At 45.3% G+C, this 60,948-nt stretch overlaps 2 protein-coding genes across 2 annotated transcripts; both read left to right on the forward strand.

Annotated features, from left to right (window-relative positions):
- Positions 1-31,554: 31,554 nt before the first annotated feature.
- On the forward strand, positions 31,555-32,670 carry LOC142312759 (DEP domain-containing protein 4-like). Its single transcript, XM_075351746.1, has one exon. It carries the CDS (start codon positions 31,555-31,557, stop codon positions 32,668-32,670), a length of 1,116 nt encoding a protein of 371 aa, XP_075207861.1.
- A 16,373-nt stretch (positions 32,671-49,043) lies between these two features.
- On the forward strand, positions 49,044-60,287 carry EMILIN3 (elastin microfibril interfacer 3). Its single transcript, XM_075349818.1, has 4 exons — positions 49,044-49,901; positions 50,787-50,909; positions 51,196-51,458; positions 55,950-60,287. Exons 1-4 carry the CDS (start codon positions 49,717-49,719, stop codon positions 57,740-57,742), a joined length of 2,364 nt encoding a protein of 787 aa, XP_075205933.1. The 5' UTR covers positions 49,044-49,716; the 3' UTR covers positions 57,743-60,287.
- The last annotated feature ends 661 nt before the right edge of the window (positions 60,288-60,948 follow it).

The following is a 60,948-nucleotide window of genomic DNA, read 5'->3' on the forward strand; positions in this document are numbered from 1 at the left end:
AGGTACCTGCCAATATCCTGCCGACTACGCCACATGAAGCGACCGGTGGTAGGGCCGCGGGTGTGTGTGTATGCTCTATTCCAACAAAATCCCCATACTCAGATTTTACCGGTAGTAACATTTCTTTACTAGGAAACATATTTATAATACAATCAACCGAACTATCTGCGCACATGAGTATAGTGGAGTCCCTGGATTTTCACTCCTTCCGGGTACGCAGCAAGAAGAAAGGAAAAACAACAACAAAGAAATGGCGGCAACTTTCCCTAACTTTCCCTACAATCACGTACCAGTCTATCCCGGAAGAAGATGCCGCTCCCACGTCGCAGGCCTGGAGTCTCACGATGATGGGTCCCGGTGCAGCGCTGAAGGGATGCAGCTCCTCGGTCTTTTCCTTTGATCTTCCCCCGCTGGTAACGGATTCTAATCAGTCTTTTAGTCCCGGGGCACGCTGAGCAGAAGAAGGGAGGTCACAGCCCCTGCACTTACACTCTGGTTGCGATGCTCTGCAGTCCGGTTAGATCCTTGGTGAAAACAAAGTCCTGCAGACCGGGAATGGCAGAAACCACTTCCACAGGGTGATTTCTCCAAGACTCCGGTGGCAAAAGAGCCCTCTGTTCAGGGAGACCACACGCAGCTCTCCTCTGGCTGAGCTCTGGAGCTGAACAACCTTCCCGCACTTTTTTTTCTTCCTGGTTTTCACACACACGCTGCAGTAGGGGATTTCCCAGCTCTGTGTTTGTGATTGCACAGTCTGACACTGCCCCCTTGTGGGCAAATGCTGAAACAGTATTCAAATCCATTTCTACATTAATGATGCAGTCTGAATTGTTGATCCCATTACATACGCACCAGGGCAAATCGGGAAGAGCCGGGTACAGTCCCAGAACTGTCGCATCTAATGTATGCGGCAATTCTGGGCGGCTGTTGGCTGATATTGTTAGGCTGGGGGGCTCCCCATAACGTGGGGCTCCCCATCCTGAGAATACCAGCCTGCAGCCGTATGGCTTTATCTGGCTGGTTTTAAAATTAAGGGGGACCGCACGCCGTTTTTTTTAATTATTTAATTATTTATTTCACTGCACAGTATAGACCCGCCCACCGGCTGCTGTGATTGGGTGCAGTGTGACACCTGTCACTCAGCGTGGGGGGCGTGTCTCACTGTAACCAATCATAGGTGCCGGTGGGCGGGGTAAGCAGGGAATACGAGATTGTAAAATGGGCGGCCGGCTTTTTCAAAATAGTAAAAGCCGCTGGAGCAGTGTGAATGCCGTGCAGCGCCGGTGATCGGAGATCGGTGAGTATATGAGAGAGGGCTGCTCACTTCAGTCACTCAGGAGTTTAGCGGTCACCGGTGAGTCCTTCACGGGTGACCGCTAACCAGGACGCGACACAGACACAGCCGCAGCATGACAATGAAGTCGGGTGAAGTTCACCCGAGTTCATTCTGACAGTGCAGCTCTGTCTGCTGTCATCTGCCATTCAGCTCTGCTACATGGCTGTCTGTGTCTGCTGTCAGCGGCCATGTAGCAGTGCTGAATGGCAGATGACATAGTAAAAACGCATCCCTACACATTACACACGCTTGGCAAGTCAATAAATAAAAAAAAAAAAGGTGCCCAATGCATACGTCACAGAACACATGATCTAAAGGATCGCACACAAAATTGATCCATTTAACATAGACTACTAACGCACGTGTGACAGCAAATGAACGACCTACGTGCAATCTCATTCAATCGCATATGCAACCTGGGCGTGTCACATCGCAAATGAGATCGCACACCTAATTGTAAGGTGTAAAGCAGGCTTAAGTCCAGTGTTGTCCCTAGAGAGCATGCAGAAGCTGATAGTTTGTTTTGTGAGACTGTTTTCAGGCAAATGAGCATGCTCAGGCACTTAGTGCATCAGAGGCTAGGTCCATTAAGGAACTCACTGGCCATGTCAGTGAGGTGGCAGTCCATGATAGTCCAGAGGGTATCAGGTGTCCTGATGATGTGGTTACTCCGGACTGGCTCACAGATGCCCGCCACTATGATTTGGCACCTCATCATTGTTCGTCAGACGATGACTGGTGAGGTGTTTGGGGCGTGGCTGCCATGCGGTCATCATTGAAGTGACGGTTCCGAATAGGCCACTGGTTATGTCACTGATGACGTGGCACTCTGCTATTGGCTCATGGAGAAGCATTGTGGTCCACCCTGGGTTGGGGCGGACCCAGGTTAGAAAAGGGGCTGGAGACAACGAGGAGGTGCGCAGTCTTCTATTATGCTCAGAAAGAGCACACCTCCATGTGTTGAACCCATTGCGGCTTTAGGCCAGAGGTAGGCAGGGATAGGGCGTTGGTGCAGGCCGCCACTACACTTGGAAACGCAGAACGGTTAAGACCAGCTCCTGTCCTACCAGTCATGCTAGTGCAGCCCAGTGGCATTAACTGGGCTGCTGCTGCTGCGCCTGCTGTTCACAGGTGTGCCCCCTACGCACACGGACAGCGTACCCAATGGCCCCTGTGTTGTTAACAGGGAGTTCCTGGGCTGGGTGTGTGGACCCTGTGATGCTAACAGGGTTCACAGTCTCCAGATCTGAGTGTCGTCTAACTCGGTCCAGGCTACTATTAGTTTCAGAGCCACCCAGCTCTGTATCCTCCACCTAACCTTCGTGTTGCCAATGTGGCGCCCTGGACTAGCCAGGTCGTCACAGGTAACACACACACACCCCCACCCCCACTAGACAGTAACATTAGCCAAACACAAAACCCTTGTTGCCTCCCTCCAGGGTCTGATGTCCACATCAGGTGGGGCAGAGCCAAGCGGTTGGCCCCACCCACCGAGGAGTTCACAGGCCTGGAGGCGGGAAAAGTGACACAACAGTGGAGGAGGTTGAAGTGAGAGGAGTAAAGTGGAGAGTGTCTGGGTCTGTGGCCCAGGCACTGACAACAAGGTTGGCAGACGGTGGTGGCCGTCTGCAGGAGTGGTGAATCAACGCGGAACCGTAGGACCGGGGAGGGGCAGTGGCCCGCCGGTACCGACCGGGGAGCGAAGTGAAGCCAGCACACACAGGCAGGGCCATCGGACCCCGACTAGGCTTGGAGTCATCGTCAACAGTCAAATCCGAGTGTGACAGGAACCCCAGGGGTTTCCTAACAGCCAAAGACCCGTTAGAAGGCAACCGTCCACACCGTGAGGGTATACAGCTACCGCCTAAGGCTAGAGACCCAAGGGCCAGCGCCTGCGGGCAAACGGGCTCCTCCGGCATCCATACACCGGGGAGCGGACTACCGTTGGGGACCCATCATAGTCAAACAGTACACAAAGGTGTAGGGAAAGACAGCCGCCATCACCCTGTCCGGGGAGAGACACTGCAGCCGGCTGCGCGACCCGTCCATCCAGCCGTTTAGTGTACCGAGGACTTTGTGCATCTCTTACTGAGTGAGTACACCCATGCCATCCGGCACCGTGCCGTGCTATCCCTGCAACCCTGCACCTCACCAACCCTGCCTCCCCGTCTCACCACCGGGCCCCGGGACCACCGACCCCTACCCACGGAGGGGGAAAACAACATCCCAGCTGCTCCCTACCATCGCTCCGGGGAACCCCGTCACCAGCAGTGGTGGTGCCCATCTTCACCACAACCCGTGGGTGGCGTCACGGACTAAATCCCCCAAAACCAACCACCCTTTTCACTCACGGGCGAGGAGCGCCGCTCAAGTCCCCGGATCCGGCCCACCGCTCGAGCCACCGAGCAGCAGCCGCAGCAGCGCTGGACCCGAGCGTTAGCGAGCGCAGAGGCGGCGTCCTCCTCGCCCGTGACACCAGCATCTCCTTTTCCATCTGGGAGCACGGTGGACCCCGACTGGCGATTGGGATATATACCACCTTATCCTAATCTGCCAGTCCCCCCCGTAACAGATAGTGTTTCTTCAGCAAATGTTAATGTTGCTTAACCACCAAACCCACGGACACAAACTTTTTTCTCCTTTCCAACACACCTGTTCCTCTTTCCACCACCACCATATGGCCTTTTGCCACTCATTTTGTATGTTTCCAAATTTGCAACTCTGCAGGGACACCATACTCAATGCCGTCTCAGCATAGCAGCCAGCCCTCGGTCCCTCAGATGTGAACAAGTAAAAGACCATTTCCTCCTAGCCATGACAAAGCGTTGAGATTCACTCTGTGCAGCACTGGTGTTTAGTGGAAAAGTCGAGCTAAGATTGCGTACCTGCTTCTGCTGATACTCCTACATATGTGCATCCCTTTCTATGGCAGGATTTATTTCGCCAAATTTTGTCTTGTACCGGCGATCTAACAGTGTGGCAACCCACTAGTCAGCATTACTTCGAATTCGGACAATCCGAGGGTTCTGTTGTAGGTAGTGCAGCAAGAAGGCGCTCATGTGTCTTGCACATCCAGGAGGACCAAGTCCTTGCTGTGTTGGTGGCGGAGAGGTGAGAATCATGCCTCCTTCCTCTGCCGTCTCCCCCCAACCTCGCATAACCGAAATGTGAGCAAGCTCTCCCTCATCTGCTCAGTCTTCCATGCCCATCGCCAGTTCGTCCTCCATTCCTTACTGGGCTCCTGCACCTTCCTCAACAGTTAAGGCTGCTTTACATGGTACGACCGATTGTGCAATTTCACAATCGATTGTACCCGCCCCTGTCCTTTTTGCGTCACGGGCAAATCGCTGCCCGTGTCGCACAAAGTCGGTAACCCCCCATCACACGTACTTACCTCTCGTGCGACCACGCTGTGGGCGGCAAACGTCCACTTCCTGGAGTGGGAGGGACGTTCGGCGTCACAGCGACGTCACACGGCCGCCGGCCAATGGAAGCGGAGGGGCGGAGATGAGCGGGACGTAAACATCCCGCCCACCTCCTTCCTTCACATAGCCGGCGGCGGCCGCGTGACGCAGGTGAGCTGCTGTTCATCGTTCCCGGGGTGTCACACGGAGCGGCGTGTGCTACCACGAAAACGATGAACAACTAAATTAAACGATATTATGGAACCTAGCGACCAGTACACGACTCACGATTTGTGAGCGATACTGCGTCGCTAGGAGGTGTCCCACAGGCCGGCATCGCCAGCGATGCCGGATGTGCGTCACAAAAACCGTGACCCCAACGATCTATCGCACGATAGATTGTCTGGTGTACTATGCGCCCTTATTAATCCCTCTCCCCCACCATCCCATGCCTGCCGCCTTAGTGCTGCTGACCGTCTGGAGCTTGTAGATCTTGTTATCCCTTCAGCATATGACTCCTCCTGTACTTCCTTCCATTCCTCTTGTCCCACCACCTCACTATGTATGCTGTTTAGAGTGTGCTCCAGCATGTAGATGACCGGAATTGTCATGCCGATAATGGCAATGTCAGCGCTAAACATCTTCGTCGCCATTTGTAAACTTCGAAGAAGGGTGCATAGGTCCTTGATCTGAGACCACTCCAGCAGCGTGATCTGCCCCACCTCTGGATCTCTTTAGCCCAGGCTATACGTCATAACATATTGCAGCAGGGCTCGCCGGTGCTGCCACAGACGCTGCAACATGTGCAGATTCAAATTCCTGCGTGTCGGCACATCGCATTTCAGGCGGTGAACCGCCAGACCAAAAGACTTCTGGAGCGATGCAAGTTGTTGAGCTGCTGGGTGTGAACGGTGGAAGTGAGCACATAGCGAGCGTGGCCGCTGCAGAAGGCCATGTAGGCCGGGATGGTGGTTTAAAAATTGCTGGACAACCAGGTTCAACACGTTAGCCATACAAGGCACGTATGTCACGTTGCCCTGACGAAGGGCCGCACCCAGGTTTGCATTATTGTTGCACACGGCTGTTAAGTCACCACCGGAGTCCGCTCCAGCAACTTGTACCACGATCGCCAGATGACAACGTGTTCCTTTCGTAGATAGTGCTGATGATGGGAGAGGAGTCGATGCCACCGGCGCCGGTGGCAGCAGGTTCCGCTCAGCCACTGGGATGGGTTACCTTGAGTTATGCAGAACCACTGGCTGACTGTAGGTGGTGGTTGTCTCACAGCTGAAGTACCATCATTCAGCTACAAACAATGGGAAGACACCACACCCTTTTTTAGGCCCCTCCTGTCTGCTGACCACTGCCTGACATAGTTCTGAACTTCTGGTTCCTGTTCCACCCAGTTCTGTTTTGTGATTTTGTGTGCTGACTACCGCTTGTTTCCTGACTACGTCTCCTGCCTGCTGTTTATGTACCTCGTTGCCCAATCCGCATTTGACCTCTGCTTGTTTTGTGATTAAGTCCTGGCCGTCCGATTCTGTTCATGTTCCTCAATTCATGGTTTGACCCTGCCTGACTATTACTCTCTCGGACTGCAGCCTTCCACAGGTATTGATCACCTTGGGCCCTGTGTAATTCCAAATCCCTGTATAAGGGTTAAAGGGTTTCAGGGTTCTGGGGGTCCTGCTTGGTGAGTGGCTTCCCTCTAGCCTAACCTTTACAGCCCGTCTGAGTGTGTGGATCCAGGCAGGCGTTACACCTTGCCCTCAGCAGAAGGCCATGTAGGCCAGGATAGTGGTTTAAAAATTGCTGGATAACCAGGTTCAACACGTGAGCCATACAAGGCTAGTGTGTCATATTGTCACGGCGAAGGGCCACACCTAGGTTTGCATCATTGTCACACCCGGCCTTCCCTGGCTGCTGGTTGAGTGGAGACAACCATTGATGAAACTCGGTCTCACTCTCCAGAGCTTACCGTCCACAACTCCTCAGCGGTGTGACTCACATTTCCCAGACATTTCAAAGTAAAGAGTCGACCACCTGATGCCGTTGAGGTCTGCTGCCAGCATAGTAAGGAGGTGTGCGGAATTCTTTGTGCACAGTTACAACGCCGGTGGCCTGACAATACAGGTTTTGAGCGGAGTTTGAGGACCTAGACGAGGTTGAGGAGGCAGAAGCAGTGGAGGAACTTCTACATACAGAGGAAGGATTGACACACAACTCGTGGGTATGGAAAGACTTGTACAGCAGACTCTTCTCCATCTCTCACCATAGTTACCCAGTGCCCAGTCAGCGACATGTAACGCCCCTGTCCATGCTTACTGGTCCAAGTATCTGTGGTGAAATGCACCCTGTCACACACAGAGTTTCTTAAGTAAAAGGAAGCGGTGATGTTGTGTGCGACATGCTGGTGTAGCGCGGGCACGCCTTTCTTGGAGAAGGAGTGGTGACTGAGCATCGGCTCTTGGGGCACTGCGATGGGCATAAGGTCTCAAAAATCCTCTGTTCAAAAGGTTGGAAAGGCAGCATTTCTGTAGTCAACAGTGTGCAGATGCTGATAGTCAACCTCAAAGCCATGTCATGCCCTTCTAAAATCATGTAAAACACAGCATGGGGACTCCAACCACAGTCTCCCTCGTTTCCAAAAATTGGGCCACACACACACCACTTCACTGGCATCAGTTGTCCCTCAGTTGCAATCTTAAAAAGATGCTTTGCATGAACCACTCTCAAAATGAAACCAGACTTTCGCCTCCCCTGGATGACACAGGGGTAGAAAAGTCCTCTATAATCCATGTCTTCCTCATCTTGATGAACGTTAGTCTGTCCACATTGCCAGTAGACAGATGCGTGCGCTTATCTGTCAGCACACCCCCAGCAGCACTGAAGACACGTTCCGAGAAAACGCTGGCTGCGGGACACGACAAGATCACCAAAGCATAAGTGGCGAGCTCAGGCAATTTATCCAGATTGGAAGCCTAAAATGAGCAAGGCTCAAGTTGCACAGTAATGGCATTGATGTTCACTTGCATATACTCATATATCTGTGTCTCCTCCTCTTTTTCCTCTTCCAGCTGTGTTGTTTTCGCATGAGTATATGTCCTTGTCACTTTCCCATGTGTTTGTGGTGTCTTGGGAGTTGTTGTCACCTTTTGGACACCTTTGAAGGTGTATTCTATGTGTTTTTATGTGTTTGTGTTAGCCTCCCATTGTTTTCAATGGGGTTCTAGAGGTCAGTCGAACGTTCATCGAATGGGGCCGAACTCGAGCCTTCAGAGGTTTGCTCATCTCTACTCATCACCCTGAACACACCATCCCCACTGTCAAACATGGTGGTGGCAGCATCATGGTTTGGGCCTGCTTTGCTTCAGCAGGGACAGGGAAGATGGTTAAAATTGATGGGAGGATGGAGCCAAATACAGGACCATTCTTGAAGAAAACCTGTTGTAGTCTGGAAAAGACTTGAGACTGGGACGGAGATTTGTCTTTCAACAAGACAATGATCCAAAAAATAAAGCAAAATCTACAAAAATCTGGAATGGTTCACAAATAAACGTATTCAGGTGTTAGAATGGCCAATTTAAAGTCCAGACCTGAATCCAATCGAGAATATGTGGAAAGAGCTGAAAATTGCTGTCCACAAACGCTCTCCATCCAACCTCACTCAGCTCGAGCTATTTGCAAAGGAAGAATGGGCAAGAATTTCAGTCTCTCGTTTTGCAAAACTGATAGACACATACCCCAAGCGACTTGCAGCTGTAATCGCAGCAAAAGGTGGCACTACAAAGTATTAACTTAAAGGGGCCGAATAATATTGCACGCCCCAATTTTCAGTTTATTTATTTTTTTCCAAAAATTTAAAATAAGCAATAAATATTGTTCACCTTCACAATTGTGTCCCACTTGTTGATTCTTCACCATAAAATTTAAAATTTTTATCTTTATGTTTTTCGCAAGGCACAATATATATACATACACACAAATGAGAGTCAGACATTTCTTTTCTGCTTCCACAGAATTTTTAAAAAAATAAAACTCATGAAATAGGCCTGGACAGAAATGATGGTTCCTTCTTTAACTTAATATTTGGTTGCACAACCTTTTGAGGCAATCACTGCAATCAAACGATCATTGTAATTGTCAATGAGACTTCTGCACCTCTCCACAGGTATTTTGGCCCACTCCCCAAAAGGAAACTGCTCCAGTTGTCTCGTGTTTGAAGGTTGCTTTTTCCAGACAACATGTTTCATCTTTTTCCACACATGCTCAATAGGATTTAGGTCAGGGCTCATAGAAGGCTACTTCAGAATAGTCTAATATTTTCCTATTAGCTATTCTTGGGTGTTTTTAGCTGTGTATTTTGGGTCATTATCCTGTTGCAAGACCCATAACCTGCGACTAAGACCAAGCTTTCTGACACTGGAGAGCACATTTCTCTCTAGAATCCTTTGATAGTCTGAGATTTCATTGTACCCTGCACAGATTCAAGACACCCTGTGCCAGATGCAGCAAAGCAGCCCCAGAACATAACAGAGCCTTCTCAGAACATAATAGAGCCTCCTCCATGTTTCACAGTAGGGACAGTGTTCTTTTCTTGATCTGCTTCATTTTTCCGTCTGTGGACATAGATCTGATATGCCTTGCCAAAAAGTTCAATTTTTCTCTTATTTGTCCATAGGATATTTTCCCAGAAGCTTTGTGGCTTGTCAACATGTAATTTGGCAAATTTCAGTCTGGATTTTTTATGGGGTTTTTTCAACAATGGTGTCTTCCTTGGTCATCTCACATGAAGTCCACTTTGGCTCAAACAACGACGGATGGTGCGATCTGACACTGATGTTCCTTGAGCTTGAAGTTTACCTTTAATCTCTTTAGAAGTTTTTCTGGGCTCTTTTGTTACCATTCGTGTTATCCGTCTTTTTGATTTGTCATCAATTTTCCTCTTGCGGCCACATCCAGGGAGGTTGACTACAGTCCCATGAATCTTAAATCTATGAATAATATGTGCAACTGTAGGAAGCTGCTTGGATATGGTCTTATAACCTTTACCTTTAACATGCTTGTCTATAATTTTCTTTCTAATCTCCTGAGCCAACTCTTTCCTTCGCTTCCTCTGGTCCATGTTGAGTGTGGTACACACCATGTCACCAAACAGCACCGTGAGTATCTGTAGCCCTATATTTACAAGATTATAGACACCTGTCATGCTAATTAGTGGACACACCTTGATTTAACATGTCCCTTTTGACATATTTTTTTCAGGGGTACCCTCATTTCTGTCAAGGCCTATTTCATGAGTTTTATTTTTTTTTTTTTAAATTCTCTGAAAGCATGGTTAAAAAGCAATGTCTACATATACAGTATATACAGTTAGGTCCAGAAATATTTGGACAGTGACACAAGTTTTGTTATTTTAGCTGTTTACAAAAACATGTTCAGAAATACAATTATATATATAATATGGGCTGAAAGTGCACACTCCCAGCTGCAATATGAGAGTTTTCACATCCAAATCGGAGAAAGGGTTTAGGAATCATAGCTCTGTAATGCATAGCCTCCTCTTTTTCAAGGGACCAAAAGTAATTGGACAAGGGACTCTAAGGGCTGCAATTAACTCTGAAGGCATCTCCCTCGTTAACCTGTAATCAATGAAGTAGTTAAAAGGTCTGGGGTTGATTACAGGTGTGTGGTTTTGCATTTGGAAGCTGTTGCTGTGACCAGACAACATGCGGTCTAAGGAACTCTCAATTGAGGTGAAGCAGAACATCCTGAGGCTGAAAAAAAAGAAAAAAATCCATCAGAGAGATAGCAGACATGCCTGGAGTAGCAAAATCAACAGTCGGGTACATTCTGAGAAAAAAGGAATTGACTGGTGAGCTTGGGAACTCAAAAAGGCCTGGGCGTCCACGGATGACAACAGTGGTGGATGATCGCCGCATACTTTCTTTGGTGAAGAAGAACCCGTTCACAACATCAACTGAAGTCCAGAACACTCTCAGTGAAGTAGGTGTATCTGTCTCTAAGTCAACAGTAAAGAGAAGACTCCATGAAAGTAAATACAAAGGGTTCACATCTAGATGCAAACCATTCATCAATTCCAAAAATAGACAGGCCAGAGTTAAATTTGCTGAAAAACACCTCATGAAGCCAGCTCAGTTCTGGAAAAGTATTCTATGGACAGATGAGACAAAGATCAACCTGTACCAGAATGATGGGAAGAAAAAAGTTTGGAGTAGAAAGGGAACGGCACATGATCCAAGGCACACCACATCCTCTGTAAAACATGGTGGAGGCAACGTGATGGCATGGGCATGCATGGCTTTCAATGGCACTGGGTCACTTGTGTTTATTGATGACATAACAGCAGACAAGAGTAGCCGGATGAATTCTGAAATGTACCGGGATATTTCAGCCCAGATTCAGCCAAATGCCGCAAAGTTGATCGGACGGCGCTTCATAGTACAGATGGACAATGACCCCAAGCATACAGCCAAAGCTACCCAGGAGTTCATGAGTGCTAAAAAGTGGAACATTCTGCAATGGCCAAGTCAATCACCAGATCTTAACCCAATTGAGCATGCATTTCACTTGCTCAAATCCAGACTTAAGACGTAAAGACCCACAAACAAGCAAGACCTGAAGGCTGCGGCTGTAAAGGCCTGGCAAAGCATTAAGAAGGAGGAAACCCAGCGTTTGGTGATGTCCATGGGTTCCAGACTTAAGGCAGTGATTGCCTCCAAAGGATTCGCAACAAAATATTGAAAATAAAAATATTTTGTTTAGGTTTGGTTTATTTGTCCAATTACTTTTGACCTCCTAAAATGTGGAGTGTTTGTAAAGAAATGTGTACAATTCCTACAATTTCTATCAGATATTTTTGTTCAAACCTTCAAATTAAACGTTACAATCTGCACTTGAATTCTGTTGTAGAGGTTTCATTTCAAATCCAATGTGGTGGCATGCAGAGCCCAACTCGCGAAAATTGTGTCACTGTCCAAATATTTCTGGACCTAACTGTATATATATATGAATACTAAATATTAGTATTTAATACTAATATACTGAATGTGAATGTGTGTATGTATGTATTGTGACAATGTGGGCCCCAAGTGTATGTGGGCCACACATCAGGTAGCGGGATTAAAGCACGCCAGAGTAATTGGTCTCTTTAACAGACCATCTGGTTTATTAACAGGTCCATAAACCATATCAGGTCACATAACATAAAGATGCCGTTCGTTGGCTTTCTCCTCAAAGACCAACACATAATATAAAGTCCACACACTTTTGGACTGCCACCCATGTGTCACTGACCCTTGTCAGTATCCAGACCCCAGGTCCAATCCCAGTTACCTTCCTCTTAAGGTGGCTAGTGTCCTTTCCAGGTTCCCCCTGGCTCCAGCCACATGGCTTTACACATGGACCTAAAAGCCCCTTCCTTCAGAAGAAGGTCTCCGGAGGAGTGCAAAACACCCTGCTTCTGCTCTCTCCATCTCCAGCACACACACTGGACATCTAGAGCCAGTCTCTCCCTAGACTGCCCTCGACACTCTCCACCCAGGTTCAGAGACAGGATTGCTTTAACCCCTGGAGCCACACCCACAGGTGGTAAGGAGTGTGTAATCAGCATCACACACCCTTCCATGGCTCTGCATGAATGCAATCCTGTGGAACCACAGGTCCCAGCCAGTTTCACATTGCAGAGCACCCACGCTTCTGCAAAACATACCGGCCTTTTGTAATACAGCCGGTTGATACCTCACATACCCTCCCCCTCTGTTCAAACCCGTAGGGGAGAACACTTGCCAATGACCTGGGGCCGCGAGACAGGGCATCCCCGCTGCCATGCCCCACCAGTCGAGAGGGCCGTCCAAGAGCAGTAGTCCCTGAGGCATCGCCCGACACTGTCACCAAACCCTGTCTGGTCAACCTAGGGTTAAAGGACGTCCCATTTCCAGACCGTTCTCTCCCTGACCCCCTCCCAGGGTCACCGTAGTAGAGAGACATGTCCCCAGTCAAACCTACAGTCTTGTCCGAACCTAGGCTTTCTCGAGTACCCCCAAGGCTACTGTCGGGAACTCTAAGCTCATAGCGGCCACTATCTACCGTACATCGTAGGTTACCACTCTGTCGGCGATTCCTTTTATCGCGCGTCTGAACTACTGGACCGACACGCCATCTTCCACTTCTTTCCCCTGAACAACGGGTGGAAGACGGCTGCTGTCCCCCACACAGTTGGCGAAGCTGCTCCTTAATTTTCAGGTTTTCTTGCCACAACCGCTCCATGTCACGTACATGGTGTACCCGATATTCAATAAGGCTTCGAATGGTTCCAAGACTCTCTACAGTCCCGACACAGACAAACGGAACCATACCAGCTTCCCTGGGTATCTTGCTCTCATTAGCAGCAGGGATTCTTAATCTCACCAATCCCGACTTATTCACCATGTCTTGCATGACTCGTCCGGTTTTTCCAATGACTCTCCCCACCAGAGCCCGGGGTACTTGGACAATATCTTCCGCCAGACTCTGCGCTTTCCTTTTATACTCTAGCTGTCTAGTGGCTTCTTCCTTTTGCAGTTGGGCCTGCCACTTCATACGAACACATCTGAAGTGCATGTCCTTTAGAATAGCCACCCGCTGCCCAGTAATTTTACTGGTAGACAATATCACTAACTGTTCAGCCCCTGGGGTACAGTAGACCTCACACGCTTCCACAGCTCTCTTAAATTCGTCATGCGTGCACCCGGTGGCACACGCTTCTCTTAAGTCCTCAGGTATATCCACCATGCACTTGACTACAGAAGTCTCATTCATCCCTGCCACATGCTTGTCAAGTTTAGCTTCCAGAGTTAGCTCTCTTTGGGCCTCCCCTGCTTCAACAAGTTTGGTCAGGAGTGACACTCGCTGCTCCATCTGCTCCAAGTCTCCCTGGGACTTGGACTGGTACTCTGCCAAGCGACTTCGGAGCTCAGCCACTTCTTTCTCCAGCTCCCTTACTCGACTCTCAGTAGCCTGCCTAAGAAGTATCTCTTGTTGCAGATGGTCTTTGCTCATCCTCTTGAATGAGTCTTCACTTGCGGACCTCTCTGGTCTATGACACACTATTTCTGAGGCTTCTTCCACCTCAGCTTCAGAACATTTGGGTTTCTTACTCTTCTTACCCACGACCTTCTCTATATCCTCCATCATGGTTTTACCAAGCAGGTCAGGCAGGCTCCCAGTCCTGGATGAGACCTCTGGTCCAGGCTTCACCTCCTCAGAGGCTCTCTTCACTTCAGCGCCAGCTGTTTCTTGGTTCTTCACTGCATTATCTTCCACTTCCTCTGGGGTCTCTGCAGTGTCACCCTCAGCCTGGGTGTCACACCCTTCAACATGGCACTCTGTTCCTTTTAGAGATTTGGGGCTAAATTCGCTGTCATCCACCCCAGCACTTGGTAGTTCACCAGTCTGCTCACCACGACTGTTGGGGATTATTCCTTCCCCCACACTCTCTAGGATTCCATTTCCTATACCATTCTCGCCTGACAGACTATCAACTTCACACTTTGAAATCATAGGGACCACCACCATTACGTCCTTGGTTGGCTCCTTCTCTGCACTTGCAGCGCGCTGATTTCTGTCGTCACAATGTGTCAGTTCAATCTCTGATTCCTCAGTCTTTTGTAGGATATCACCGTCTGACTCCACCGTAGCAGGTGTTATTAGCACCATGTCTTTATTAATCAGGCATGTCACTTTCTCTGCACCCTCAGACGGCCTACACTGTGCCCCCTCTCGGCGCTTATTACGTCTTCGGCGTCGGGAGGAAGTTTTGCCCTTCTCGCCCATCTGTACCACACTGTACTCGTTTGTCACCTTACTAGAGTCAGTGTCTTTACTGGAGTCATCATCGCTCCCCCTGGTATCCTGGACTATCATGTCCCCACTTAACCAGATATCTGCCTCCCTTTCTGGAGCTACCCCGTTTTTAACGGTCACACTATCGGTTATTCCCTTAGTCCTTATGTCACTAAGTTGGGTCCGTCCATCATTTTCTTTGGTCACCCCTAACTTAGGACAGTCAATTCTAGGAGGTGCTATCTCCTCCTTACCACACATAACTGCACAACAAGGACCCCTTTTCACCTCCCAATGTGGTGGGGTTTCCTTTGGGCTGTTCCGGCTCTTACACAAGCAACCGTATACGTCCCCCTGCTTCCACAAGTGCACAAATAATTTAGAGTCCCAACCTATAATAATTGGGTGCAGTAAATCTGAGACTACACCAACATCATGAGAACCACTGTCCCAGGCTGTCTCAATGACCACGCTGGAGACCGGGTATTCTGTCTCATTACTGTGGGTGCAGCCGACGTGGATCTTCCTTCCAGGAATCAAGTGGACATCAGAGGTGGCCCTCACCAGGGTCACCAAGCTCCTTGAGTCTACGACTCCTGTTACAGATTCCCCATCCACTTCCACGGAACACAGACGTGGCTTCTCGTCGGATGGGTGGTCTATATTGCAAACAGGACACTTGTGGCATGAACACTGTTGTCCCTGGCTACAGTCCATCTGCGCCACTTCACCCTTGGATTTGGGATGCTCCGCACCCTTTTGGGGGACCACCGCTTTCTGGGACTCCATCCCCTTATGGGCAACCACCCCTTTATGGGCAACCACCCCCTTATGGGCAACCACCCCTTTATGGGACTCCACCCCCTTATGGGCAACTATTCCCTTCTGGGACTCCGCCCCCTTTTGCGGTTTCCATGCAATGTCCTTAGCCCCCAGTTCACACCGTTTGCCCTTGTCTCCCTGGGCACCCAGTGTCCATACTGGCCCCCGAAGGGTACGCTCAAACTGGTCCATGGCTGCGACATCGCTACACACTGACAGCTCCTGCTGTCCCTGGACCAGGTACAGCTCCTCCACAACGTCCGCAGGGACCATTCCCTCTTTTTGGCTTTTAGCCCCCACTGCTGTCACTGGACCTCCAGGCACATGCCGTTGGTGCTGCTGGCTCTGCAGCAGCTGGTTCAGGAGCTCCTCCATGCTGCAACGAAAAGAGGAACAGGAGGGGCGCTCCAATGGGTAATACCCGGTGGTCAAAGACAGGGGGGGGGGTTAGAGAACCACTAACCTTTCCGGGTTGTACCGCCCGTACAACCAGGGTCTCCAGCTTGTGGTGTATCACTGCTCACCAAGCAGGGCCTCGCAATTCCGGCTGGCCTGGAACCTCCAGTCGCTTGACTCTCGCCACTGCAGCACAGGTCCCCAACGACCTGCTGATTCACCGCCAGGTGCTTGAGAGCGCTGTCCCTGTTCGTGGACCCGCCGATCCACCGCCAGCTGCTTGAGTGCGCAGACAATTTTCGTGGACCCGCCGATCCACCGCAAACCGCTTCAAAAAATTTTTCGTGGACCCGCCGATCCACCGCAAGCAGTCCGTATCCACAGGAATATGTCCTAGACCGTTGCCCTTAGCAACCAGGCTGCATTGCCCTTAGCAACCAGGCTGCGTTGCCCCTAGCAACCAGGCCATATGCCCGCATTCTCCACCATAATGTGACAATGTGGGCCCCAAGTGTATGTGGGCCACACATCAGGTAGCGGGATTAAAGCACGCCAGAGTAATTGGTCTCTTTAACAGACCATCTGGTTTATTAACAGGTCCATAAACCATATCAGGTCACATAACATAAAGATGCCGTTTGTTGGCTTTCTCCTCAAAGACCAACACATAATATAAAGTCCACACACTTTTGGACTGCCACCCATGTGTCACTGACCCTTGTCAGTATCCAGACCCCAGGTCCAATCCCAGTTACCTTCCTCTTAAGGTGGCTAGTGTCCTTTCCAGGTTCCCCCTGGCTCCAGCCACATGGCTTTACACATGGACCTAAAAGCCCCTTCCTTCAGAAGAAGGTCTCCGGAGGAGTGCAAAACACCCTGCTTCTGCTCTCTCCATCTCCAGCACACACACTGGACATCTAGAGCCAGTCTCTCCCTAGACTGCCCTCGACACTCTCCACCCAGGTTCAGAGACAGGATTGCTTTAACCCCTGGAGCCACACCCACAGGTGGTAAGGAGTGTGTAATCAGCATCACACACCCTTCCATGGCTCTGCATGAATGCAATCCTGTGGAACCACAGGTCCCAGCCAGTTTCACATTGCAGAGCACCCACGCTTCTGCAAAACATACCGGCCTTTTGTAATACAGCCGGTTGATACCTCACAGTATGTATATGTGTGTGTGTGTATGTCCGGGATTGGCAACTGCTCCGTCGCAGCTACAGCCACAAAATTTTGCACACTCACACTTCTGGCCCCCGAGAGTGTCATAGGCTATGTTTTGAAGGGAAATTTTAACCCCGCGCTTTACAGTTATTCACCAAAAAACCTGCCTCCATTAAAGCGAATGGAGCTGGGAGCCACAGTGCAGGCAGAACTTCAGAAGAATGCGCAGCCATGCCCTTAAATGGAATCTTGGCGTGTCACAATGCAGCCAGGGAAAGAGACAGATACGGACAGGGAAATAGGCAGACACAGACAGGGTAAGAGACAGACAGACAGGGTAAGAGACAGACAGAAAGAGACAGACACAAACAAAGAGACAGACTGACAGAGAAAGAGACAGACTGACAGGGAAAGAGAGGGAAAGAGAGAGACAGGTTAAGAGAGAGACACAGACAGGTAAAGAAACAGACACAGACAAAGAGACAGAGACAGACACAGGGAAACAGACAGACAGGGAAAGAGAGGGAAAAAGACAGAAAGGGTAAGAGACACATAAAGAGACAGACACAGGGAGAGAGACAGAGGGAAAGAGGGAAAGAGACAGACAGGGAAAGAGACAGACAGGGAAAGTGACAGAGATAGACAGACAGGGAAAGAGATAGATAGACAGACAGGGAAAGAGATTGAGACAGACGGAGAAAGAAACAGAGACAGTCAGAGACAGACAGGGAAAGAGACAGACAGACAAAGAGATAGAGAGAGACAGAGAGATATATACAGAGGGGGAGACAGACAGAGAATGGGAGAGAAACAGAGAGACAGTTACTATCCCGGGCGTTAATACATTCTATTTATACATTCTATCCCGGGAATGTTAATACATTCTATTTTGTTAACAACAGTTATTAACCCGGGCGAAGGATTTCTGGGAACTCCTTCAACAGTCTTGAGAGAGTTCCCAGAGATGCTTAGCACTTGTTGGCCCTTTTGCCTTCACTCTGCGTACAGATCACCCCAAAGATCTCGATTGGGTTCAGGTCTGGTGACTGTGGAGACCAGGTCATCTGGCGTAGCACCCCATCACTTTTCTTCTTAGTCAAATAGCCCTTACACAGCCTGGAGGTGTGTTTGGGGTCATTGTCCTGTTGAAAAATAAATGATGGTCCAACTAAACGCAAACCGGACGGAATAGCACGCCGCTGCAAGATGCTGTGGTAGGCATACTGGTTTTGTATAAATTCCCAACAGTGTCACCAGCAAAGCACCCCCACACCATCACACCTCCTCCTCCATGCTTCATGGTGGGAACCAGCCATGTAGAGTCCATCCGTTCACCTTTTCTACAAAGACACGGTGGTTGGATCCAAAGATCTCAAATTTGGACTCATCAGATCAAAGCACAGATTTCCACTGGTCTAATGTCCATTCCTTGTGTTCTTTAGCCCAAACAAGTGTCTTCTGCTTGTTGCCTGTCCTTAGCAGCGGTTTCCTAGCAGCTATTTGACCATGAAGGCCTGCTGCACAAAGTCTCCTCTTAACAGTTGTTCTAGAGATGAGAAGGTGTGTCCAAACTTTTGGTCTGTACTGTATGTATATATATATATTTTTATATATACTGTATATGATGTATATATACAATATATACATACTGTAGATGATGTATATAAACAATACATACATATATATCCTTTCATGTATTGCGTTGACGAATCGATTCTGACATAGGACTAAATTGTATATACTGTACATATACACACTACAGTTCAAATGTTTAGGCTCACTTAGATATTTCCATATTTTTTAAAGGAAAGCACAATTTTTTTTCAATGAACCTAACATTAAATTAAACAGAAATACACTATATACATTGTTAATGGGGTAAATGACTATTCTAGCTGCAAACGTTTGGTTTTGAATGCAATATCTACATAGGTGTATACACTGTGTGCAGAATTATTAGGCAAATGAGTATTTTGATCACATGATAATTTTTATACGTGTTGTCCTACTCCAAGCTGTATAGGCTTGAGAGCCAACTACCAATTAAGTAAATCAGGTGATGTGCATCTCTGTAATGAAGAGGGGTGTGGTCTAATGACATCAAAACCCTATTTACGGTGTGCTTAATTATTAGGCAACTTCCTTTCCTTTGGCAAAATGGGTAAGAAGAGAGATTTGACGGGCTCTGAAAATTCCAAAATTGTGAGATGTCTTGCAGAGGGATGCAGCTGTCTTGAAATTGCCAAACTTTTGAAGCGTGATCACCGAACAATCAAGCGTTTCATGGCAAATAGCCAAAAGGGTCGCAAGAAGCGTATTGGGCAAAAAAGGTGCAAAATAACTGCCCATGAATTGAGGAAAATCAAGCGTGAAGCTACCAAGTTGCCATTTGCCACTAGTTTGGCCATCTTTCAGAGCTGCAACGTTACTGCAGTATCAAAAAGCACACAAGTTATGCCATACTCAGGGACATGGCGAAGGTAAGGAAGGCTGAAAAACGACCACCTTTGAACATGAAACATAAGATAAAACATCAAGACTGGGCCAAGAAATATCTTAAGACTGATTTTTCAAAGGTTTTATGGACTGATGAAATGAGAATGACTCTTGATGGGCCAGATGGATGGGCTGGATCAGTAAAGGGCAGAGAGCTCCACTCCGACTCAGACGCCAGCAAGTTAGAGGTGTGGTTCTGGTATGGGCTGGTATCATCAAAGGTGAACTTGTGGGACCTTTTCAGGTTGAGGATGGAGTGAAGCTCAACTCCCAGACCTACTGCCAGTTTATGGAAGACAACTTCTTCAAGCAGTGGTACAGGAAGAAGTCGGTATTGTTCAAGAAAAACATGACTTTCATGAAGGACAATGCTCCATCACATGCACCCAACTACTCCACAGCGTGGCTGGCCAGCAAAGGTCTAAAAGATGAAAAAATAATGACATGGCCACCTTGTTCACCTGATCTGAACCCCATAGAGAACCTGTGGTCCCTCATAAAATGTAAGATCTACAGGGAGGGAAAACAGTACACTTCTCGGAACAGTGTCTGGGAGGCTGTGGTGGCTGCTGCATGCAATGTTGATTGTAAACAAATCAAGCAACTGACATAATCTATGGATGGTAGGCTTTTGAGTGTCATCATAAAGAAAGGTGGCTATATTGGTCACTAATTTTTTTGGGTTGTGTTTTTGCATGTCAGAAATGTTCATTTCTAAATTTTGTGCAGTTATATTGGTTTACCTGGTGAAAATAAACAAGTGAGATGGGAATATATTTGGTTTTTATTAAGTTGCCTAATAATTCTGCACAGTAATAGTTACCTGCACAAACAGATATCCTCCTAAGATAGCCAAATCTAAAAAAAACCCCACTCCAACTTCCAAAAATATTAAGCTTTGGGTTGATTGAGAACATAGTTGTTGATCAATAATAAAAAAAAATCCTCTAATATACAACTTGCCTAATAATTCTGCACGTGGTGTAGAGGCCCATGTCCAACAACCACCACTCCAGTGTTCTAATGGTACATTGTGTTTGCTAACTGTGTTAGAAGGCTAATGGATGTTTAGAAATCCATTGAAAACCCTTGTGCAATCAACACAAGCACAGCACAGCTGAAAACAGTTTCGCTGATTAGAGATGCTATAAAACTGACCTTCCTTTGAGCTAGTTGAGAATCTGGAGCATTACATTTGTTGGTTCCATTAAACTCTCAAAATGGCCAGAAAAAGAGAAATTTCATGTGAAACTTGACAGTATGTTCTTGTTCTTAGAAATAAAGGACATGCCATGCGAGAAATTGCCAAAACAATGGTATGTACTAGTCCCTTCAGAAGAGAGCACAAACAGGCTCTAACCAGAGTAGAAAGAGAAGTGGGAGGCCCCGCTGCTCAACTGAGCAACAAGACAAGTACATTAGAGTCTCTAGTTTGAGAAATCAATGCCTCACAGGTCCTCAACTCTATGCTTTATTAAATAGTACCCGCAAAACGCCAGTGTCAATGTCTACAGTGAAGAGGCGACTCCAGGATGCTGGCCTTCAAGGCAGAATGACAAAAAAAGCCATATCTGAGACTGGCTAATAAAAGGAAAATATTAATATGGGCAAAAGAGCACAGACATTGGACAGAGGAAGATTGGAAAAAAGTGTTATGGACAAAAGAATCAAAGTTTGAGGTTTTTGGATCACACAGAAGAACATTTGTGAGACGCAGAACAACTGAAAAGATACTGGAAGAGTGCCTGATGCCATCTGTAAAGCATGGTGGAGGTAATGTGATGGTTTGGGGTTGCTTTGGTGCTAGTAAAGTGGGAGATTTGTACAAGGTAAAAGGGACTTTGAATAAGGAAGGCTATCACTCCATTTTGCAATGCCATGCCATACGCTGTGGACAGCGCTTGATTGGAGACAATTTCATCCTACAACAGGACAATGCAAAGCACACCTCTAAATTATGCATGAACTATTTAGGGAAGAAGCAGGCAGCTGGTATTCTATCTGTAATGGAGTGGTCAGCCCAGTCACCAGATCTCAACCCTATTGAGCTGTTGTGGGAGCAGCTTGACCGTATGGTACGCAAAAAGTGCCCATCAAGCCAATCCAACTTGTGGGAGGGGGGAAGCATGGGGGGAAATATCTCCAGATTACCTCCGCAAATTAACAGCTAGAATGCCAAAGGTCTGCAAAGCTGGAATTGCTGCAAAGGAGCATTCTGTGATGAAAGCAAAGTGTGAAGGAGAACATTATTTTTTCAAGTAAAAATCATTATTTCTAACCTAGGCAATATCTGGACTATATTTTCTATTCATTAGGCAACTCATTTGGTAAATAAAAGTATGATTTTTCATGGAAAAGACAAAATTGTCTGGGTGACCCCAAACCTTTGAACTGTAGTGTATATAAAATTGACAATTTCAAAGCTAATTTCATTGAGTTTTTGTAGGACAATAAACCTGGAAAAACAAGACGCCTTTGAAAAGTTTTTTTTAATTTCCAGTCTTCATCTGACAGGGTTAACTTTTCTTAATCACAATTTCAAAATGAAAAAGCTTTTTCTGTTAAACCGTAGCATGTGCATTTGTCAAAGTTAGTACTAGATGGATTTTTTCCTGTCTGCTAGAAATATTCAAAGCCAACTATTTATCAATACCTCCTCATGTTAAGAAATTCAAAGATTTTTTAAATAACTCACTGCAATCAATTAGATAATAACCTTTAAATGTATCAGAAAATGCAAACACTTGTTATTCAGTTTAATACAAAAGATTTATTCATTGCTGCTAATGTACATGTGTTTCCTGAAACATCAAAAAGTTAAGGGTGCTTTACACGCTGCAACATCGCTACCGATATATCGTCGGGGTCACGTCGTTAGTGACGCACATCCAGCGCCGGTAGCGACATCGCAGCGTGTGACACCATGGAGTGACGATCATCAATCGCAAAATCGTTCAAAAACGGTGATCGTTGACACGTCGCTCCTTTCCTTTCTATCACTGCTGCCAGAAGTACGATGTTGTTTGTCGGTCCTGCGGCAGCACACATCGCTATGTGTGACACCGCAGGAACGATGAACATCTCCTTACCTGCGTCCACCGGCAATACGGAAGGAAGGAGGTGGGCAGGATGTTACTTCCTGTACATCTCCGCCCCTCCGCTTCTATTGGACGGCCACTTAGTGACGTCGTGGTGACGTCGAACGCACCTCCCCCTTGGAGGGATTGTTCAGCGGTCACAGCGACGTCGCTGACCAGATATGTGCGTGTGACGCTGTCGTAGCGATAATGTACGGCAGTGATCACCAAATGTCGCACGTACGATGGGGCGGGAGTAATTGCGCTCGACATCGCTAGCAATCGCTAGCGATGTTGCAGCGTGTAAAGTACCCTTTAGAGTTTAGAGGGAACCTGTCCGGTGCAATTTGCACCCAGAATCACAAGCAGTTCTGGGTGCATATTGCTAATCCCTGCCTAACTGTCCCTGAATCTAGTAGCATAGATATAAAGATCTTTAGAAAAAGTATTTCTAAAGATCTTTTATCATATGCTAATGAGGCCAGCGACTAGTTGCAAGTTCAACTTCCCTTACTTAGGCGGCCCCCTTAGCATGTAAAAATGCCCCTGTGGGTGTACTATCATGCTAATGAATGTGCAGCATCAGAGGTATGGTCGATCTCACCGCTCTCCGCTGCCACCACACCAGACACCGGATTTCGGCTCAGTGCGCATGATCAGAAGTCCCAGACTTCCAGTCATGCGTGCTAGGAAGCCGAGTGTACGCATCCTGGCTTGAAACTGGTGTAGTATGCATGACCGGACGTCCGGGACATTCTGATCATGAGCACTGAACTGAATACCAGCGGTGGCAGTGGAGGTGAGCCTGACCATGCCTCTGACACTGTGCATTCATTAGCATGTTAGTACGTCCCTGTGGGCATTCTAACATGCTAAGGGGGCCGACTAGCCAAGGGAACTAACGCCCTTGCGACTAGTTCCTAGCCTCATTAGCATATTATATTGCACCAGACAGGTTCACTTTAAAAAAAGCCCTAGTGGCCAGTGTGAAAATTGCAAGATTTCTGATTTTTATTTTTAACAAATATAGTGATATGGAAAAAAAACATTACCAAAACTGACATAAAAAAATACATCCAACACAAAAGCCTGATTTACAAAATGAGTCTAAAAAATGCATTAAAAATAGATGAAAACCTCAAACGTAGTTCCAATTCGTATCAATAAAACTATCAACTTTTCATGCAAAAAACAAGCCCTCATCCAGCTCAATAAATGGGAAAACAAAAATGTTACTGGTCTCAGAAAATGGCAAAACAAACGTCCCAATTTTTTATTTATATTTTTTTACAAATTTTAGAAATGCACTTAAATAAATAAAACATTTTTTTTATATGTTTGGTTTCGCTGTACTCATACTGACAGGAAGAATCTTGAATGTACATTGTAATATCACTGTACTCACACTGACAGGAAGAATCATGAATGTACATTGTAATATCAAAACCTAAAAAACTATAGCGGAATTGCCTTTTTTTAAAAAAAAAAATTGATCCTGAATATCTGGCCTGACGCCGGTCCCCATATAAATCTATGGGGACCAAAATCCGACACTTTAAAATGGTGGTAAAAGATTGGAGTGGGCACGTTATACTTACCAAGTCTCCGCGCAGCTCTTACGCTACTTCCGGGGCCACTCATTATCCTTCAAACATATGCACTGCTTCCCTTGCCTAACTGCAGTCTCCACATCTTTGATTGGTTACAGTCAGACGCGCCCCCACTCTGTGTGACAGCGTGTCTGACTGCACCCAATCAGAGGCGCTGTGTGTGAATTTCTATTGCTGTAAAAATAAATAAATAAAAAAATTGGTGTAGGGTCTTTTATGATACCCAACAAAGATAAAGTATACGGATACAGGCTGCAACCCCCAGCCATGTGCTTAACTCGGTTATGTATCAAAATAAGAGGAACTGCATGTGACTTTTTGTTAAAAAATTATTTGAATAAATAATTTTAAAAAATGGCTTGCAGTCCCACTCAATTTTGATACCCAGCCATGATAAAGCCAACAGCTGGTATTCTCAGGCTCGGAAGGACCCATGCTTATTGGGCAACCCCAGCCTAAAAATAGCAGCCTGGAGGTGCCCATTATTGTCGCGTCCCAATTGCCCTGCCAATGAGCCACGTGATGAGCGGTGATATTACTTAGGTTATTTGCTGTAACAACTGAAGTTTCTCCACTTATAATCGCAGATAACGTCATCTGAGGTCACTCAGTTCACAAGTGTAGGGCCGTGATAACCTCCAGCTGTGACCGCAAATACTCTGAGTGACATCACCGCTCATCACGCAACTCAGTCACTGCACCCTTGAAATTGATCCAGAAAATGAAGTATTTCCTCCAGAAAATTAATAATAACAATAATATACCCCCTACACCGCTCCTCTCCACAATATACCCTCTACTGCCCCTCTCCATAATATTTCCCACACTGCGCTTCTGTATAATAGCACCCCACAGACACTGCCCCTATATATATCTCCCCCACACACTGCCCCCTGTATATCCTCCACCCACTGCCCCTCTGTTTAATATACCCCCACACACTGCCCCTCTGTATAATATACCCACATACACTGCCCCTCTGTATAATATCCCCCATACCCTGCCCCTCTGTATAATATCCCTCCACACAGCTCCTAGCAATACTGTGCCCCCTTTCACAATTTCACATATTGCTCTATAATATGCCTTTATAGTAATTTTTTGCCCCCTTCCCTTCTGTCCCCTCCCCTCCAGAGGAAATGTTAAGACATATAATCTTCAGCTCCTATATGGAACGCTTACCATTTCTCGCCACCTCTACATGGCCCCCTATGCAGCATGATGACCTCATCATGTTTCTGCATGCTGGACAAGGATGACATGCACTGCTCTGCAAATTAAGCATGTGGTGGTGCACACTAACCCAGCATAAAGTGGCCGAAACAACAGAAGGCGGTGTCTGACATCACTGATGATATCAGACATGGCCGCCCCCCTCTGCTGTGGGCACTTCATGCTGGAGGAGTGTGTGCCAACACATGGCACGTGCAAATTAGCCATGTGGTGGTGCTAGTGGCAGTGAGAGGCAGAGCAGTGCGTGTCATACACTATCTGAAGGCTGCGGCTATCATGCTATGACTGTGGCCCAGGGCTTAATAAAGCTAAGTAACTATCCTAGGCCTGGGCCAGGATTCTCTCTTCAACGGGCCTTATACACCAGTAAGGACAGTAATGCCCAGATGGTGGCCCTGCACTCACCCATAGACTTGTATGGGTGCCCTTGATCCGATTCGGAGGCACTCGCAGCATGATGCAATTGTTTTCTCATACTGAATCGGCATGAGAAAAAAAATTGCAGATCTGCTCTGTGTCCTTGAATAACATTGGTCCGAGTACGATGCGAGATTTTCTCACATTGCAGTCGTCCGATTTATATGCTCATGTAAATAAGGCCTAATTCTAATCTGGGACTCGGATATGTCCTGCACAGATTTCTATAGGTGCCATATAGCAAATCCACAAAACACTTATCTGCAATATGACACTATACTATGTCGTGAAAAGAGGCTGAAGCATATTGGGTTAAAATGTCTAAAAAGTAGATAACAAAAGTGCAGTCCAGATTTCTAGGTGTAAGGTGATGCAGTCTATGTTATCACTTTCTTTTTCTCATGCAACCCCTTTCAATTCCTGCCGTGGCAAAATAAGTGGTTCTTTAAAGAGACAGCAGTCAGGGTGTGGGCCTTCCTATTAAGAATCGTGTTGATAGCTGATTGGAAAGATAACTTCCAGAAAAGACTAATTGGAATCCGGATGGGAGTTTTTCTTTCCGCAGCTGATAAATACCTACATTTATATTTGATGATTAACAGTCTACTTAAATTTTATTTTCTTTTAAACTGGATTATTGATACAAAAGTAAACTAATTTTCTACAGCCTATGGATATTCACACACAAAGGTTTTTTGAGGTTTTTTTTAGTGGGTTCATTTAAAAAAATTAATATAAAGGTCATAAAAGACTCTTCCTATTCATTTCTGTAGTAAAACCACTTTGCTCATATGTTCAGTCTGTTAAGCATTTTTTTCCATTTCTGGAAAAAATGTCCGATTAAAAGGCTTCAAGAAATACTTCAGGAAGAAGAAAAATTCTGCTTCAGGAAACCAAAAATTCCTGCAAAAACTCCCCCAAAGCTACATGCACATGGCATCTTTTTAGACGCTGGCTAAGGTTCTGAGTTTTTCCAGGTGAAGCCTTTTAAATAAAATGGTGGTGGTTGATTTCCGGAAGTGGCTTCACCGGTGGAATTGTCGTTGTTTTTGTGGCAGCTCCATTGCCAGTATCTTTTACTCTATAATGGGAAGCATAGAGAGCGGGTAGCTTCCCGAAGAACAAGCATGTCACTTTTTTTTAACTGCTTCATGGTTTCCAAACCTTGAAGCGGTTAAAAAAAGGGACATAAGAGGGAACATATGCACAGCAATGGCATTTTGCGTATTATGTTATTTTTATGGGGAACTTTTGCGGCACTTTTTCAGGAGGATTCTCTCAGAATCTACCTGAAAAAGACATCATGTGTACATACCATAGTAGGGGTATATGCAACTGTCCATAAATTGTAGAACAGTCAATAAAAATAGGCATTTTTTGACCTGTATATATAAAAAAAAGTAAGGAATCTGTGATTATTTGGTAGTTGAAGAAACTTATACAGATTATTTTGACTGTAATCATAATTTTACAATTTACAGTGAAAGAAGCTGATGTCTTCATATCAGAATTATGAGCTGTAGACATGGATCACTTCTGCAACTCAGTCCTGGGTTCGAATCCCACAAGACGTTTGTTTGTTCTCTGTGGGCTTCCTTCGGGTTCTCCGGTTTTCTAACACACTCCAAAGACATAGCAATAGGAAATTTAGATTGTGAGCCCCAATGTGGACAGTGATGAACATGTCTTTAAAGTGCTGTGAAATGAATACAAGTAAAATATATCTTTGTACCGTGTTAGCCAGTTGGGATAAAAAAATTGTTTAAACGAACCGAGAGTCCTCAGTAGTTGATACCTTTTAATGGCTAACTGAAAAGATGGTAATAATTGCAAGCTTTCGAGACTACTCAGGTCTCTTCATCAGGCATGGTACCATGCCTGTTGAAGAGACCTGAGTAGTCTCGAAAGCTTGCAATTATTACCATCTTTTCAGTTAGCCATTAAAAGGTGAAATGAATAGGGATATATAAGTAAGTAAACTTAATAATCATGATCATTTATTATAGTTTTCCAATGTCTCCGTAAAAATAAAATGTCTGTTCGTGATAAAATAAAAAGTCAAATATACATTGTGTTTTTTTGCGAGGTTGTGGAGCAGAAACTGAGCAAAAACGCTACAAACTCTACAAATCTGTCTCAAAAACTTCTCAGCTTCTTCTCTGAAAACTAAAAAGACTCCTTGTGTTCTACTTGAGATGAGAATGAGAATGAGAACTTCTTGAAGTGGTTTTCACTAAAAATCTTGTCATTTTTACCCACCTCGGAAAAATTCTGTGTAATCTAAATTTCTTAATAAAGGCCCGTGTGGCCCTTAATGATTTCTGGAGCAAAGTGGCTGCTGTTTTGTAGAAGACTCAGTGTCGTGTTCTGCTGACATCGACTTCATTAATGATTTTGATGAGGATGGCTGACTGGGCATTAGAGTCCCATTGATTTTAATAGAAACAGTGTAAGCTCTGAGCAGAGATATGGAAATCCGAGAGTGAAGCCAACTGAGGCCAAAGGGGCATGGTGCTTCGTTCAAATGATCAGTGGGGGGCTCAACTCACAAGCCCACCAGTAACATCTTCTGACATGATTAAGTTACATGCCAGAATATGTTTAGAGGGTCCATAGCTCTTATACCAGGCTCACATGCTGCAGAATTTGGCCCTGGATTTCACACTAGAGATGTCACAATGCATCCTATTTGCATAATAAAACAAGTAAAAACAATATAGAGTAAATTAATATGCAAAAACATGCAAATTTACTATACAAAAACATGCCGATGTCTAGCAAAATTATTCTGAAACCTCAATAATGTGAACATATTTTGAATGGACAAGTTGTATCGGCATCTTTTCTAGTAATTGTTACTACCAGAGTGTATTTGTACATGAATATTGTATTTGTACATGACTATATTGTATTTCATCGACCAGCTGCACAAGAATAAAGATATAAGAATTAGATTGTCTCATCAAACGGCATATACAGGCTAAGTCTTCCATGTGTTCTCAGCTTTATTGCATGAAATAATATTGCATGGAAATGTAGAAATGTATGGAAGCTTCCTAGACGCTCGAGGATCAGCTGATTAATAAGCTGCTTTATTCTAGTAAAGGGGCTGTATTCATGAGTCAGTCACTTTTATTGTACAGTATTGGAAAAGTCGACACACTGAGTCTCTGTGGTTCAGTCTATTGTGAATAAGGCTAAGCTGCGATACCAGACACACATATGGACAAACGTGGCGAGATTTGGGGTAAAAAAAACAAACCTTGAGTTTTTTCCACAATATAAAATAAAACTTTCCTGTCCAGACCAAACATTTGCTCTCATTTAGTGGTCTTTCTTCACTGAATTCTATTTGAGATCCATAAAAAAAGATTGACCCTATTAACTTGGTGTAGTGTATATCCTATGTATTTGCAATGGCAGATTATGAGGTGACCAGCGCAAAAGGATGCAAGGGGTGTGGGTTGGAGCCAAGACACATACAGCTGATAGAGAGACTGCATGGAAGAGATTGTGCATGGCTTCTGGTTGAAGCAATGGGCAAAGAGCATATGTGGCAGCTGAAGAGATGGCTCCTTTGCAAGAAGGGACTCAGTAGCAAGGGGGAGGGCTATGCTGGTATATCCTGGTATATATGTTCCCCATCCAGATATATGGACGCCTTCCAGATATATATGTCTCCTATCCTGGGCCCCTTCCAGGTATATATGTCCCCCATTGTGGAATATAATGTATGTCCCCCATGCTGTCATATATATCTTCCATCGTGGGCCCATATTGGTATATATGTCCCCCATCTGGGCCACTTCCAGTTATATATGTCCAAAATCATAGGCACCTTTTAAATATATATGTCCCCTATTCTGGGCCACTTCCAGGTATAAATGTCCCCCATCCTGGTATACATGTTCCCCATCCTGGGCCATCCTGGTATATATGTTCCCCGTCCTGGTAAATGTCTCCCCTATCCTGGTATAAATGTCCAAAAAAACTATCTATCCTGGGTTCCTTCTTCTCACCTTCCTCCACTCCCCTACTGCGTGGCATCCTCCTCTGAGGCCAGCGTGGAGGCCTGCAGCTAACATCAGCGTGCCTGCAGTGGTGACGTATGATGTCACTGCTATGTGTTGCCAATGTTGCATGGCAACGTCGACAACAGCTGCCTGCCTCTGATTGGCCGACGCCATGTAATACGGTGCAGGGAGCCTACGAGTCTCTGTGTTGCAATATACTTCAGATGAATGTGCATCCTTGGACGCACATCCAGCTACAGTATGCACTGGGGTCTGTGGCACCTCCTGCAGCATAGGCCCAGTCCCAAACTCTTTGTGACTGTGATCGTTACGTCCCTGCATAGTACACAGACTGTAACCCTTCAATTTTGAGCCATCCAGAGTAAAATTTAAGTTCGTCTGAACCCGATCCATGTTCATGTCACTTGTGTTACTGCACCATCCGTTTGCAGGATAAAGTGGTAGGACATTAGGCCTCTTACAAGATACCAAGAACTTCCTAGAACAGAGCAAATGTGTATATATTCTATATAAATGAAACTTTATCACAACTTGTGTGTTTTCTAATAGAATAACACTGGCAACATTGTTTATTGCCTGCATGTATAACGATACAAATATTGTGAACTTATGAAATATCACAAATATATACAGCTAAACATGGGCCGCTGAAAAAGCTTCAGAAGGAAAAGATGTCCTGATGGGACAAGCCCTCACGTTATTCTCTTTTGTCTTGTTTTTAATCATTTACTTTATTGTTTCTTAGTTGTATTTTTTTAGTGGTAAGTTGGGAATCTCCTAATAAGATTGACACCCAGCTCCCCTTCCAAGACTCCTGAAGCCTCCCAGTTATATAGGGTATATGCTCAACTCCCAAATTACTGCATCTTTGGAAAATGGCTTTCATTTCCGTTTTCAAGAAGTTCTACAATTCCCATAAGAATCTGAACCATTCTGCAATCCAAAAAAGGATTTCTTTCCTGAGAGTAATATTTAGTGATAACGTCAAAAAGCATCCTTTTGTACGAGTCCAGATTGTCACCATTTCCATTAATCTGAGATAACTCCTGGCTCAGCATCACAATCTGTTCATCAGGAAAATGCTCCAAACACTCAACGGCCGCAGCTAGCCAACGGTCCAGCTTGGGCAAGTTTAGAGTCTGTAGGATTTCTCTGTCCAGAAATGTGTTGGATACAATGAAATGAGCAAAGTGCTTCTTGTGTTCTGCCTTAACTGGGGAGTCCAAGATGCCTTCCAAGACAGGAATGTCAACTAGCTGAAGAAGCCGAACCATCAACTGCTGTTTCCACACATTTTCAACATCTTTAGAAGAGGACATACTGTGCAGTTTACTGGGGTCTTGGTGGAAATGTGCATTAGGGAGGTCACAGATACCGTGGAGGAGTTGGTCTAACTTCTCATTTGCAGAGTCGAGAGCGGAACACAAGAAGCACTTTGCTCATTTCATTGTGAACACAAGAAGCACTTTGCTCATTTCATTGTGAACACAAGAAGCACTTTGCTCATTTCATTGTATCCAACACATTTCTGGACAGAGAAATCCTACAGACTCTAAACTTGCCCAAGCTGGACCGTTGGCTAGCTGCGGCCGTTGAGTGTTTGGAGCATTTTCCTGATGAACAGATTGTGATGCTGAGCCAGGAGTTATCTCAGATTAATGGAAATGGTCGTGTCAGCGTCACGTGATGAGAGCAGGCGGCAGGTGACCTCAGCAGGTGGATGGCGGCAGATTTGACTCCCAGATTCCGTAGGATCCGCAGTATGGGAGAGCTGAGAGCTCGCAGGAGAGGCTACACAGGACCCTTCCAGGCGACACATCTGTGGAACAGCATTATCCAGTCACTGAAAGCTCAAGTAGATATAAAGAGCAGACGGCAGCACCTCCGGACGTACCCCAACTGTTTTATCGGCTCGGATGCTGTGGATGTTGTTCTATGCCACTTGATGCAGAATATGTATTTAAGTAGCTACGATATTTCACGCACTAAAGGGGTGCAGCTGTGCCAGGCCCTCATGGACCACAAAGTCTTTGAACCTGTTGGTGCCAAACTTTTTAACAGTGAAGTGGAGAATGTGTTTGAGGACAGTAACAGTCATTTCTATAGGTTTTTAGACTCCAGGTGGGCTGCCGAATGCTCTCCAAGTGACAAGAGCTTTGGTAAAGAGAGGAGGCGCTCAAGGACTGGACATGTTGTAACAATCTGTAATCCATCCGCTCTCGACTCTGCAAATGAGAAGTTAGACCAACTCCTCCACGGTATCTGTGACCTCCCTAATGCACATTTCCACCAAGACCCCAGTAAACTGCACAGTACGTCCTCTTCTAAACATGTTGAAAATGTGTGGAAACAGCAGTTGATGGTTCGGCTTCTTCAGCTAGTTGACATTCCTGTCTTGGAAGGCATCTTGGACTCCCAAGTTAAGGCAGAACACAAGAAGCACTTTGCTCATTTCATTGTATCCAACACATTTCTGGACAGAGAAATCCTACAGACTCTAAACTTGCCCAAGCTGGACCGTTGGCTAGCTGCGGCCGTTGAGTGTTTGGAGCATTTTCCTGATGAACAGATTGTGATGCTGAGCCAGGAGTTATCTCAGATTAATGGAAATGGTGACAATCTGGACTCGTACAAGAGGATGCTTTTTGACGTTATCACTAAATATTACTCTCAGGAAAGAAATCCTTTTTTGGATTGCAGAATGGTTCAGATTCTTATGGGAATTGTAGAACTTCTTGAAAACGGAAATGAAAGCCAAGCTTTGGAAGCCGTCCAGCTTTTCCTAAGATTCCATCTTTGGAAAATGGCAAGCAATCAGACCAATAACATTCAATAGGGCTGTCCTGATAACTTCTTTTTTTTCACGGACTGAATGTATATGTGAAAAAAAAATTCAAACTATGAATTAGTTTCTTCAGTTTTTTGTTTGTTTTTACGCACGAGACTCGCCTATTCAAGTCTTTGGGTGCACAAAAAAACCCCAAATGGATCCTATATGGATCAAATGGATCCTATATGGATCAACCATATAGCACCTGGTTTTTACAGATTCATTGCAATTTTTTAAAGCCCCAAAAAAGCCCTTTTTCTTTCTCAGTGCTGGAGTGGTGCTTTAAGTTTACATCCCCTGTCCTTGGATCTATACTTACCCTTAGGCATTTTCATTTTTTTTCGGTGTTGCTCCAGTACCGCCTCGCCATCTTGTGTCCGTAACTTCTGATTGGCTGGAATTCAAAAGTTATGTAAATAAGCTCTCAATACAATTCTATAACAGCAAGAACGAGGCTCTCATAGAGTTGTATTGAAGAGCGACCTCTGGTTCGCTCCATGACACACTGGAGCAGCCGGCAGGTCACAAACTGCAGAAGACAGATTGAAGCAATGCTGAAAACAGATGAGTATAAGAAAGGGAGCAGAGACGTAGATTTAAGGCGCCACTCCAGTGGTAACATTAAAAAAACAAACCAAAACAGAGTGGTGCTTTAAGAAAGGAAACTGTATTCGGTCTAGTAAATTTTAATAAAAAAAGGATGCATAATACTGATGACAATATTGATGAAAAATCGGCCATTTTTTCTTAGATGAAAATCGGGTGATGTTTTATTATACCCTTGTGTGACTTTAGCCTAAATCGGACATAACTTGTAAATAACTGAATTGCATTTTTAACCATTTCACAGAAGAGGACGATTCAGGGTCTGGTGAATTTTGCGGTGGAAATTCTCTATATGAGGAGGGGGATATTAGCAGTAATGGGGAGACATTAGCTCTGACATAATAACATACAGATTGTGACAATACACACGCAAAATAACAAAACCAAATTCTTTATGCTGACTAAATTGCTATATTGACATTGCAAATTCAAGGTCAATAGACAGAAACAATGAGCTGACACCAAGAGGAAAGAATATTGGTTATGAAATTGAACATATGGAGCCACATTTATTACAAGACCTTCACCCGGGACCTAGGCTTCTCCGTTCTACCATATTTTCTGTGCCACCCCTCGTGCAGCTCTCCCTCCGCCCCTAGAACTTCTGGGTCCTTGGTGCGCAAAGCAAGACGCAGGGAGAAATTCTCGGAGTGTTTTCTATAAGGTGCTTTAATCTCAGGAAATAGCAGGCAGTCTGGGGTTGCTGCTGGGGAAGCAGGGCCCCCTGGAGCCTCACCCCCCTGTGGAATATTTAGAAGGCCACTGAAAATGATGCTGCGGCATTACAGCATTGTTTATTAGGTGTGCGAGCTGCGCTTTCTTTACTTGTTGCATTTCATACTCTTTCTACTGGGTTAATAAGCACATAATTACATGTCATGTCTAAATCCCCTCATGACATGAATCTAGATATGATTACAGCTCTCCAGGTATTATCATCCAGCTGACTGGCAATCTGCCTTGTGAGAAGTAATATAGTATTATGGGATGTATTACTCCATACAGAGAAGGGTCTAGGAAAGCTCTTTACATCTGCGTAGACTTGCTATTGGTGGACTAGCTGCGCATTTCAGAGCGTTTTCTTAGAGCCATCGGTGGAGTCTCGAGATCCATACCCCATCTATAAGGAGGATAACATATAAAAAGAATAATAAAACAATACTTATATTTTAAAGGCTTAATAAAAGCTTTCATAAGACTGGTCATGCCTTCTAAAAATCATTGTTAACAGGCAATTTCCCTATGTAATCAGGGCTTGTGCTGCCCAGAATATGAAAACTGTATCTGGATTAAACAATGGTAATAATGATCATTCACTCAATCCAGTTTGCATTAACCCTTGTCAAGGGACCGCTAAATGACCCCCTATCCTGTTATATTATTAATTGACATTAATTCTCTGTGGAAATCTGTCTGCATTAGGGCAGAGTTTGGTCCGAGTGTCAGCATCGTGTCCTCCGATTTTCTTAGATGACAGAATTGGGGCACACCGTCAGGCGAAGGTGGAGAACAAAATGTCTCCATTCTGTGGGTCCATGGAAATCGGACTGCACCCAGATGTCATCCGAGTTCTGTCTAATGGTTTCCACAGACTCATTGACTTGTGTGGCCAAGTATGATAGGCCACACAAGTCAATGTCCAAGTAGGAAAGGAATATTTGATCAAACTCGGACATGCAACGATTTTTTTCTTGGATCATCTTAGTCTGAAGAAAATATCTAAAATGTGATCGGCCCAATGGACTAATATTGGTCAGAGAGCGACCCACTGTTTTGTTGGATCGCACTTGTACTGAAAATATGGCCTTCTGCCCTTAGGGTATGTTCATAAGTGACATTTTGCAATCCTTTTTGGTGTGTAAAATACTTAGTATTTTACAGTACCCGCATAATCAATATTTCTGAAATTTCATGCACATGCTTTTTATATTATATATATATATATATATATATACAATAATATATATATATATATATATATATATATATATATATTGAGCCCTCAAAAACACAGTGTGAGCATACCTTTAGTGTTAGAGATAACGTTGGCCATACACATGGAGAGGTTTTTCATGCATTTTTCAGTAATTGGAGTAATGATTTTCATGTATAGGGTGACTATCCTATTATTGTGGATTTCAGTATCTTAGTGTATATACGCTTACAGGAATACTGCTCTTCTCCAAGCAGTCAGCTGCATCTTTAACTACCATGAAACACAAGGAGGTGGCTGCCTGAGATCAAGCTTAGTGCACAGGCTCGTGCACATGGCCTTATTTTCTGTCTGAGTGCGATCCAACAATCCATCAGTTTGCTCTCGTGATAGTCTACATTCTTTCCTCGGACAGAGACTGAAAAAATTGCTGTATGTCCAAGAATGATCTGATATTTGGATCGCACTGCGCCACAGAAGTCCATAAGTCTGTGGAAATGATCGGACTGCACTCAGATGACATCCAAGTGCAGTCCAATTTCCGGGGACTCACAGAATAGAGAAGATGGAGAAATTTTGTTCTCCATATTCTCACAGTGTGCTCCTATTCTCTCATTCAATAGAATTGGATCATACTATGCTGATATACCGGTCAAACTCTGATCAAAGAGTCATTTGTATAACCGGCCCTATTCTCTCTAATGAGAGAATTACGGCCGTCTCCCCCTGAACTAACACTTCTTCAACCAAGTACCTCAAGAAAATATATAGAGGGTATTTCTGGGTAAAATCAAGCCCCTATTACAGTCATATAATACCAATACTAATTGATACATACCAATACTAATCTGCTGCTACATTGCATTGTTATATGAATAGAAATGAGCGAACTCGAACAGTAAAATTCTTTGTATCGAACACACTTTTCAAAAATTAGTGTTTGAGTTCGGAGTTCGGGTTCTTTATGTATCCGCACCACTAGAGTGAGCATCAGGTATGTTCGGTGGTCTGCCCATAGAGAATCATTGCAGTCTCTGAATGGCTCTCACTGGGGGTAAATTCAGCAATATTGGATGAAGTGTACAAAAAATAAAATCCCGCCCTCCCTCATCCGGATATGCTCTATTAATGGCTGGCTGTATGTGGGCAGAGCTGAACTGCTCAATCAGTGAAATCAATTGAGGTTCAGGTCAATCCAGGTCCAGAACAGAACTTTATCTAAAGTCCATCTGAACCCACCGAACCGAACTTCATCTCCTATACATCTCTTTACATGAATAGTTGTCGAAGTCTGAGACAATAACTAAACAAACCCCAACCATCACTATATTTCATTTTTGGAATAATGTCATTACTGTGAATGGTTATATCTCCTTTACATCAGTAATAATCGGGAATGAGTATTTCTTCACATGAGTAATAAGTGTTAATCAATTATTTCTTTAAAAAAACAACAACAAAAAAACAATATGCAGTGACGTGTAAAAGCTTGTGATTATTTAGGATAAGCTGGTTTAATAAACAGTAAAAGATCAGAAACCTTTGTAGAGGGGATGAAGCCAACACTATTAAGGCTTGAGCTGACCTTGACTTTCATTGTATGGGCGGTCTAGTGTCTGTATGGGCGGTCTAGTGTCTGGATGGCCACCATGTAATGAACACTACATGACGGGGAAAACAGCTGATCAGAGTTGGGGAAGATGGAGTGGTGCCAATGTAGTGGGTGGGCCTACCCCCTACTAGTTTAGCATAGTTACCCGGCATTGTGATTATTAAAAGTGTTGATTTTTATTATTGTATATGATGTGTTAGGGCACCCCCCTAGTGGCCGGGTGGGACGGCTGTTGCCACCGGGGAGGAGGAGTCGGCCAGATATCTAGGCAAGGTCTGAATGTGTGTGAAGAGAGAGGATCCGGGGCAGCGGAGAGTGCACATCTGCAGCGGCAAGTGTGATTGTGTGAGCGGACCATCAAGGGACACCGGAGATAAGGAGGTGAACGCAACCTCAAAGCCTATTCTGCCGGTGTGGGTCCGGTGTATGCTTGGCTGAAGAGTGGAAGCCCGTAGGAAGTGGAGTACTTTGGGCATATTCCCACCAGAGGGTGCGTTTGGGCAGGGTGTCCCCAGCTCCACTAATATTGCCGGAATCTGCTGCCCGGAGTGTTTTATCTTTGAGAATAAATGTCGTTTTTATTGCATCTGGACTTTTGCCTGCAGCCTTTTTGTGCATCGGCCGATGAAGACACCGACATACACTCTCTCAACATTAAAGAAGTGATGAAGCCAGGGATGTGCCTTGAATACAGTGCTGCCACGACTACACAGCCAGAGGCCTCCCAGGCTTGTCGCTTCAAGTGGCGTAGTCGGCAGGATCCGATTCCCCTGCCAGGAACCCAAGAAGCCGGAGACCAAGTGGTGCCGAGTGCACCGTCTCCGGGCTATGAGAACAGATTTCCAGTCCCATGGTGGGAGGAAGAAGTGCCCAAGGCGTTGGACCGGGCACAAGATGGCGGCTAGATGGCCGTCGTCTGTGAAGATAACGAGAGCGCGCGAAAAGTTGGCGCCGAAAGAAGAGCCTGGGGCTGGCCGGTGCCGAAGAGAAAGCATGGAGTACTCCGCCCAAAGAGGGGAGGCGCCAGCTCCAGGGCACGGAAGAAGAAAAAGAAGTACCTCAGCGGAGGAGTCAAGATGATGCGTGAGGCTGGGGGTGGAGTCCGTTTAAGAGCGGGAAACGAAGACCCGCCTCCACTCTACCCAGTCTCAGCATTGACGCCGCCGCCGTTACCAGCAAGATTGTCAGGGGCAGCGACGCCTTCACCACCGAGAGGAGCTGCAGCAGCTGCGCCTGTGGAGCCACCCTACGCCCCTGCGTCCTTCCAGAGGATCCGTCAGCAGCCGGGACAATCCCTGGGGGCATACATCCAGGCCCAAGCGGAGGGATGGAAGAGGGCCTGGCCCCCAGAGTAAGTCACCACTGCTGATCTGTTGTTTAAGTCCGGCGCCGTTTAGCCGGCAGAAGTTCTTTTAAAGTTTCACGGGACGAGCTCCCTTCTGTGTGTTTGTACGGGCAGTCGCCCCATCTAAGACCGGGAGCGCTTTTGAAGCCTCCGGGCACCTTCAGCAAAGACCGGGAGCGCTATTGAAGCCTCCGGGCGCCCATCTAAGACCGGGAGCGCTGTTGAGCCTCCGGGCGCTATCCAGAGACCGGGAGCGCTGCTGCGCCATTAAGCGCCCCTAAAGACCGGGAGTGCCGCTGAACTGGTGCCGCTGTTGAGGACTGACCCAAGAGGTTTTTATGTGTCAATATGTGTAAAGTTTTAGAGCCTTGCCGGGAGGCTCGGGTTTTAAGAGGGGAGGCATGTAGTGGGTGGGCCTACCCCCTACTAGTTTAGCATAGTTACCCGGCATTGTGATTATTAAAAGTGTTGATTTTTATTATTGTATATGATGTGTTAGGGCACCCCCCTAGTGGCCGGGTGGGACGGCTGTTGCCACCGGGGAGGAGGAGTCGGCCAGATATCTAGGCAAGGTCTGAATGTGTGTGAAGAGAGAGGATCCGGGGCAGCGGAGAGTGCACATCTGCAGCGGCAAGTGTGATTGTGTGAGCGGACCATCAAGGGACACCGGAGATAAGGAGGTGAACGCAACCTCAAAGCCTATTCTGCCGGTGTGGGTCCGGTGTATGCTTGGCTGAAGAGTGGAAGCCCGTAGGAAGTGGAGTACTTTGGGCATATTCCCACCAGAGGGTGCGTTTGGGCAGGGTGTCCCCAGCTCCACTAATATTGCCGGAATCTGCTGCCCGGAGTGTTTTATCTTTGAGAATAAATGTCGTTTTTATTGCATCTGGACTTTTGCCTGCAGCCTTTTTGTGCATCGGCCGATGAAGACACCGACATACACTCTCTCAACATTAAAGAAGTGATGAAGCCAGGGATGTGCCTTGAATACAGTGCTGCCACGACTACACAGCCAGAGGCCTCCCAGGCTTGTCGCTTCACCAACTTCATTCAAAACATAGTCCTTCTCATGATACAACCCCATAGTGTTATACATATGCAATATTAATAGCCATTTGAAGGCGAGGGGGCATGTTTTTACAGAACTATAATGGGGGGGTCCTTCTGAAAGCTCCTCTAACTTGTACCATGATAATATGCTGAACACACAGGGTCTAAGAGAAAATATGACCCATGGAAGTACAACAGGTGGGGGGTGTTGGGTGGTCTTATGCTTTGGGGAGAATATAGAGATTACGGCATTGCTTGACTGACATGAGTGTATGAGGGGGGAGAGAATTAGTCACACAGCTTTCGGAGACTTGCTTTCTGTGCCTCTGCTGTAACATGCAGCCCAGATGTGTCGTGTTACTGAATAGGAGATTCCCACTCACACAACTGCATGCGTTTTTAACAGGAGGGATACCACAGTTTTAGCGCCTTCAAATTTTCAGACTTACCTCTCTAAAAACTTAAGTGGGAAAAATATATAATGTGAAAAATAGCATGTAAAAAATCTGTGGCTCTAAGTATATTCCAAGCATGAGCTTGTGCACACAACCATGTAACGCTGACTTACGGAGTGACATTTTGGCCAATTTCTTCTTGTAATCTAAGAGCACTTTACACACAGCGACATCACTAGCTGGTGAAAGCACCCACCCCCGTCGATTGTGCGTCACGGGCAAATCTCTGCCCGTGGTACACAACATCGCTAACACCCGTCACACATACTTACCTGCCAAGCGACGTCACTGTGGCCGGCGAACCGCCTCCTTTCTAAGGGGGCGGTTCGTGCAGCGTCAAAGCGACGTCACTAAGCGGCCGCCCTATAGAAGCGGAGGGGCGGAGATGAACGGGCCGAACATACCGCCCACCTCCTTCCTTCCTCATTGCCGGCAGCCGCAGGTACGGTGATGTTCCTTGCTCCTGCGGTGTCACACATAGCGATATGTGCTGCCGCAGGAATGACGAATAACCTGCGTCCTGCAACAGCAACGATAATTGGGAATAGAACGACGCGTCAATGACCAACGATAAGGTAAGTAATTTTGATCGTTAACGGTCGTTCGTGCGTTTCACACGCAACAATGTCGCTAACGAGGCCGGATGCGCGTCACGAATTCTGTGACCCCAACGACATCTCGTTAGCGATGTCCTTGCGTGTAAAGCGGCCTTAACAGTTTGGAATGATTTGAATACTGTTCACACTGCAGTTTGTGGCCTTTTTCTGAGCATTCTTTTAATGCTGAAGTGAAGGTCTGATTACATGAATGGTCAAACAACAGAAAGGACAACGGCACTTCATCTCAGTCTACTCTGAATGCAGCAGTTAAGATAAGGTTGTTACTGGCTGCTGCGCTCTGCATAGGCAGCAACCTAAATGACTGCACTTACTTCATCATACATATATAGAGCTTTGTTATACCCGTCACAGTCAATAAAAAACTCATCTAGATTGCCATGCTTTGCAAAGGAACATGTGTTATACACCTAGATGTCAAAGTAGTCCCAGGCCGCATTAGGCTGGTTTCACATCAGCAGTATTTTGCCGCACTGCCGGATCCGGCACAAATGCAGTACAGTTCTATACAGTTCACAGGCATCGCGGCAAGCTCTGGTCACAATTGGTCATATGACCAGAGCATGTGACAGCATGTGACCGGAGCTTGCCGCGATGCCTGTGAACTGTATAGAACTGTACTGCATTTGTGCCAGATCCGTCAGTGCGGCAAAATACCACTGATGTGAAACCAGCCTAAGGGGTACTTTGCACGCTGCGACATCGCAGGCCGATGCTGCGATGCCGAGCGCGATAGTACCCGCCCTCGTCGCAGCAGCGATATCCTTGTGATAGCTGCTGTAGCGAACATTATCGCTACGGCAGCTTCACATGGACTCACCTGTCCTGCGACCGTCGCTCTGGCCGGCCGCTTGTTAAGGGGGCGGGTCGTGCGGCGTCATAGCGACGTCACACGCCAGGCGGCCAATCGGAGCGGAGGGGCGGAGATGAGTGGGATGTAAACATCCCGCCCATCTCCTTCCTTCCGCATATCCTACAGAAGCTGCAGTGACGCCAGTAGGAGATGTTCCTAGCTCCTGCGGCTTCACACACAGCGATGTGTGCTGCCGCAGGAGCGAGGAACAACATCGGACTGTCGCGTCAGAGTAATTATGGATTACGCCGACGCTGCAGCGATGATACGATTACGACGCTTTTGCGCTCGTTAATCGTATCATCAAGCCTTTACACACTACGATGTCGCATGCGATGCCGGAAGTGCGTCACTTTTAATTTGACCCCACCGACATCGCAGTTGCGATGTCGTAGTGTGCAAAGTACCCCTTAATCATCTAGTCTGTTGGCTACCTGCCAAGCACTTGCTGCCCTCTCCCCCCTTTCCTCCCCTCCCTCATACACATTTTTTGGGGAGATAGGGGATGAAAGTTTGAACCCCTTTAGATTTTAATTTACATTTTTGTAAAATACTGATATACAGTATTCCTGTAGAGAGAATATCCTCCCATTGTCCCATGTCCTTAATAGCCATACATGTCATTTATTTTATTTTTTAATATATAGCTCTTTATTGGTTTTCTCCTATGCAAATTACATCACATTTATAAAGTATACATGAGTAGAAGAAACAACATTTCACTATTATTAATTTATCCTTTATGTGATTTTACAATAAATTGTGTCATTATGAAAAGCTCAAACATCAAATGTGCATCATAATTGCTCCAATAGACATTAGTTTCCAGTTGTGCGTGGTCACTTCTTGGTCACAGCTGAAAGATTCTGTCATTATGGGAGGGAGAGGGCCACATTATTTATTTAATTCACTTATATAGTGTTATTAATTTTCACAGCATGTTACAGACATCATCACTGTCCCCATTGGGGCTCACACTCTAAGTTCCCAATCAGTATGGTCTTTGCTCTGTGGGAGGAAACCAGAGGATCTAGAAGAAGTCCTTGTGTCACATTTCTTTATGCAATGATAATTCCCATACTGGGATAGGGAGGCTGGTTCAGTACAGCAAACCATTAAACAAAGCAATGATGAGGCTTCCCGACTGGTAACATTCTATTTTGAGATCTATCAGTGGAGTTGGGATGTATTTTAGATGTTTCATGGTCTTCAGAAGTCACATTCCAGAGGAGTTCCTGTCCATCCTGACCTGTTGCCCCACCTGATACCATTATTTACTCCTGCACTTGGTGCCCTTGTGGTAATGGGCGGGGAGGGTTTATACTGGAAATTGTGGCATCACTGATATTTATTCAGTAGATGAAGCAGGGGGTGACACGTCAATGACATAAAAAAGACAGACGTCTGTGTTTGGTGACAGTGAGGTGAGGAATTCTAGGACCGTCCATTGCAAACCAACATTTACACATATTAGACATTTAACGTATCGTATTTGGGCCAGAAACTATAATTATTTTACTTGGGTTCTTAACCTTGGAATAAAACAGGATATCTTACATTGGTGTAGCCTTAATATGCCCAACATATGGAGATTCATTCCCTTAGTGTAAATTGTGGTGGTAATTTAACTCAATCATGATTAGTTGAGGTAATAATTAGAGTGTGACCACATAGGGCAGCTGGCCAAACACGGCAGAAACATAACCTACTCAAGGTGGCCACTGGATTTTTGGTCATGAGACCTTGTGATCTCACTTTTAATGAGCTTGGGTTAAATGGGTTATATGGGACTTTGGTTTTTTTTTACCCATGGGGCTGAGAACTTACAGGAAGGTAGTTGCTTACTACCTACTTGTTTTGACCGGCACCGATCTCCATCGGCTCAAAGCAGTCATAGACCACTCCTGTGGGTCATTCTGCAGCTTCCAGTGACGTCACGTTGACAGGTCAGTTTAATTTCTTCTGCTCTGCTAATGTCAACCTTGATTGACTGCCATGTCCCTGCTGTCTAACTGTGGGGAGCTGGCTGTCAATAAGCATGATGTCGACAGGGATGACCTGTAGTCAGAGCAGAGGAACTTCACTATTGATGTTAGGTCAAATCAAGCAGCAGCATTGGCGGCAGGAGATTGGTACCAGCAGAACAGGTATGTAGTTAGCAACTACCTGCCTGTAAATTCTTAGGCCCATAGGGATTAATAAGCAAAATGGAATCTTGGTTATCCCCTTTAATGAGTCTGATCTGGAACCCATCATAACAAAACAACTGCAGATAAGCAGTAAGCCATTGTCATACACACTTAGCATTAGATTAATGCGCCCAATGTGCCCATATGGGGGAATAGTCTTGAAGCCCCCATAGGACCATATACAGTAGATTGTAAGCTGAATTTGGTGGAATCCTTCTGCATTTATATAATATGTATGGTCAGTTTAAGATTAGCCACAAAATGTTTAACATACCTGACATTTCTTTAAGGAATCAGATGAGAAGCTACCGGCTGTGTCTAATGCTGAAAACATGTTTCCTCCAAAATATCTCAAAATCAGATGTGCTGTGTAAGTGGGACATACAAAAAGCCTTGGATTTGATACATTTGTGGCTATTATCAGTTGTCTTCACTTAATTGTGGTGTTCATTCATTTGCAGAAAATGTTCCCCAATGTCATTTTGACTTCTCTTTCATAAATTGTACATGTGAAAAGAAGAAACTTTGTAATATACCTTATTTAAGGAATCTCCTTTTTCTCCTGCAGGACTGACCATTTATTCTCAAAATTCTCAATTCACGAATGAAATGTGTTTTCAGTGAATATATTACTGAGAAAAGATGGCAGTTGTTGCTCCGAATTTTATCCCAAAATTTTAATTCAATACATTCATGCGAATCTCAATACTGGAAAGCTTGTAATTACCCAGAAAATAAACTTGGGGGAGAAGAGACAGAGAGAGAGAGAGAAAGAACCCTGCTGACCATAAGAGTTCACACTCTACAGGAGAGCGAAAGTGAAGACCCCACTGACCATAAAAGCTTACACTCTACAAGAGAGAGGGAAAAAGAGAGAGAAGACCCCACTGACCATAAAAGCTTACACTCTACAAGAGAGAGGGAAAAAGAGAGAGAAGACTCCACTGACCATAAGAGCTTACACTTTACAGGAGAGGAGGAAGAGAGAGAAGACGCCACTAACCATAAGAGCTTACACTCTACAGGAGACAGAGAGAAAGAGAAGACGCCACTGACTAGAAGAACTTACACTCTACAGGAGAGAGAGAGAAAACGCCACTGACCAGAAGAGCTTACACTCTACAGGAGAGAGAGAAAGAGAAGACGCCACTGACCAGAAGAGCTTACACTCTACAGGAGAAAGCAAGAGAGGACTCCACTGACCATAAGAGCTTACACTCTACAGGAAAGAGGGAGAAAGAAAAAGAAGACCACAGTGACCATAAGAGCTTACACTCTACAGGAAAGAGACAGAAATAGGACCCCATTGATTATAAGAGCTTATGTGCCATCCCCGTGCCAGCAGCCGCCGCTGCTCGGATCCGGACCTTCAGGGGTGGTGGCTCGAGGGTCTCCGGACACGCCGAATAAAATGGGGGACGTAGATGTACGGGCTAGGCCGTAGTAAGTTCGTGACGCCACCCACGGTGTGTGGTGAGGTGGGACACCACCACTGCTGTTACAGGGCACCCGGGGGAGATGTTGTGCAGCAAGTTGTTAACCCCTCCGTGGGCAGGGATGGTGGCCCCGGGACCCGGTGGCTCTGGTGCAGGGGGAATGACGACCGCAGAGGGTGCTGGTGTACTCACTATTAGGAAAACACACAAGTCTCTGGTAAACCAAAGTGGTGGTGGCCGGTGCCGTGGCCGGTTGCGTTCGGGATCCCCCACCCGGCTGGTGGTCTCTATCCTTTTCCTGCACCATTGTGTAAATTGGACTTTCCCAGTATAAAACTCAGGAGTCCGCTCCCATCTGGATGTGGCTTAAGGAGCCGTGCCCGCAGACGCTGGCCCGTGGGATCTATGGGCCCTGGCGGTGTCCTCTTATCCCTAATCAGTGGGCTGTTGTGTTCTATGAAGGACTTTGGGTGGGACAGGACCTCTAGTCCTGGCCTCAATCGATTAATTAACCAGTTCCACTTGTTTCTGGCTCCTGGCTTCAGGGTCCGAGTACCCCCCTTTATGCTATGGTTTCCGGGTCGGTTCCCTGTGTCGGTACCGGCGGGCTCCAACTCTGCCCAGTCCACCTCGGTTCCACTGAGCTGTCTTCCCGTCTCCTGCTGACGGAGACCACCGTCTGCCTCCTAGCCAAGGCACCAGGGCTCCTACCCTGGTACCTGTCAGTCAACTTCAGGCCTGACCCACAGGCCTGACCTCCACTCCACACTCCTCTGTCCTTGAACTCCAAGACTGATCTGCTTACTTTCCCGCCCCCGGGCTGTCTGGACCCCTGGGTGGGCATGTCCCAACCGCCTGGTCACGCCCACTGGTGTGTCTATCTTTCCCTAAGGGGGGTGACTAGGGTTTAATGGTTGGCTGTGTGTTTCCTAGTGAGGGAAGGTGTTATGCAGGGGCCTATTTGTGACTACCTGGTTTTGCCAGGGCGTCACACTTACACTTTACAGGTGAGAGACTTACCCAGTAATTGTGGAGATGGAAAACATCCCTGCTATACAATATGTGCTCCCCTGAGAACTGCTGATCTGTGGCGGCCCAAGTACTGACCACCACTGTACTAGGTGTGATAACCTGTAATATATCATAGGTGCTGGGCATTATGTGGAGGATTGCGCTACAACACAAAATAACACAAAATAATAACATTAAACCGATGTCTGATGCTTCAACAGTGTGACAAAAGGGGCCCGAGCAAGTTTTTTTTTCTTTAAGACCCTCAACTCGAATCTCAATATGTTCAAATTCATAGAAAAAAACACAAATTTCAGGAAATTCTACTCAAACTTGATCCTCTGAGGATTGATCAAGATATCTCAAGTAATTATCATTTCAGGAGAGCTTGCAGCAAAATGTCTATCTGCCTCTTTCTTCTCTTCCCTCCATACCGTAGAAACTTATAAGCCCCAACTACCACCTTCTTTCTCAATAATGGGAAAATCAGTCTTCACTGAATACATTACCCATTAATTAAAGCGGTGACAAACGCAGACAGAATGGGGTCCCTGTGCAAGAACAGTATATGGGCCCTTTGCAGTCCAATAATGTGTCCATGACTGAATTTACTTGCTGTTTTGAAGATGGAAGTGTGAACCCTTACTTCTTGGGCCCCTGTGAGACTGCTCAAGTTGCACCAATAATATGGCCGCCCCTGAATTAATGGGAACCTGATAGCTGATACAGGCTGCCCGATCTATGGGCAGCATCTGTCAGGCACTGGTTGCATATGCTCAACCAGGTAAGACTGACTCTAAAACGCTGTGGAATATCGCAGAAAAAACATAATATAAAAGCCAGTGAAGACCAGGTCTTGCTGGAGGCTCGTCGGACAGGCGTGTATATTGAGAGACCTGTCACTCCAGGGCACCAGGCGGGGAGAATCTGCTTGTCCATAGATCAGGCAGTATGTATCAGTTATTAGGTTCACTTTAAGGGTATCAGCAATAGAAGCTTTTTGGAAGCAGCATATTTCCGCTGTGTCCAGAATGCTGCATTATTCAGTACAAGCACAGTGGATGGGATTTATAGAAATACCATGCCCACTGTGCTTCTTTCCTCCGCAGCATAAACTGACATGCGGCACGGCTTTCTGAGGAGCAGCATGTCAACACAGACAAAGTTTGCAGCGCCCCAAATCTTGATCGTAGGCACGGGCCACTGTCTCCTGTGGGGAACACTCGCGGTCCCGCAGGAGAGGACACGCTGCGTCCATGATGCAGTATGTTCTGATCTTATGCACCTGTGGTGCCCCTGAGACTTCCGTCGCCACAGAGACATTGCAGCTCAGCCAGAGGTGTGATGTCCTATTCTAGGTAAGGACAAGGGTACATACGGGTTCACAGGCAAATCTACACAAACACTCATTGTTAGGCACATACAGGGACCAGAGATAGTGGCAGCTACCCCCGTGCTGTAGTCAGGGGGCCGTAAGACCCATCTCTCCTCCCATGGGGTGGGGGCCTTGCAACAAGGAAAGTAGGAGGAGCCAACTAGAAAGTAAGAGTAGAAACAGGAAGTTCAAAGTCAGTTAGTGAAGTGAATGAGGAGTCGGCGTGAGGCAGTGGAGGAGAGTGGTAGTAGGCTGAGACAGTGAAGAGAGAGAAGTTTCCTGGTGGAGATCCTGGGGCCCAGCTAGGCCCAGGTGACACCACAGACAGAGAAGAGAGGATCCCAGGGCCACGGAAGGGCATATCTGCTCGTGGCATGCTCAACAGGAAGATCGGGTGGAGGGGTCTGGCTGCATTCGGGGACGGTCCCCAGACAGAGGGAAGAAAGACATTTCCTCATAAAGTAACACCGAAGGCCCAGGGTGGTTGCAAGCGCCCAGGGCCACCACCTACCATAGATCCCCTGGGAAGAGGTCAAGATTCCTGTAAGGCCAGTCCTCTTGACCAGATTCTGGGCAGAGGCCGAGACTAGTTCATCTACCAAAGTCGAGGCTAAGAAGTCAGCCAAGGAAAGAGACTTAAAAGTGGTGCACCGGTATTAACCCTAAGAATTACCTAGGATCGGCGGAGGCACCGGATAGTGAATTCCAGCACTCCAACGGCAACCAGTCTGCTGCAGCCCTGGCAACAGTGAGTAAAGACCTTGAAACTGCAAGTCCTGGTGTCGCCTCCCTTTTGTTCTACACGGCACCACCATTGCATAGACTTTCATAAGCACCAACGATTGCCCCGGGGTACCGCTCCACCTGTAGGGAGCAGAACCATCTCAGCTGCCATTACATCAGCCCCCGAGGCCCTATCCAGCAGTGGCGGCTCCATAGCCGCAATCCACAGGTGGCGTCACGAATCTTCCATAAATTTAATTATAATCACCATCCCCACAGTCGCCATATTAATTGACCCCGCCAGGGTCACGGAGTAGGGCCCCGCCACCACTGACTACCCTAGACTAGTCCGGCCCGACACGGAGTCACCCAAAGCCCTGGGGTGGGCGAGTCACACCTACCCTAAGAGTGGAATTTTAACCGCTGGAGGAGAAAGAAGCTATTTTTTTCTTATGAGATATATTACAAAGTTTCTTATTTACATGTGTGCTATTGATTAGAGAAAAATGAAAACAATGGCTTAAACGCGTCGAGAGTGCGCTCTCCATATGCTCTTTTGGAACATCTCAAGTCAGAACAGGCTATATTATGTTTAGTGCAGTAGACTATGTATCTGACTATGTATTTCTCACCACATGGTGAGCTTTTCCCTGAAAAAGAGCCTGATCATTGTAAAAAAAGAAGTTCCCCAGTTTTCATCTGTAATGATAATGTTAACTCTTTATGTTAAATAATGAAGTAAAATATATCAGTGAAGCAGAGGAAAGGGGACCTGAGATGATTGAAGTCCCGTTGGAGTACAATAGGGATTTCTAACAATAACCGTGGACATGTGTCTCGGCTGCAGATGAGCAGGTTCCTGTGCACAGCTGCATCTGCCATAATTCACAATTCCCTAGATATCCGAGTTTCTGACTCCCTCCATGTGTCCGGGTGAGGTGGCAGGCAGTCCTACTTGACCGCACCATGTTGTATGTTCCATCGCACATATAAGCTGTGCACGTGTGCTTTCAGTAGACATGACACAGTGCCAGCCTTAGTCTCATGTTGCTGCTGGCAGAGGTAACATAGATTCAGGAAAGGGCAGTGCAGGGGGGTTATATTATTCTAATCCCACAAACTCCTCCTTTCCCTCCACCCCAGTCACCCCCTCCTCTTTAACAGGTCTGGGGTATAGAGGGAGCTGTGAGGAGCTGACAGGGACAGGGGAGAGAAGAAGGCTGGAGAAAGACAGAAAAGTCAGAGGGATAGAAAGTAGGAGGAAAAGAGACACAAGACTCACAAAGTAATAACCGAAATAAAGAACCCAATCCATCCCTCTGGAGGAAGGTACACTGTGGAGGTGTGAGATCTAAAGAAAAAGGGGACGATGCAAAAGAAAGGCTGAAGAGCAAAAGTACGAAGGTAACAGAAGACAGAAAGGATGGAAGCTGCGCTTGTCTGAGCCAGCAACCGGAGCCAAAGACTGTCACACTGACACTCACCCAGTGACAGATGATCAAATGACACTAAAGGACAAGTATCTCACATACCCGACTAATGACTTCCAAAGAATCTTAGGTTTTGTGGTCAAGGACGTATTTACAGACCCCTTTGGAGTGTGCCTTAGTTCTTTTCATGAGAAGAAGCTACTTGAAGTGCATCAGATAGACAAAATCTCACTTGCAATTTGAAAAGGAATTGCTGGGGAGCTAGCGTGCAAAATTAAAGTTCTCCTAATTTCCTGAGACCCTTCTGGTTGTGCCACAGAGAACACACCCTATTGGGAAGGATATAGACATTTTAGAAACTCATTGACCCCGTATACTCATCAGTCCACACAGCGTGCATCCATACCAATTAGAAGAATGGAGGACAGACTGCGCAGGATCCTATTTTTAGTTACTTTCTTTGTGTATTTTATTGGGTTACTATGTCCAGTGGATGCCAAAGGGACATATTACCCACCTCCAGCCAATGGCAGGTTCATTCACAACTTATATACCTCTGGCTCTCATCCTCAGACTTATGGCAAGCCCATCACCAAGCACAGGTAATACCAGAAACAAATGTCCATATATCTATAAACTGATTAGAAATTGGAGTCTGTGTACTAATTATATGTGTATATTTTCACCTTTATACCTTGTAAAATTTACTTGTAATCATTTAGTTAATATCTGCAAAATGCAACATTAAACTGAAACGTAAGAAAGTGCATGCAACAAATATAAAAAAAATGTAGGGTACTTCATGGGAACATACAGCAACCCTGCATGCCACCAGGACCAAGTGACTAAAGAGCAATGTAATAAACACATAATATAGTATGGGATGTTTCTCAGAGCTCTGTAGTGCTAAATGGGCCAAGTGTTCAACTACACGCCTAAATAATAAAAATAGCAATTGGAGATAGCGCCAAGTCAAAAATGATGGTTATATCTCCATAGGGACCAAAGCCAAAAAAGGCGGAGTACAGGTAGATAGCGTGCAACGCTCCGGCTATGGAAACAATGGAATTAGCAGCATGCTGGGGGATGTAGTTCAGTAATGGGTCAAGGATAGGGATGTACAGACTTTTGTTATAGATTTGTTGTGCGTCTATGAATCCATTATTTCAGTGAAGTATGTTAAAAATTAGTGGAACAATATTGTACAAGCTCATATAACAGCTCTGTGACTGAGGTCCCTTGTTCTTGTATGTTTCTGGCATTCTGCCTGGAATAATGTAGGAAAATTGGGTCTTCTTCTGTTGCTAGCGCCCCTCACACAGCATGGCATTCCAACACATCAATGTATATACGCCGTTTTGAAGAAATTGTTGCATTTGTAGAACAGTGGTGTCGCTATATGTGTAAACTATACGGACTATTAAATATTGTATCATATATGCTGCACATTTTTTCATTTTGGTCTTATCCATTTATCGTTTTAATAGGAATTATTGTGTGTATGTTGTGGAGAGGAATGTGACGTGCACTCTACAGGATGGCACAGAACCATATATCAAAGCCGAGTACCTCAAGTGCAGCTGGGGGCCCAAGTGTCCTGGAACTGTGATGTAAGTTATCCGATGGGCTAACATTGCTTCATATCGTGTATGTGCGTAAGTAGCTAATATGGGTAGAACTTACAGGCTCCAAGCAGATGACCTGTTCAGCTTGCTCAAAAGCAATAATGTGATCCAGACCATGTTGGCCACCATAAGACATTTGGTACATTGGTCATCTCATACTGTATGTGTGGTACCATGGTATAGTAAATAATGAATATCAGCACGTTCCTTCCTACTAGAAACTGATTCTCGTCATCTGTGCCAACATTAATAAATCTCTCGTTGTAAACAGGTATAGGACTCTCTTCAGACCCAAGTACAAGATCGGATACAAGATAGTGACTGAACTACAGTGGCGCTGTTGTCCTGGCCATTCAGGAGACTCCTGTCAAGAAAGCCCTCCTGTCCAGCAAGGGTACTTTCCACCCTATACAGGATCCAAAGCTGCTCCAGGGCAGAAGCTGTTCCCTCCACCCAAGACTCCACCTACCTATTCTAAAATGCAATCAGAAACTCTTCCTGACCCACCTGAATCGCCCAGGAAGAGTGGCTATGGTAAGGGAAATCATATGAGCAAACTAACCCACACTTCATGTCACTTTACTAAAACCATCATTCTATTCTTAAACAAATATTATTATTCTTTACATTTAACATGTTACATGATTGAAAGATAAATCACCATATATATTCTCCTCAACCCTGAAGGGTAGCACCAAGAAGTCACGGAATTATGGAAATCACAGGATAGATGGACCTCTGTGTTCTCTAGATGGACCTCTGTGTTCTCTAGATGGACCTAAATCTTTTTTTCAACCTACGTAACTGTATTAATGATATGCAAATCATGGAAAAAATAGAACGTTATCAAAACATTTTGCTTCTTCATAGCTTTGTCCACATGGTCTCCAGACCACTGAGCTCAAAACAAAAGCGAGACTTATCACTGAAGAGGGCAGACCTCCATTCCAGCTTCCATTGCTGTCTTGCTTTGCAACATGATATCCATTCAGAAAGGTAGTCACTGGGAAGAATAAAGTTAATTTTCTCTCGGGTGGCGCACTTTTAGTACGGTGGGCAGGAGCCTTTCTAATGCTATTAAGCCACAGATTAACCCAATACCGCAAGATTAATAGCGTTCTCCAACGTGACAGGTTCTCTTTAACATGTCTATCCATCCTGTAATTTTTGTAATTTCACCAATTTTCCTTTTTGGTGCTGTCATTTCAATATTGAAAAGTGTAAATACATTGCATTACTAATCTTCCACTTATCCTGAGTTACAACTTTCATTATAGTCTAGAGCAGGCGTGGGCTATTCATTTTTCAAGGGTCCACATGATATGGCGACAGTTGTCGAGGCCCGAACTGGCTCGCCAAACTTAATTTTCCTTATTATTGTTTTATATTAATTCGTATCACTTAATACTAAGCAGAATTAAGTATGTTTACTAGTTATTATTGCTAATACAGGTTATGATAGGCTATTGTATTCCTAAGGCCCAGTCACACTAAACAACATCGCTAGCAACATCGCTGCTAACGAACAACTTTTGTGACGTAACAGCGATCTTGCTATGTGTGACATCCAGCAACAACCCGGCCCCTGCTGTGAGGTCGTTGGTTGTTGCTGAATGTCCTGGGCCATTTTTTAGTTGTTGCTGTCCCGCTGTGAAGCGCAGATCGCTGTGTGTGACAGCGACAGAGCAACAATTAAATGTGCAGGCAGCAGGAGCCGGCTTCTGCGGACGCTGGTAACAAATGTAAACATCGGGTAACCAAGAAGCCCTTTCCTTGGTTACCCGATATTTACCTTCGTTACCAGCGTCCGCCGCTCTCAGCTGTCAGTGCCGGCTCCCTGCTCTCTGCACATGTAGCTGCAGTACACATCGGGTAATTAACCCCATGTGTACTGTAGCTAGGAGAGCAGGGAGCCAGCGCTAAGCAGTGTGTGCGGCTCCCTGCTCTCTGCACATGTAGCTGCAGTATACATTGGGTAATTAACCCCATGTGTACTGTAGCTAGGAGAGCAGGGAGCCAGCGCTAAGCGGTGTGCGCTGGTAACCAAGGTAAATATCGGGTTGGTTACCCGATATTTACCTTAGTTACCAAGCGCAGCATCGCTTCCACGCGGCGCTGCTGCCTGGGGGCTGGTCACTGGTTGCTGGTGAGCTCACCAGCAACTCGTGTAGCCACGCTCCAGCGATCCCTGCCAGGTCAGGTTGCTGGTGGGATCGCTGGAGTGTTGCAGTGTGACAACTCACCAGCAACCTCCTAGCAACTTACCAGCGATCCCTATCAGGTTGGATCGTTGTTGGGATCACTGGTAAGTTGTTTAGTGTGACTGGGCCTTTACTTAAAGTAGCAAATCACAGCCATTATATTTAATGCTTCCTATAAAATTTATACAAAGCAGTAAATGATACTCTTGTACCTTGAGCAACAGCTTGCAAAGCAATACAATGCTTCCATAGTCCACACAAACAGTATGATATCCCCACACAGCCCCTCACACAGTATGACGTCCTCTCAAACAGTATCATGCCCCCCCAAAGCATCCCACACAATATGATGTCACCACAGAGCCCTCCACACTGTATGATGTCCATTAAAAATGCATGATGTCAACATAAAGCATGCCATGCAGTATGGGGTCCCCACATAGCTCCGTACGCAGTAAAATGTCCACACACAGCCTCACTACACAGCACCCCCATGCAGAATGGTGTCCACACACAACCCACTTACTCAGTATTATGTCCCCACACAGCCCCCCACTCAGAATGATGTCCACACACATCCCAATTACACATTATAATGTCCCCAAACAGCCTCCTTACCCAGTATTATGTCCCCACATAGGCCCCTCTCAGAATGATGTCCGTACACAGCCCCCTTACACAGTATTATATCCCGACACAATCCCCCTACACACTATTAAGTACGCACACAACCCCTCATGCAGAATTGTTCCTACACAACCCATTTATACTCTATGATGTACTCTACAACCCTCATGCAGAATTATGTCTTCACACAGCCCCCCTATTCATTATTAGGTTCCCACACAGCCCTATTACACAGTATTATGTTGCCCCATAGTTCCATTACACATTATGTCCCCACACATCCCCCCTCTCAGAATAATGTCCACACACAACTCCCTAACACACTATTATGTCTGCACACAGCCCCCACTCAGAATGTTGTCCCCCACACCCCCCTCTCAGAATGATGTCCACACACAGCTCCTTTACACACGAATATGTCTACACACAGCCCCCTACTCAGTATGATGTCTTCAAACAGCCCCATTATACAATATTGTCACCACACAGCCCTTTCCTCTCCCACACAGAATGATGGAAAAAATCTTGCTCACTTAACCCCGATCTTTAACAGCTCCGGACTGTGCTGTGTACTGAGGTGCTGCTGGCGCGATTGTAATGTCTTTATCATGATTGCTGGGCTCTCAGACACACAGGCTAAATGATGAGACAGGGAGCTAATGCCTCCCTGTTCAACCATTGTATTCACTGCAGATATCAGTGAAAATGAGATGCCGCACAGAAAAGCATATATCTGTCCATGCATCAGAACAGCCAAAGGGCCATATGTTGCCCACTGGCCGCACTTTGCCCAGGTCTAGTCTATAGGAGAGGTGCATTAAACTTCTATAGACTTCAGAGCTGTAAATCTTCCAGAATTCTCTGAGAATTTGGTGTCAGAAGAATACTTATCTACGGATAGCACTGTGAACGGTGTAATCATTACATCTGGCACTGTATATCAGAAAATCATTACATAGCCAAACTTGATGCAGTTTCCAGCAAAAGGCAGCAGCTCCGTCTCAGGATTACCATAAGAAAATAACTTTGCAAAAGTATAATTTAATTTAAATGTATAATTTAATATAAATGTCCCACCCATTGTAGGACCCTTATCTAATAGACATTTATGACATAATTTTACAATTCTTTGAAGTCATCATGATCCGTGTAGTGTAATAAGTAGCGTGTTGGGTGGTCCTCTTCAGTTAGATTGCCGATAGCTCCACTTTTGGGCTTAATAGGACATGTAGCAGCCAAACTCAATGGCTATAGTTCTACCAGGAGTTTCATGGAATGCCAGCAAATGATGCTAGAGAGTGCAAATATAATACTACTAAACCATGACAATAAATTACAGCTATACTGGCCAATATAACAAGAGCCCTAGAATGTCAATATAATTGTGCTACACATGGTTAAAAAAGCAATGCCACGCAGGGCCAACATAGTGGTTAGAATTATAATAGAACTGAACTTATACACATGGTTTATGTGCCATCATAGTGCCCATAAGACACCCATAACACTGGATTATAGTTTCATAACATTGTCAATAGATATCTTTGTCCTCATACCTTTCTCTGCAAATCTCAGCTATTTGTAAATTACATTTAAAATTAAGTATTGGTTTTCTTCTACTAATTTCTGCCAATTTTGTGATCAATGGAAGAAGAGAAAACATTGGCAGACATATGTGACAGCCACTATGTTCTCTATGATGTATTCTAAATTCAAAAGTTTCATCCTTAAAGTAAAAATTAGGAGGTGTATGGTCCCTTAAGTTGTGTTATTCAGTTAAAGCTAGCCATACACAATATATGTCAAATAACTAGTTTTACCCCTTCAGCATTCATGTTTATTTCCATGGGGAGCGTGGACTAAGCCACGGAACAAAGCCTATGGAATTGGCCTATCTTTCAGAAGGAATACATAAAAACAAAACTGTGTGCCACACATTCAGATGTCATGTTAGATTGATATAGATGGATTAGGTTAGAAGTAAACTCAATTTAATTGTCACATAATTGGTCGATTTGTGTGTAAACTACTACATAGTAGGGTAGAAACTGTGGATAGTTTTAAACTGGACACATATTGTTCTGTAGATCAAGTATATCTGTTCTGATTACGCCCTGTTACATTGTTACACTTTATGTATCCAAAATGTGTTTCTCTTACTATAAGATGCTAAACAATAATTGTCTGCCCTTTGCAGGAAGAAAATTGTCTCCAGTGTTTGGGGAACGTTTGGACCGTGTGGAAGAAGATGTCAGACGCCTGTCTCAGTCTTACGATAGCTTACAGGGAGTGGTAAGCGGTATGGGAGACTCGTTGCGCCTTGCCATCCAAGAAGACACCAACAAGATGATTGGTTCTTTAGTGAGTGGGCCCAGTTCTTCCTCACAGTCTTCTGTGGGTTTTGGAATGATTCCTGATGCTTTGGCTGAGGCCCCACATGTTACTGGCGACTTGTCTGGTAAAGTAGCAGAGGTGAGTGAGATGCTTCGATCAAAATCAGAGCTCCTAGAAGAGGTAAATGGGATGGTTATGGGCCATGAAGCGCAACTCCAGCATCTACTAGAAGCTGCAAGACCATCTCCACTTACATCCACTGACATGTTAGAACAATATTTGGAGGGAAAGATGGCCGAGGCTCAGGCAAAGTTACTGGATGGAATAGAGACTCGTCTGCAAAAGATCCAAGGCATCTGTGATGTGAAAGTACAGGCAGTGCAAAAACAATGCCATGATGCTGAGGAGGCTGCAGGTCATAGAATGCAACAAGAAATGGATGGGCGGGAAGTGGCAATGAGGAAAGACATATTAGGATTAACTGCTAAAGTGCAGGGAATAAATGCACCTGAAGGCTGCTGTGGGCGCCTGGAGGAACTAACCAGACGGGTAGAGGAACTGGAACGTAACATGCGTCAGCTAACTGAAGACCATCATGCCCTAAGCCAAAAAGTGGATGTAGAACTCACAAGGCTTATGCTGGAACCACAAATTGGAGTGAGATTGGATGAAGTGGAGAACAGACTCAACTATACTGAAGAAGGTGTTAGGAGATGTTGTCAAGAAGGAGAAGAAAGGGGACACTTGTTAGCCGAGCTAGATGGGGTGAGAGCCTCTGTGGATGACAAAGTTAGAGTCTTGGAAGAGAGACTGCTGACAGTTGTTGGAGAGCTCACCAATGCCTCAGCTCCAGTGGCACTGGATGGAGCAGTGATGCCACTGTTGGATGCCCATTTGTCAGGGTTAAGGAAAGAGGGTCTTGAAAGTTTAGAAGGGGTACAGATTCGACTAACTGCTGTGGAAGAATTATGTGCTGCTGGGTGCTCCACATCAGAAGGAGAATCTCTCATAGAGATTCACACCGAGCTTTCACAATGCCAAACACAGAACCAGGATGTCCAAAAACAGCTAGGCAATCTCAATAATACCATTCTTGACATCAAGAGGCAACTTGAAAGACAGAAGGAAGAAGCATTACAAGGTGAGATCACTCTACTTCAAGTTAACTTGAGGAGCGTTGGGCGCTCTTTGCATGGTTTGGAGGAGACTGTGAGTAGATATACTGATACTGTAGTTCAAGTAAACTCCACAGCAGAGGAACGTGGAACCCGACTAACTGAAGACCTGCTTTCGGTTCAAGGCCAGATAGATGGACAAGGTTCTGAAATTCGCAATAGTAGATCACAACTTTTAGGCTTACGTGGGGACATGGAGAGGATGAAAGCCCGACTTGTGGGACAAATGGGAACTTGTCAGTCCTTGGCTCGTGAATTTCAAGGGGAAATGTCTAAGTTTGAACACAGGGTGGCACAGGTGGAAGGGTCTTGTGGGACTCAAGAAACAAGTTTGCTTGGCTACCTGGACCAGGTTAACAGCACACTAGTATCTCATGAGCAGGGACTGGAAATCCTCAGACAGGAGTTGAGGAACATCAACAACCAGACACCAAGCCTGGAACTACCACCCAACACACAAAAATCTCCAGGAAGAAAATAACAGTAGTGTGACGTAGGAAAACTTCTTCAGACGCAGTGGCAAATCATAGCTATAAACTGGAAAGGAAAATGCCCAAGTGGCAGAACCAGAGAGGACCTAAAAAAATCAAACTTGATGTTCCTTGATTTTGGGGCAGCTAAGCCACTTTGGGAGGGTAAATTTACATTGCCGCTTGGTTAAATGACTTCATATGGCAATGCAGGGATATGTATGGTGCTAGGGCATTATTAATATACCAAGGACTAGATTTGAATAATTTATATATTTTACTTTCATCATATCTGTTACCTATTATGAACTGCAAGGGTGTGGATGACTTTATTATATTACCTTACTATGTGAAATGACCCTACTCCTGCAAAAAGTCCTATCCTTACAAGATATAGCAACAAGTCTCAAAAATGCATAAAAAGAACAGAAATGATATGACTAATTGTACAAAACAATAGATATTCAATGTAAAAAAAAATATCTAGAAATATAAATGTCAGGTATTTGGGTACCAGTATGCCTCCCTCCCAGTCATCTTATCAGTTCCGTTCCTTTAATAGTGTTGCATGTACGCCTCCTACTGGATATTTTAGGAACTACATTAGGGAGAACAATTTTTATTGTTCAGGACCTAGTCCTTGCTGCACACTCAGGTAATCTGTGACTAATATTACTAAATCCATAACCCTGAATGAGCCAGGTAACAACCACATCTGCAAGTGATATGTCATGGATGTTTTCCATATAAAATAATGGAGCGCAAAATGAAAGCTGAATATAAAATATTGTTTCATGGTTTTAAGGATGAAAGAAGACACAACTCCATTCACTTTGACCTCCAATGTAATGTATTGATCAGGAGCTCTATATGATTATCTCAACAATGTCAAGACAGTTAATACTTGCTAATCATTGGGGGGGTCCCACCACGCTTACTTATCATAGATAGGGGTATTCCTGTCTCAGAAACTAGTGGCATATTGCTAGGTACTGAATTGAAACTTATGGCAGTACAAAGAATACATCACCTCAATAGAGTGCGAACTTATTAAGGGTTGTCCCAACTTAGAGCCAGTTTACCAGATAGAGGACAACTTGCTGATCGCTGACCCCATCAATCTTGAGAATGAAGACTTGTAGTGATCTTTTTGAATGAAGCGATGGACACACAAATGCGTCTACAGGACTGCAGGAGATAGCCAAAGCCGAACACTGTAACCTGTTACCTCCGACAGACCTATAGACAATGAATGGAGCATCGGCTATAGCTCCAGTTGTATGGGGCACTTCATAGCCCTGTTTTTGGAATTGGTGGGTAGACGATTGCCAAGTTTTAAAAACTCCTATAGATTAGTTATTGTTTGCTATGCTGCTAAATTAATACTCATTGTGTGTTTACACATAGCGATAGGCCACTATGTACTGAGATGGGAATAGCCCTTTAAATTGTAAATGAGATAGAACAGTCCATCATTTTTGTATGTTGTGCCATGGGCCTCGTGAACAGAGATTAGTGACAGCCAAGTCAACTTTACAAGTGTCAAGGATTACTTGGAAGACAGCTTAAAGGGGTTTTCTGCTTTCAACTAATAAAATGAGTTTCTTTTATGGAAAGCTTTTGCCACATGGTTTCTATATCAGTACTATGGAATTCCCAAATCTCTGCTGGCAGTATTTACTTCCATTGGTTGCATTGGCTTGTTACTGTTACAGGGCAGTTATTGGAGTTTGATGTCCTGACGAGCTGCGCACCTATGTGACCATCACATAACCGGGTCAGATTTCTTTTTTACAGCTATAAGTAAGCACCGAAAGACTGTAAGAAGAGATCTACCTCTGGAAAATTGTATACTTATTTGCCGACATATGTGTGGTTTCAAACGTTTTCTCCCATGTTTGCATTTCCAGTTCTGTTCAACTTTTTTTCTACATTTTTTACTATTCTGTGTAGCTCTCTATTCCATTAATTGACTCATCAGTCCTGGAGGGAGGATCCTTAGAGAATATTAAGGCCTAGGGCTGCAGGTGATGAAGCCGTTGTTCATCTGCCTTGGAAGAAGAATATTGAAAAGGAGTAGGTGGAATATTTATTTTCATGTGCTTTCATCTCCATGGAAGTATATCAAGTATAGTAATAGACTCCAGTAATATTTATAGTCAGAAAAATCTGATAAGTAATCCAGATGCAGAGTGCCATAATCGATACCAAAAGTCAGATGTCACTGTCTAAAGCTAAACCCATTCTTTGGTTGGCTCACATTATCTCCCCTGAAATTCTAATAAACGCACAAAATAAAATTCAACCATTTTTAAAAACATTTTTTGTATTTTAAAGTGCATTTACATCGCAAGATAATCATGAATGATAGTTGGTAAAAAACGCTTGTTTCATGATTATCTTGCCTGTAACAGGCTGCACGACCGCCCAATGAACAACCAGAATGCTCGTTCATTGGTTAGAATTAATTTTTGCGCATGGCAAAAAAAAAGTGTTCTCGGCAGAGCTTCATCCTGTGTAAATGGTGTTCAAAGTAGAAAAGGACAGACAATACAGAATAGATAAGTACACCTGAAATAACACCAATAAAAGTATATATGTTATTGATAACCATAGAAAATACACCTTCAAAACATGTGACTCCATTATTGACAACCCTATAAGCCAACAATAGGCCAGGTTAGCGCTAACTCTCCAATACACAGAACCCTTGGAGCGGCTGTCCCAAAGCCCCACACACAAGGAAACCCACACTGCAATATCATATAATGCCCATATGCAAATAAAAGAAGTGTAGGTACGTGATCTTGGTCAATTTGTTAGATGGTGGAAGGACAGACTACAGATGGTAATTAACTGTGGGAGGGCGAAACATAAGAAACCAAGGGTGCCAGAGGGAAGTCCCCATGCGTACTGCTGTAGAGTACAGCTTGTAAGTTACCATAATAATAAGAATAATCTTTATTTCTATAGCGCCAACATATTCAGAGGTTCATATACAAACAAACATCCATAAGTTTGTCAACCTATCAGCCATGCTGTCTACATAGCTTGAGCACTGACTTTCTCTACTTAAATTTTTACAGGGTTCTCTTACCATCTATGGTCTGTCCTTCCATCATCTGACAAACTGACCAGGATCATGTACCTACACTTCTTTTATTTGCATATGGGCATTATATGATATTGCATAGTGTGGGTTTCCATTGTGTGTGGG

Source organism: Anomaloglossus baeobatrachus, chromosome 5 (genome assembly GCF_048569485.1).
Source record: "Anomaloglossus baeobatrachus isolate aAnoBae1 chromosome 5, aAnoBae1.hap1, whole genome shotgun sequence".
Taxonomy (NCBI): Eukaryota; Metazoa; Chordata; class Amphibia; order Anura; family Aromobatidae; genus Anomaloglossus; species Anomaloglossus baeobatrachus.

What these genes read in the sequence shown, in the direction of transcription:
- LOC142312759 (XM_075351746.1), top strand. Translation starts at nt 31,555, where the DNA reads ATGGCGGCAGATTTGACTCCCAGATTCCGTAGGATCCGCAGTATGGGA.
- EMILIN3 (XM_075349818.1), top strand. Translation starts at nt 49,717, where the DNA reads ATGGAGGACAGACTGCGCAGGATCCTATTTTTAGTTACTTTCTTTGTG. An exon ending in AAGTGTCCTGGAACTGTGAT is followed by an intron (nt 50,910 to 51,195) that starts GTAAGTTATCCG and finishes CGTTGTAAACAG; the next exon opens with GTATAGGACTCTCTTCAGAC. An exon ending in GCCCAGGAAGAGTGGCTATG is followed by an intron (nt 51,459 to 55,949) that starts GTAAGGGAAATC and finishes TGCCCTTTGCAG; the next exon opens with GAAGAAAATTGTCTCCAGTG.